This window comes from Takifugu flavidus, chromosome 12 (genome assembly GCF_003711565.1).
Source record: "Takifugu flavidus isolate HTHZ2018 chromosome 12, ASM371156v2, whole genome shotgun sequence".
Classification (NCBI taxonomy): Eukaryota; Metazoa; Chordata; class Actinopteri; order Tetraodontiformes; family Tetraodontidae; genus Takifugu; species Takifugu flavidus.
In genome coordinates, this window is record NC_079531.1 from 555,425 (window position 1) to 617,590 (window position 62,166).

A 62,166-nucleotide genomic window follows, 5' to 3' on the forward strand; every position below is an offset into this window, starting at 1 on the left:
GCACACACACACTCACCCACGCACTCACACACACACGCACTCACACACACACTCACACTCTTTGACCGATTAATCGCAGCTCACACATGAGCCAGAAACCTTATCAAAAAGGACAGATAGGTTTCTCCATTTTCTCTGTTCTCTATAGATTATTGCGCTGCTACGTGGTGTCTGGGAAGGTGATGGTTTGATCGACTTGTTCATGATTGCATTTGAATATGACTCCTAAAGCTGGGTTGTAGCAAACAAGTATCAGCGTCGGATCTTAGTGAGCAGAAAAAAAGCATCGTTAAATATAGAGCCTTCTCAGCTTCTCCTTTTATGGCATCAAAACCCCCAAACTCTACCTTTTTTCAGCACCCTCCTTTAAAAACACTTTTCTTTTCTCTCGTGATGTTGGGTTTTATGTCCTGATTTGTCCAGGTTTGGGCTGGAGAGCTGTCGAAAAGGCAAAAAGAATTGATCTGTCTACCCATAATTTACTAGGAAACTCATTGGTTTCATTTAAAACCTAGTGAACTATTGAGTGTGTGGCTGTGCACACAGACACACATACACATGCACACGCATGTGAGTGTGCTGGGTGATCTAATCCCAGCAGGTGACCGTTGAACTCTAAACCCAGTCTCCCTGCTGAGGGATAAGGCTGGAGGCTGAGGTCCAACTTTGCTGAGACACACAACACTCATACCCACCCACCCCCACCCCCCATCCAGACAGGATAAAAAGGGCCTGCGTTCCTGAAGTTGCTCAGTCTCATCCGGAACTCCACCAGGTAAGAAATGCTGAAGCTGTGGTCGTGAGGGACTTGACCTGTGGCGTGAATGCGGGGATGTATTTGGTCTGACAGTAAAGTTCCTGGGAGATGAAGTTTTGAACTTCCATTCTATTCTCTGAATTTTCCTAATATGTTTGTTTTCCTGTATTTGAGCATAGAGGAAATGGTTTTCTAAATTAAAACTCAAACGTACTGTAAAGCACTGCACAAGATAAACCAGCTAATCTTCTTTAGCTGTTTGTCCAATGTGCCGAAATTGCTCGAGTCCCACTCATTTGGTATTTTCTCGACCCACTGAGTCGTTTTAGGGAACACATTTTTCCCATTCTGCTTTAATATAGGTTTTTCCAACTTGTTTTCCTTTTTATTTAATTTAGTTTCATTAATGCATTCAAAGTTCGTCCACTTAGAGTCATTAATAACTGTTTTCTCCTAAATGTTGCAGACCGCCATTATGAAATTTGTGGTTCTTGCTCTCGCCCTTCTGCTGGCTGTCGGTGAGAAAATTCTCTCTGCATTTGCAACATCATTTTTGACATCATATTTTTTCCCTACTTATTTTCTTCCATATTCTATGAGAGTGTCACCTTTTTCTACCTTTTCCCACTTCTTAGGCTCTCAGGCCGCTTCCCTGATGGCTGATGCACCCACAGAGTTGGAACATTTCAGGTCTGCCCTCAACATGTACTTGGACCGTGTGAAGGAACGGGCCCATAGCGCCTTGGCTACTCTCGATGACCCCGAGTACAAAGAGCTGAAGTAAGACATTCCCACTGGTGCAACCCTTCCTGCTCTTTACCTGGTACCCGCCTCTCGCAGTATTTCCAGTATAACAATGTTTCTGCTCCCCAAACGTTATTTTTCCAGGGACAGGCTGGCGCAGCGCGTGGATGATATTCACAGTCAGATTAAGACACTCCAGGGTAACGTTTCTCCCATAACCGACTCTGTGGTTTCTACCATCTCTGATGCCACGAGTGAATTGCGTACCAACATCCAGAATGATTTCAAGACTCTGCAAGACGAGACTGCAGCGCAGCGTGAAAAGCTGAGGGCAGTTGTGGAACAACACCTTAATGAGTACCGCACAATGCTGCAGCCCATTGTCAGCGAATACCAAGCCAAGCACAAGGAAGAGATGGATGCCCTGAAGCTCAAGCTGGACCCAGTGATGGAGGAACTCCGAAAGAAGATCGCTGTCAATGTGGAGGAGACCAAGGGGGCCCTTATGCCCATCGTGGAGAAGGTGCACACCAAACTTGCTGAGTACGTTGAACAAATCAAAGCAGTGGTTACTCCCTACGTTAATGAGTATAAGGAGGAGCTCAGGGATACCTACAACCGGGCAATGAGCCTTAGCAGTGATGATCTCAATGCAATGAGGTCAAAGATTGACCCTATTGTGGATGAAATCAAGGAGAAGGTCGGGGAAATTGGCCAGATCGTCTCTTCCACTTTCGCGAAGAACTAACCGCCCTACCGTGATCTTGTGCTTAAGCTGTAATCAAAGCGTGTCTGTCTTGGAAGCGTTCCTCCGTTTTCCCATCTTTCTTTCCTCAAGTGCACAGACAAGATCAGAAACGAAGCCAACGTCTTACTGACACACTACTTTGCAGTGAAAGGACAGGACTCTCTCTTCCCCATAGCAACATCTCGCTTGAATGCTCGCGTACATGCAAGCCAAATCCTGCACAGACACGTGCGTTTCTGCGCAAATATGCTTTTCTTTTCATGTACCATCAAGTGGCATTTTATGTAGACGCGGTATGTGAATGTTCAGATGCCCTGTGTAGTGATGCTTGTCTGAAACTGCTGAGACAAAATGCAGCTTAATAAACATCTGACTGTTTATTCTTCGTTGCTCTCTGACTCTCAATTTAACAGACGCGCAATTTACCACAAGCACGACTGTCGAAAAATTTGGGATGACTGAAAAAAGAGTTTGCCATAAAACAGATTTAAAGATACATCTATCAATAATAGCTATTTTTTTTAACCAAAAATCATTTAAGGGTATTTACTTTTTTTAAATTAAAGCAACAAGGAGAAACATTATATTTAATTAGCTACATTCATGATCTTCTGTTTCGTTAGGCCTAATTGTCAACAAAGCAACATTAATATATGGAACCCATTTACTTTTAATCATACACAGATTCAGAAACCAACAGTGAGATCTTCATTCACATATTTGCTGACCTGTTGGTGACCTCAGCGAGCCTTTGAGGTCACGTTAAGAAGACAGTTCTTTCGCGACACATGATTGATTCCTGAAGTAGAAGAATAATGAACTCGTCCATTTTATTCTGGCTCGGGCGTCCAACAGCATATGGCCTGTGGTCATGAAAGGTGTGATTAATGAGCAGGTCGGGGCTGTGAACTGGCCTATTGACAAACTTTAAATCCTGTTGGGCTTTATGAGGTAAAACTCTCCTTATTAGCCGTCGTAGCCCCGAGGCTGGAACCCTTCAGCACTGTCCCATCATGGAGCCGTGGAAGGAGATATTACACTGGGTGACTGGGCCCAAGCTAATTCATAGACCAGGAATGATGTTCGCCATATGATTATAACTTTTACAATATTTTACAGCGCATTTGTTTGTTGTAAACATTAAAAAGTCAATTGTGACACGATGAATCATATTATACTGCTGTGACAGACCTTCACAATTATTCCATATAATACACCTTAAGAAATCTTATTGAATCATGGGTCAAGGGGGGAACAACACCTCTAACGGTATCGCGGTGGTCATGGTAAAATAAATGTGCAAATAAAGAAAGTATAGACACGAAGTCAGATGGGTTTAAAAAACCCAGAACAAGAGCAGCAGGGGGCTCGTCTCATCACACTCATCATCGCTGGGAATTATTTTCAATCATTTGTTGTGTTGAGCAGGATGGAATGATGGCACATTGGCCATTGATAAAAGTTGTGAACGTCTGTCAGCAGCATATTGGACGTCTGAGGCATAATAAAGGTTGACGTGAGGCTCACGCAGAAAGTTTCCAGCTTAGACATTCCTGGCTCATTAGTACGCCTGAGAAACAGTACTCCAAACCAAAGAGACAAGGAATAATTAGTAGTTGTCTTCATCTGTTCACACCATGTAACATCAGCCTGATTAGAACATTATTAGTCCTCCAAGCAAGACTTTAGGGCGTAAAAAAAGAAATGATAAAATAACCAAAACAATGAGAAAATCAAAGCAGAGGTTTTGTTTTGAACCAAAAATATTAAAGGGAATCTAAAGGATGCATTCACACATTTCTGGTTTAATTTTTGAGGGTGGTGGGTGTGCATGTGCGTGCAGCTGTGATTAGTGCATGTGAGTGACATTATGACTATTGTAATGGATGAGGCCAGCCACGAGTCCCCGGTGAGAGACTCCAGTATATAAAACCAGCTGGTTGCTGGACACAGTGGACACTCGCCCACCGCTGCAGGGGCTCAGACACCAAAGGGAGAAACAACAAGGACTTTTCCAACATTCCGATGATGGACGGTAGGTTTGTTTCATGGGTGAGTTTGTACCGGTGACCAGAGAAGAGTGTTTGATTTCTCCCTTCAGATCATCCACAGAACTGTGATCTATTTCTGCGCTACGCGAGTGCAGACGGGGGGGCGCTGCCTCCCGTGGGGGCGCTGCCTCCCGGGGGGGCGCTGCCTCCCACGAAGGCCCCCCAGGTGAGCGGGATCACGGTCCAGCTGGAGATGCCGGCGCTCTGGCAGCAGTTTGATCAGCTGGGAACAGAGATGATTGTTACTAAAGCTGGGAGGTCGGTTAACTACAAGAGTTCTACCCTTATTGCTCTCTTCCTGGTCTTCCATCGGATTTCTTAATTTGATCTGTCTGTTCAAACTGCAGGAGGATGTTTCCAACCTTCCAGGTGCAAATCACTGGGATGTACCCTGCTGCTGAATACGTCCTGCTCATGGACTTTGTCCCTGTTGATGACAAAAGATACAGGTCAGAGAGACCGGCGGTGACTGCGAGGGACTAGCTCCTCCACCCATTTTACACGTTTATGGTCCTTGAATAAGATTAGATTTGCACTTTTTGCAAGGCTGTTGTCTGCGTCAGGTATGCGTTCCACAGCTCCTCCTGGTTGGTGGCAGGACGGGCCGACGTGGTAGCGCCCAGCAGGATGCACTTTCACCCAGACTCACCTGCCTGTGGAGCCCAGTGGATGAAGCAGACGGTGTCTTTTGACAGCCTCAAACTCACCAACAACCTGCTGGATGACAACGGACATGTTAGTAGCTGTTAGTAGCAAAAACAGTCAGAAACGGAGCGCGTTTCAACCGCTCGTGTTCTGTCCTCCACTCTTTTCATAAGCAGATGATACTGAACTCGATGCATCGATACCAGCCACGCTTCCACGTGGTGTATGTGGAGCCGGCACCTGATAGTTACTTCAATGCGCACAGAAACTTCTGTTCTTTCTCCTTCCCTGAAACACGCTTCATGGCCGTCACTGCATATCAGAACCATAGGGTAAGACCACATTAAACAAATGGGCCGCTCGGCCCCATTGGCTTTCCTCAGAATCTCATCACAGCTCATTTCAACATGCTCCACTTTCTCTCTCTCTCAGATCACCCAGCTTAAAATTGCCAGCAACCCGTTTGCTAAAGGATTTCGGACTGCTGACGGCCAGGATCGGTTAGTGACGGTCTTAAAAGTTCTTTAGCTGTCCAGTGTGTAAGAACCAACGGGCGTGTGTGCATGTTTGCTTCATACACGCTAGCGGTCAGCTTTTTTCCTAGAAAAAGGTTAAATCAAGAAAAAAAGGCTTATCATTGTTATCAGTGGGGACGCAGTCCTATGGTTGTGTAAGCTAATCTTTGACCTTTGTATCGTCGGTATCTTTGTACGTAGAAAGTTCCAGCTGGATGCTTCTGGGCAAAACATTAGAGATGATCCGAGTCCTTGAGAAACGCCTTTTCTGATTTCCTTACAACGTGTCCATGTCACACATGCAGTGTTGCCATTTCTCTCCATAAACTTGAATACCAATGTCGTTTGTTCAACACTGACTCGCTCTCCCCTCCCAATCTGTCTGTACAGGCTGAGTAATTCTGCCCAGCTAGCAACACGGTGTCCAAAAGATGGCGGTGCAGAACACTTTATTCACAAATAGGTTCACATATCAGCTAGTAAGTATTCTTTGTAGCGGCCCCTGGCTTTGATCATAAAGGTCTCTCCGGAATCCAGAATATCACTGAAATTGAATCTGTTTTTTCTGAAACTTCCGTTAAAATCCTTATTTCACTAACAGACTGACTGGTGCTGCTGTCACAGAACCTGGAGTAATAACACATTAAATGCAAAAATGTATGTCTGTAGTTGGATAACACGGTGAACCACAAAGTCAAACAATATGTATAATTATTATAAGACGAATGCATTATTTTGTTGACTAATGCTGCAAATAAGAGCATTCTGAGTGGAAAGTCACATTTTTTTTGTATTTTCTTTCAATAAATTGTTCTTACTTTCCAGGAGAAGATGACAGCCTTGGTTAATGGATCCGTGTGGACTCTCTCACCATTGTAAAGCCCCTGTGGTCCCATAATAATAAAACTGGCTCCACATCATGGCACCTGCCACCTTTCCCACCATTCCACCATACTTGGAATATCCAGGATCATCTCATGAGGAAGCCTTCCTTTCAAAAAGAAAGACTAATTGATAGATTTTGTAATCCTATGTTGCTTTCTTGTTGCCTCCTTATTTTGAACGAGTTCTTTATAATAATGTAATAATACATGTATAGGGTGTATTGAGCTGTCCTTTAATCAAAGTGTTCCAGCAAAAGGTCAGTGTGACAATAAACACATAACTTCTGCTAATATTTGCCAAAGCCCAATTCATATTTTTATTACTACACCTATAACTATTGCTACTTTTAAAGGAAATAACATGGATTTTAATAAACAATAAATAAAAAATCTCTATTCTGCAGAGGAAAAGAAAAACAGTCCCGTATAAGAGCAGGAATCAATCTTTCAAATGAAAATAATCCCTTTAATCCCAGAGTTTATTGTTGGCAGAGGAAGTGGCCAGAGGACTTCCGTGACGGCGCTTTCAAATTAAAAGACCTTACGTCAATGGTTATAAAGCACTGTTGTTTAAAGACGCGTAGAACCTCTTTATGACCCGTTTAATAAGCAACTAAATAGTCTTCTTTGTGCTGAGCCGTCAGCACCTCTGAAGAACGGATAAAAGTAGATGGTTAAATTAGGCGAGTCTTATTTAGAAATGTTTGGCAGGAAAACAGGAAGTTTTATTTTGCGCGTTGACGACGGTGATGCTGGTGTTGAGCAACACAGAAGGATGCAGATGGGTGAATGGATGAGGAGAAAGAGGAGGTGAAAGAATGAAAGGCGACCCAAGGGAGTGGGTGAGGAGAGCCGAGGGATGCGGGTCCGCTGGAGCCCTCAGCCAGCCCCCCCACCGTCGATAGATCCGGATGTTTGAAATCAAGATATGCGGAGTAAACGCCAAAGGCCTGAATTTAGCTCAACCGTCCAGGTAATTTGTGTTCCGGCGTTGACATCGTCCTCAAATGTCACGTAGCGCCCGTTGAAGCCATCCTGGTCACAGTTACGGTCCGGTTGCCATGGTTTTATCCGACATTTTAGCATCGTCGCCACTGGAGCTCACGTGTCCCTGCGGACTGTGATTGAAGCGCGCGCTTGGGAGGTCCAGACCACCGCGGCTCCCGCGGCACTAACGTCCCGTCATGGAGGCGTCGCGGTCGCGGCCGTGGCTGTCGGGGCTCCTCGCGTGCACGGCGCTGTGTCTGCTGAGCGCCGCGCGAGCCGCCGCAGCTCCCGCGGGCCTGCCGCTCGCGGTCCGCGTGCCACTGCGGCAAGGCGCTCGCGCCGCTCCTGTTCCGCAGGTGCCACCTGCCGCGACGGAACGCGGCGCCGCGCGCAGGCGGAGGGGAGCGGCCGCGGGCGGCGTGAGCTTCGTGGACATGATCGATAACCTGCGAGGGAAGTCCGGCCAGGGCTACTACGTGGAGATGGCCGTGGGCTCCCCCCCGCAGAAGGTAACGGCTGCATCTATTTTTATTCCATTGGTCCTTATGATGCAAACCTGTTGCGTTTAAATGCCAATAGAAACAAATGTATTTCTGTACATAAATACTATAACCTGTAGTCTGAGTCCTAATGTTATAGATAATATAGGAACGGCGTGTGTGTTTGTGTAAAAAGTGAAAGGACCGGGTGAGCCAGCCAGATAATGGGACCATTAATTCTGCAGAGTAACTGGTGCCAGTTGGGTGCAGCTGTGGCGTGCAGGCTGGCACACCAGTGGCGTGCACGTGGTGCGGGTCGGAACACGGGCAGCCGGGTGTGGACAAGAACCGTGCCGAAACGTGCACCATGAAAGAGCTGTACAGTCACATTAAAGTGGATGTTGCCAAGCTTTTGCTCACACACAGGCACACACACACACCACACACACCACACACACACACACACACACATTAATCACGATAAGGCCCTTTGATAATAACATGTAACGTATATGCTGATGTAATGAACTGACATTGAGTCACTGATAATTTTCTGCTCTTGTTTCTTCTATTCTGATGATTTCTCCACCTCAGTGGGGGGGGGGGTGGGGGGGTACTGATGTACAGAATGCAACCTGTGGTCTGCATGAAGGACGCACACCTCTCCTGAGCTGTCAGCAACTCACCAGCCAATCAGAAAGAGCGTTGCTAACCGATGCATGTTTTCATGGCTTCTAGGCTCAGCCGAGCCCTTGGGACACGAGCACTTCTCTGGATATTTTAAGGGCCACTCTATTATTGACTAGCTTGCTGTGGTTGTGGGTTTTTTTTCTTTTTGGTGCCACACTGTCGGCTCGGTTCTGTGACTTGTGTGCTTTCCTGCCCTCATGTGGCAGTTTTGAGCCACCAGCTGCCTCTGGATTGATGCACAAAAGATGACACTCATGCAGAGTGCGATGCAGGAAAGGGGGGGGGGGGGACAGTGGGCAGCCTGAGATAAGTGGAAGGGTGCAGGGAACAGAGCAGGAGACAAGAGACGAGCAGATATGTGCTTAGTGACGCTCGGGTAAATAAGGATACGCGTGAAGGTTGAGCTCGGTCACGTTATTGACAGATTGATCCAGACGCAGCAGTGGCTCACAAACCTCTTGCTCTTCCTTCCATAGCTGAACATTCTGGTGGATACAGGAAGCAGCAACTTTGCTGTCGGGGCTGCAGCTCATCCCTACCTACGACGCTACTACCACCGCTCGCTGTGAGGAGCACAAATCACCAGCCACGCTGCTTAAAAAGTCACGTCATCTCTTGCATTGTTGTTTTTAAACCTGCCTTTTCTCTGCAACATCAACATCTGCTCCCAGCTCCAGCTCGTACCACGACCAGGGGAAGAGCGTGTACGTCCCTTACACCCAGGGCCGATGGGAGGGAGAGCTGGGCACCGACTTGGTGTCCGTGCCCCACGGTCCCAACGCCACGCTGCGTGCCAACATCGCCGCGATCATCCAGTCAGATCGCTTCTTCATCAATGGATCTAATTGGGAAGGAATCTTGGGACTGGCCTATGCTGACATAGCTCGGGTAAGTGCGTGTTAGCACCTCCAAACGCAGTAGAACCACGGCCTTCGACCGTTTGGGCTAAATTGTTTCATCTATCTGTTGAAAAGAACACGTGTGTTCTTGTCCTGGCCCAGTATGTAATATACTGCGTATGTTTGGGGGGGGGGTGTTTTCTGTATTCCTGGTCTCTCTCTCCAGCCTGATGAGACACTGGAACCTTTCTTTGACTCACTGGTCCGTCAGACCTCCGTCCCAAACATCTTCTCCCTCCAGCTTTGTGGCGCCGGCTTCACTCAGAACTATTCCTTGGGCAGCGCTACAGTGGGGGGCAGCATGGTGAGACACACGCAGCTACAGATCCTCTTGGACAGCACTGGAAGCTGATTATGAATGTGCTCTTAGATCATCGGCGGTGTGGATCCATCGCTCTACGTTGGAGAGATCTGGTACACTCCCATCCGTAGAGAATGGTACTATGAGGTGATAATTGTCCGGATTGAGGTCAACGGACAGGACCTCAACATGGACTGTAAGGAGGTCAGTTTGGCATCAGCAAAAACAAACGGGTAACGGTCAGTTGTTGAGAATGTAACACGTGCTTCCTGACGTCTACAGTACAACTACGATAAGAGCATCGTGGACAGTGGCACCACCAATCTCAGGCTGCCCAAAAAGGTGTTCCAGGCTGCCGTTAAGGCAATCGAAGCTGCCTCTTCGGTCAGTCCAGACACGCTTCACTCTCACGCCTTGGTTCCATTTGACTGAACTCTTGAAATAGTTGATGTCAGTATAAAGGAATATGGAATATCCACTCTTCTGTTTCATGACTATGTCACAATACCTTTCATAGAAGACATTTGTTTCTTTTGCACGCCTGGATGGACGGCGTTGGCACCTTCTCTGGGGGGTGGGGCTGTGCCAGGAAGCTTGGGCACAATTACGCTGCCTTGTTTGTGCTCATTGTGTGTAACCTGGGGCATTTAACGCTGGTGAAAAGTGGGAAAAGAAGCCTAAAAGGGCTCCTGAACCTGTTTTTGCAGACTGAACAGTTTCCCTCTGGGTTCTGGCTCGGGGAGCAACTGGTGTGTTGGCAGGCTGGCACCACACCCTGGCACATTTTCCCCGTCATCTCCCTCTACCTGATGAGTGAAAACCACAATCAGTCCTTTCGAATCTCTATCCTGCCACAGGTAACACACAGACTGTGTCTGGAAATGAGCGTGTCTGCAGACTTCTGCAGGCTAAAGCGAAACTAAAGCTAATAAGTGTTTGCTTTTGTGTACTTACGCAGCAATACCTGCGGCCAGTAGAGGACGTGGCGTCTGCCCAGGAGGACTGCTATAAGTTCGCTGTGTCGCAGTCCAGCACGGGTACAGTGATGGGAGCCGTCATCATGGAGGGCTTCTACGTGGTCTTCGACCGGGAAAACAAGCGCATTGGCTTTGCCGTTAGCATGTGCCACGGTGAGGATGAAAGCAACGAGCAACATACGCCAGTTGTTTGCAGGGTGATACAGAGGGAACTCTCCTTCTCTCTGCAGTGCACGATGAGTTCCGCACGGCCTCTGTGACAGGCCCGTTCCATGGCGTTGACCTGGAGGACTGTGGCTACAACATCCCGCAGACGGATGAATCTATGCTGATGACCATCGCCTATATCATGGCGGGCATTTGTGCTCTCTTTATGATGCCGCTGTGTCTCATGGTGTGTCAGTGGCGCTTCGCCCGCTGCCTCCACCCACACGGGGATTTGGCGGACGACATCTCGCTCCTGAAGTGAAGGCGAGAGAGCGGTGACACCTTCTCCAGAAACCACACAGATGGATGTTTCCCTAAATGTTGGAGGTTGCTGGTGCTGTTTGAGGAGTATTCAAGTATTTGAGTTTTCAGACCTGCAGTGATCTCTGCTGCCCTGAGGATATCTAGAGCCATTATTTTCCTGAAGAACAACCAAGAACATTGGTTACCTGGTTAAGTTACCTATGCAGATCAGTGCGGCGTGAGATGCAAGAAGTAAATATGTCTCATAAATGGGGTAGACATGGTGGGAAAATAAAGAATGTTTTCAACATATAAAATGGGAAACTATCATCCACTTAATTGGATTTAATTGGGATGGTTTAAAGATACTAGTGTATGGTTCCACGTGGTCCTTTATACCTGCGATGTTTGTGGTTTGTGAGTAAATGAACTCCGGATGATCTGTATGAGCATGCTTGTATGTGTCCACAGCTGTATTTGCATATGAACGTATGCGGAGAGATTTAATCAAAACTATTGAATTTACAATATAATAATCTTTACAAATTAACGAAGCATAAAATGGAGAATTGATGATATAGCAGATCGTTACAGCATTTACTACATGTACTCGGGTTTGCCTCTGTGTAAAACCGGGCCGTATATATCAGCTGTCATGTCTTTCTACTCATATTGTTCGCATACGTGTACACAATTTGCACATTCTTAATCACAAACACACATATAAACTTGCTTATTGTGGTGCTGCACCATATCATTTGTATATGTTAAATAATTAATTGGGCTCCTGCCAGATATACAGAAGCGGCCTAATAACTCACTCCATCTTTCAGTGACATGAAACTAGTCCAAATGATGTCACCCTCTAAAGAACGTGGTATATGTCAACAAGGAACACTTTATATTGTTTAGCAATCTGTAAATAAGCCTAAGAATGGGATATTTATGGCAGACACTGGCAGCACTGTTTGACCAATAAAGAACGTATTGTAGCTGTAATATCGCATGGTGGTTTCATTTTATACACAAAATACTTTTTCACACCATTCGAGTGATCAAAAAGCTCAATATCACCACACTTACTGTAAGTTATTTACATCCAGATTTGTATAAGATAGTAACTACTGTTTGGATGATAATAAACTAGTTGAAGTCCTTGTCTTTGCACCGTGAGGAGATTGTAAAGAAGGATTTAGAGCGAGTTTATAATATCTTTCATCCATTTTTATTGACGTGCCCAAACACGCCGGATGTTGCGCAACACTATGACGTAGTACTTCCGCGGTGAGAGCAGGAAGTGAGATGCGGGTCGACATTGCTCTGAACTTTCACTATTAATAGACGTGAACCGCAGTTTTATGAGAAAGGTAAGAGGAGGTTTTGAGAATGACATCACCCTACACGAGTATTTGTTATTCGAAGTATTATTTTCCAGACGGGAACTAAGATTTCCGTTGTTAAACGAGGGACACTAGACGGACCTGAGAACAACAGCGATGCTAAAAACAGTGAACTGGACCACAACTTTTCATGCTGTGGTTTTCTTTCCATTTTATTCATCTACCTGCTTGTTTGCATTGTTACGAGTTTAATAATCCCACTGCTTTCCGCTGAATAACTCGAGTTAGCTGCTTTAGCATACCACAGAATAATACCACCCAAACTACTTAGCGTTAGCTTGATCTTAAATAATAAAAGGCACAGCAGGTGGTTTAAAGTCTTTCACCAAGATTTCAGATTTCAGGTGTTCGAATGTCCCTAAGTGTAACTTTTTCATGCTGTTGACATAACCAAGCTATAAACTAAATGTCCTGCATCTGTTTCTGGGACAAAATGATCATTTTGTACATTTTATGAGTGATTCTGGGGGAAAAAATGAAGTGACCTCAATCTAGATTCACGAATTTGAATGTTGTTAGCGTTTAGTTTGCAACATCCATAATGTAATGTGAGATTTTCTCCCTCACATATTAACATTTTTGGTTTGTCTGGGTGTTTTTTTCTCATCCAGGTGGCTGATCAGATGAGGAGAGCTTGCCAGGTTGACCCCACCCGTCATCCTCTGTTGCAATGGCAATACCCTATTTTCCCACCTTCCTATTCCTCTTATTTCTGTCCTGTGCCACTCTCCTGCTCCTGGTCACTGTGACTCCATCTCCCCCACCACTGTCGCTGCCTTGGCAATCGCCATCCTGCAGCATTGGTCAGTCCTGGGCTATCCGTCTCCGTCCCGGCCCGTATTATGAGGAAGAAGGTGGTGAGAGAGTTGCTGTGCAGCTGGATGTGGTAGCTAACAGGGTACAGCATATTTGAACACTTTTGGTCTTGTGCTTCTGTCCTGCTTCATTGTACTTGTGTAGATGGACACAACAAGGTGGCAGTTGCTCAGCTGGCCTCCTTGCTGTGTCCTGTACTGTTGGCCTGGTCTGTGTTTCTGGTCCAATGGCCAAAAGAATCGTTCCAACTGGCTGGTGACCTTTAGCTAAAGAAATGAAGACAACAAGCAAACACTGTAGTAATGAGGAGACCGCTTTGCATATGCATAGTAATTACACTGGGGAACAATTTGAAAAAGAAATTCTCTTAAGTTAGATTTGTATGCTGATTAAAACCAAAATTGACATGCAGAAGGCAAAATTGCAGTCTTTTGCTCCTCAGCTTCCCCTCCAGATCAGCCAAATTCCCCTGATTAGTGACTACGACTGGACTCATCTCCAGTTGAGCCAGTAGTGAGAGGTGTGCAGCTCCCAGTAGGTCAGCGCTAGATCCTACAGAGGGGATACTCGATAAAATGATCGAGAAAAGCTGAGACCAGTTTTGGATTCTGCAGCCCAAAGTGAGTTAAAAGCAGCCGTCAGACCCAACTCAGCCAAAGTTCCCCGGTCTCATTCGTCCCTGATGAATATTATATAATAATTATATTCCGGACTTGGCAGTTTTTCTACACAGTTAATCTATACTTTATATGACCACACTTAAAAAGGGTTTTTTCCAGACTTTTCATTCTTTCCAACTCAGGTAGCCGAGCAGGCGGGTCTGCAGAGCCGAGGACAGATCGGCCAGCTCCAGGGACACTACCTGCTGTGCTCTAAAGGTGGCGCTGCTGCCTCAGTGTGGGGCAGCGGTCATGGAGAGGTCCTGGCAGCACACCCTGACGTCCTGTGGCACTCTCAGGAGAAGGTGCTGAGCCGCTCGAAGAGATCCTTGGCCTTTAATGACCCCAGCTACCCTAAACAGTGGCACCTGGTGCGTATCTACCCCCCCACCCCCACTCTCAGGCATTTAATCATTCTCAGGCCATTTAAAAACTCCTGGATCATTTGTAAATTGTATTTTGTTCATTTGTACTAGATTTTTACCTCATTTATACTTTTCTAAATGTTTAAAGAAGATCTCCAAATGCCTATAGCCCTGATAAAAGATGGTCAGTTTCCAGATGAAGGCCAAGTAATCAAATCTTATGCTAGTAGTGTTTTTTTGTGTTTTTGGATGGTGATAAATGGTTGCTCAGCTCAAATTCATTCCTTTACTAACAGCTGTTCCAAGCACACTGGAGCCTTGTAACAAAGGTTCCAAATAAAAGAGCCTTTGGGACACGAAAGGTGTGCTTTCATCCATCAGTTTTACTAGTATATTCTTTTTTATTAGTAGTCCAACAATGTCTTTAAGCACCTACACTTCTACTGTGCTTCTAAAGCTGTCCTCCCCGGAGTTTCTGGCTGTGTAAGATGCTCCTGACATGTGTAACTCACTTGTTTCCTCCACCAGCACAACGTCCATAATAAAGGCATGGACATAAACGTCACGGGGGTGTGGGAGCACAATGTGACCGGCCAGGGAGTCACGGTTGTTGTCGTCGACGACGGGGTAGAACACACGCACCAGGACATCCAGTCCAACTATGTGAGTTTGAAATAGAGAGAAGCTTCCTTCTCAAGCCGAGACCAGATGGGATTTCTTCTAACGCCGTCTCCGATGTTGCGTAACTCCTCTCACCAGAGCCCGGAGGGCAGCTACGACCTGAACTCCAATGACCCCGACCCAATGCCCCACCCGGACCCCCACAGTGACAACCACCATGGGACCAGGTGTGCTGGCGAGATTGCAGCGGTTCCCAACAACAGCTTCTGCGCTGTAGGGGTGGCGTATGGCAGCAAGGTGGCAGGTACTCCGCCTGGACGAGGAATGTTTGGATGGGAATGGATGTCACATGCATTTATTGTTGTGTTCTGTCCAGGTATCCGAGTGTTGGACGGACCTCTGACAGACAGCCTGGAGGCTGTGGCCTTCAACAAGCACTACCAAGTCAATGACATCTACAGCTGCAGGTTCCTAGCATGTCTCTCTCTGCATGTATTTGGTGACGTGCCATTTATGTTGATCAATAGTTGGTAGCAATGCTGCAGTACAACTCTCAGGGTTTTGCTCAAATTCTGATTTAGAATCTTGTTTTCTAGTTGGGGTCCAGAAGATGACGGAAGCACAGTGGATGGACCCCACCCCCTGGGCAAGGTGAGGAAGAGGTTGCCCTGTCGTGTTATGGCCACCAGGGGGCAGCACAACACCACACATTCATGCTTCGGCTGGGTTGATTTTGTTTTCTGGCCTCTGTGAGTGATTTCCTTGGCTCCAGGCAGCTCTGCAGCACGGAGTGATTGCAGGTCGACATGGCTTCGGCAGCATCTTTGTGGTGGCCAGTGGCAACGGTGGGCAGTACAATGACAACTGCAACTACGACGGCTACGCCAACTCTATCTACACCATCACGATCGGTACCAGGCTCAGTCCCTCGGCTCTGTGTCTCTTAAACGTGCGCGAGTCGTAGGTAACTCCAGTGCATCCGCGTTGCAGGCGCCGTGGACGAGAAAGGCAAGAAGCCCTTCTACGCCGAGGACTGCGCGTCTATGCTGGCCGTTACCTTCAGCAGCGGGGGGAACAAGCTCCGGAGCATCGTACGTTGGCCTAAAACCAAGAGTTTGGGTTTCAATATGGGTCCAAGTTCCAGGTCCATGTCGGTGGACGTGGTGATTTTCAAATGCCTTTAAGTTGCTTCTCCGCCGACATGGCGTGATCAGCGTTTGGAAAGTCCCAGATGTGAGGCGCAGAGGGCTGCTGGTCTGACCAGGATCCAGATGTTCACACCAGACAGCAGGATCACGCTGAGGCCGGTGACCACACGGCACTGCTGGATGGTTGAACCCCCTTCATAGATCTGAATTCAGCTCCATTCTGGTCTGTTTAACGTGGTCCTTTAGTGTCTGGAGCCCCCCCACCTCCTGTTTATCCAGGCTCACGTTGGCCTTCAGAGCCGAGGCTCTCGGGAGCTTACGGAGCGTTTTAGAGCACTGAGTGCTGGCGTCCTGCTGTCATTTCATGGTGATGTGTGAAGTTCCTCACTGCACACGGAGCTGATGTTGGGATCAGGGTGGGTCGTTCCTCCTGAAGGCTCCGTACGTCTGGCTCCTCTGGGATAGACTACGACCTTTGTGTTTGACCTCCCGGGCCTTTCTGACCTTTAGAGCCTAAAGTGTTTAATCCCCCCAACACAACTGTGCAGGTCACCTCGGACTGGTCCATGAAGAAGGGCACCGGGTGCACGGAGACCCACACGGGAACATCTGCCACGGCTCCTCTGGCAGCAGGGATGGTGGCCCTGATGCTGCAGGTGCGCCCCTGCCTCACCTGGAGGGACGTGCAGCACCTCATCGCCTTCACGGCCACCAAGGTAGCCGCGATTAGCGCGCCGTTTATCGCCGGACCCTTTGTGGCGAGACCCTTGGAGTTTCTGTCCGATGTGTTTGGGTTGAATCTCTCTGCCTTTGTTGACCAGGCCGATACCAGCGCGGACTGGAGGCTCAATGGAGCCGGGTTCCACCACAGCCACCAGCACGGCTTCGGCCTGCTCAACGCCTGGAGGCTCGTCAATGCTGCCAAGGTACGCACGTGCACGCTCACGCTCACGCTCACTGCTGCAGCTCACGTGCACGCTCACGCTCACAGCTGCAGCTCACGTGCACGCTCACGCTCACTGCTGCTTCTCTCCTGCTCAGGTGTGGGAGTCGGTGCCCTTCCTGGTGTCCTACCAGAGCCCAGTGATAACGGAGGAGGCCACCATCCCTCCTTATCCCCAGGAGCTGCTCCGCACTTGGAAAGGTAAATCTGTCTGTCTTCCCCCCTCCCCCCCGTCTCTCTCTCCCCCCCCCCTCCCCCCCGTCTCTCTCTCTCCCTCCCTCCCTGTCTCTCTCTCCCCCCTCCCTCCCTGTCTCTCTCTCCCCCCTCCCTCCCTCTCTCTCCCCCCTCCCCCCTGTCTCTCTCCTCCCTCCCTCCCTGTCTCTCTCTCCCTCCCTCCCTCCCTGTCTCTCTCTCCCCCCTCCCTCCCTGTCTCTCTCTCCCCCCTCCCTCCTCCCTGTCTCTCTCTCTCCCTCCCTCCCCGCCTGTCTCTCTCTCCCCCCTCCCTCCCTGTCTCTCCCTCCCTCCCTGTCCTCTCTCCCTCCCTCCCTGTTTCTCTCTCCCCCCTCCCTCCCTGTCTCTCTCCCCCCTCCCTCCCTGTCTCTCTCTCTCCTCCCCCCCTCCCTGTCTCTCTCTCCCCCCCTCCCTCCCTGTCTCTCTCTCCCTCTCTCTCCCCCCCCCCTCCCTCTCTCTCTCTCTCCTCCCTCCCTGTCTCCCTCCCTCCCTGTCCTCTCTCTCCCCCCTCCCCCCTGTCTCTCTCTCCCCCCTCCCTCCCTGTCTCCCTCCCTCCCTGTCTCTCTCTCCCCCCTCCCTCCCTGTCTCTCTCTCCCCCCTCCCTCCCTGTCTCTCTCTCCCCCCTCCCTCCCTGTCTCCCCCCCGCCTGTCTACCTTCCCATATTTGGTAATGTTCTCTCTGTAGTGAAATACTGCATCTGACTCTTCCAGTTGCCATTTTCATTTTCTTTCCTTAAGAGTCTTTAAACTGGGCACCTTTCTGAGTGTTCCTCCCAGCTCCTCCCCCTCCTCCCCCTTCTCCCCCTCCTCCTCCTGTCATCTGTGGTGACTTTGATACGTGGTGACCGTGGTGACCAGTGGGTCCTCCCCTTCACGGTCTTTTCCATCTTTTCTGGCCTCGGCTCTTCTCGCTCCATTATCGCTCCTCAATTCCCTGTTTTCCTTCATCTCAGCTCAACAGTGAAGGTGAAAGTGAGGCAGGGGGAGGACCCTGCTGGGTTAGGGTTAGGGGTTAGGGGTCCACCCCCCTTCCCATTGTTCCTTCCACGCTGCTCTTCTACTCTCTTGCCTTCCTTTTGAATGTGGCTGCGCTTTATAATCGACAGCTTTTTTCCTCTTGAGGATTTTTCGACAGCCAAATGTTTGGCAGCTGCTGGAGCATGAAGCTTCAGCAGCTGCTGTGATGTTAAACCTGCAGGAACCAGGACCAACGGAGAGGAACATTTCTCTCAGAGCCATTAGACAGTTAGCAGAACGACTAAAGTGGTGTCTACGGCAGCGCTTCAATTATTGAAGCATGTGGGTTTTATACAGACTTTCCACTTCTCCGGCTAACGTTCCCGTTTCCCTGGTGTCATTTTTCTCCAGCCCTCCTTCACTCCCTCCCTCCCACTCTCCCTCCTATCGATCCAGTCTTCATCCTTTCTTCTCCCTCTGGTGGCTCCCAAACAGACCCCCCATCCCTTTTCCCCCACTCTGCCCTGGACTCCGCGTCCTTGCTTCCTTCCTTACCTCTGTTTACAGTCCCACATCCTTCCGCGTCCCTCTTGTGCCGAGGACGTGTGTGTAGCCCTACATGGCCCGAGAGCAACGCGGCTCATTGGTCGTCGGAACACAGGAAATACCAGGACATTTCTGAGCACCTACGAGCGGAGGGAAGGAAAGGGGGGCTTTCCTTTACTATCTTTCCATTAGCTGTGTATATTTTTACCCCAGTTAGTTTTTTGCCCAGACTGTTTTGTTGAGCACCACACACACACACACACACACACACACACACACACACACACACACACACACACACACGCTCCCTAATCTGCACCCCTTTCCCGTCCCCCCAGTCTCGGCTTCTGATCTGACCCAGTCCGGGTTGAAGACGCTGGAACACGTGGCTGTTACCGTGACCATCACCCACCCCCGCCGTGGCGCCCTGGAGATTGTGCTGGTGTGTCCCAGCGGGATGACGTCGGTGATCGGTGCTCGCCGTGTCATTGACAGGTACCCGAGCACTCTCGTGCTCCCCCACTGGTGTGACCCTGGACCCTGGACCCTCTGCTGGGGGTGTTGCTGTAGGCTAATGGGGAGTAGTCAGTCGGTGTGTTTCTGTTGTGCCCAGAGACCCTTCAGGCTACCAGGACTGGACCTTCTCAACCGTGCGCTGCTGGGGGGAAAGGGCAGAAGGCCGCTACACCCTGAGGATATCGGACCACCGTAAGGCAGTGCTCGGGCTCCAGGGTAGTTGGGCTGTTTCCGTAGTCGCGGTCTAGTCTGAGTCCTCTCTGTTGCTGCAGAAGAGCCATCCTCTAAGAAGGTTGCATCTCTGGGAGAGCTGAAGCGGTGGACCCTGACCCTCTATGGCTCCTCCATGACCTATAGTGAAGTCAAGGCCAGGCAGCGGTGAGAGCAGCAGCAGGGTGATGTAAGGCAGCCATTTTGGTTTTGTGATGCTGATTGTGATGGTGGCAGGGTGGTGGAGGAGGCTATGAGCGGCAGGTATTTGGACAGCAGCTTCTCTCTGCCCTGCCCCCCAGGCTTGGAGGTACCACCAGAGGTCTTCAGCCCCTTCACCTCTAACAATCTGAAGGTCAGTGCACATCTCAGTCAGTCTCATTTTCATGCTGTCGGAGCAGTAAACAGCAGCTTTATTCACTTCACTTGGTTGTTATTGGAGCTCAGAGGTGACCTGATGTCCAGCTGATGTCCTAGCCTTAGATAACACGGGGTCTTGTGCCTTCTTCTCCAGTTCCTGCTGTTGCTGGGTTGCTTTGCTCTCTTCTGGTCTCTGTATTACACACTGGAGGTCACGCTGGGCCACGTGGACCTTAGGACCCTCTTCTGCCTGTGCCAAAGATGGGGCGGGCGCAGAGCCCCCAGAGGGCTCAGGATTCGAGAGGTGGAAGAGTCATTGCTTGAGGAGGTGTCCAGAGAAGAAGAGGAGCAAGACTCGGGGGTGGAGCTGCAGGCAGTGGTGGACTCTGAGGCCAAAGAGATTGTTTTAAACAGAGAGCGACAGGAGGGCTAGACTGGCATCATCACCCCCACCATGCTGGGGAGCCAGGACCAGGCCTCTGCAGCCCCTCACAGACCAGCCTTCCTGGGGTGAGAGGGACTCGCCTGCACCGAAGCCGTGGCCTTTTATTCTGATCCATGAAGGTGCGTCTGGTGAAGCTCTGCAGGAGTCCTCCACATCGACAGGGATGATGCTTCTGCAGTGGGACGCATTGTTTGGTCCTCGATCACCACCTGCAGCAACCCTGAGAACGGGGGGGCGTGCTTGGAGATGTGTTGTGGAGGGGTGCGTGTGCGTGCAATCTGTTGTTAGAATGTGGTGAATCTGGGTGTGATGCTAGTTACGCTTCGGTACAGGGTTCTGCACAGGTGACTCCCCAGAAAGGGAGTTATGAGTGTTCACTTTCTGCCTGCAGCCACAGGTGTGGCCAGGGGGGGTCGCAGCCCCCGCTAGCGCTAGAATGGAGCTTCTGGAGTCTCCTGCTCCGGATCACTTCAGCTTCCTGTTTAAATGTTGCAATGTTGCAAGACAAGCTGCTAAATCAAGGGCAGTGTGATCAGGTAAACATGCTAACTCACCCATAAACATGCTAACTCCCCCATAAACATGCTAACTCCCCCATAAACCTGCTAACTCCCCCATAAACATGCTAAAGGTTGAGCTTGACCTCACAGGGCCAGAACAGCTGGGGTGGGATAAATATGACCCATAAATCGTTTTTGTTATAGCTCCAATAAAACGGTTCCTTTTTTTTTGTTTCTTTACCACATTACTGGAGTAAAAGTTAAATATAATGAACTTTGGAGATATTAACTGGTTTATCAACCAACTACTGACAAAAACTTGAAGTGGGATTTTAGGTGTGGGGTTTGTATGTATATTTTTTTATGAATTGTAATATATATATACATATATATGCAGAATTTGTGCCTGTTGTACAGTTATATATCATAATTTATACAATGTGCTTTTCCAAATGTATTAAACAGTTTTTGAACATAAATCATTTGAAGTGCAGAAATGCTGATACAGGTAAAGATAAAGTGTTGATCTTTAGGTTAAGCTGCAAACTGACCTTTAGTGGAATTAGTTAATTTAATTAGTTATTTAAGAAGGAAGACAACAGGTAGGAAATAGGTAAAGAAAGTATTGCACATGTATTTGAAAGTCATTTATTAAGACAATGTACAAAAATAGTGGCACGACAGGAAGTGCGGGATGTCTTAGTTACTGTAACTATCCTAACTGGGAATGCTCATCTTTGAGTGAGTTACTGTAACTATCCTAACTGGGAATGCTCATCTTTGAGTGAGTTACTGTAACTATCCTAACTGGGAATGCTCATCTTTGAGTGAGTTACTGTAACTATCCTAACTGGGAACGCTCATCTTTGAGTGAGTTACTGTAACTATCCTAACTGGGATGCTCATCTTTGAGTGAGTTACTGTAACTATCCTAACTGGGAACGCTCATCTTTGAGTGAGTTACTGTAACTATCCTAACTGGGAACGCTCATCTTTGAGTGAGTTACTGTAACTATCCTAACTGGGAATGCTAATCTTTGAGTGAGTTACTGTAACTATCCTAACTGGGAATGCTCATCTTTGAGTGAGTTACTGTAACTATCCTAACTGGGAACGCTCATCTTTGAGTGAGTTACTGTAACTATCCTAACTGGAATGCTCATCTTTGAGTGAGTTACTGTAACTATCCTAACTGGGAACGCTCATCTTTGAGTGAGTTACTGTAACTATCCTAACTGGGAACGCTCATCTTGAGTGAGTTACTGTAACTATCCTAACTGGGAACGCTCATCTTTGAGTGAGCTACTGTAACTATCCTAACTGGGAACGCTCATCTTTGAGTGAGCTACTGTAACTATCCTAACTGGGAATGCTCATCTTTGAGTGAGTTACTGTAACTGCAGTGCTCGTGGCACCGAGGCCGATGTACGAATATAACGGTTGTACATTTAAACCAAACCAAAGGATCAAAGCGGGTTATTGCGTCAGTTAGCTGCTGGAAGCCTCTAGGAGGGGGCTAGGTGGGAGTTGGGTGCAGCCGTTCTACATGATCTGCCGGGGTCTTCCGTAGCTCATGCCCTCCTGGCTGGCTCCTTTGTTGGAGCCCATCTGCAGGCCGATCACGTTCTTGCCGGCCTTCAGCTGCTCGTCGCTGAACTCCCGCTTGTTCTCCTGGGCTTTTCTGCAAACGCAGCGGAGGAAACTCCAGTTGTGTCACTGCCGCCACTCCTGACGCAGGTCGCTGCTTCTACTCACTTGAAAAACCAGTTGGGGTCCCCTTGATACGTGCCTTCGTCCTTGGTGACAGCCAAGCTCCCCAGGGCCGACAGGGTCCTCTGCACCGCGGCCAGGTCCTTAGCTGCCCCAGACACAGACCACAGGTATCACTCATCCCATCCCACATCCCATAATGCTGTGGTGAGGCTGTTGCTGCTCATGGAACTGGAGGAAACCCGAACATGCTACCTAACGACCTACCTACCATACTACCTACATACCTACCCACCTACCTACCCACCTACCCACCTACCCACCTACCCACCTACCCACCTAACCTAAGTCCTGATGTGCAGCTGAGGGGCAGCAAAAGCTGATCTCGGTGTTTTACGGGATCCCTCCCTGTGGATCAGTCAGTAGCCTCCTAAAATCCAGGCCGTGTTTCGTCCTAAAAAAGCCCGAAGCCCCTCTGACCTTCCCAAAGATCCACGGTCTGGAACATGTCGGTCTTGTTGACTCCGTATGCTTCAGCTCCCTTCAGAAACTGGGAGATCTGCTCCATTTGTTTGAAGGCCATGGTTGAGTTTTGGATCTTCTTCACGGGCTTGTCCCCAACAAACAGGCTGTTCACCAGCTGGCACAGAATCTGGGAGAATGAAGCAGATGTGAGAGGAGACGACGGCTGACGTGCACGTGGAGGAGCGCGGCCACAGTTTAGCAGGATGCACATGCAGGTTTACACTCACGCATCCATCCTTCAGCCAGGCCTGGAACCCTAATTTACCAGGTTCTGGCCGTCCCACATCGGAGCCACACTGACGGCTGATCCACTCCACCAGAATCTGCTCCAGTTCTGGGTCGTACTTGCTGTCGATCTTATCCTGAACCTGCCGGCTCAGGCCGTAGGACGGACCTTTGTTTGCCATGCCGACTCCCTGACGACATGGGATGGAGAGAAAGGAAAGCAAAATGAGAGATCTGTCAAACATCTGGATCAGCGGCTGAGGGATCTGGCGGCGTCGCCATGGGAACCTCCTCTGGCTCTTGTCTCCGTGTCCCTTTAATGATGCTCAGCATGCAGGTGAGTGAATCACAGGAACAGACACGGACATTAGGACGGTGCCAACGTCGGGGTCATGCAGGTCAAAGCGTGAATCAAAGCGTTCATTCGCAGCCTCTGATTGGACCCTCTTTACCAGGGAGCAGCATTAAGAGTGACCCGTCTCCTATCGTTGGGCCCCGCCGGGGCCCGTGACCAGGCGGTGGTGCACATTCACAGCTGCAGACGCCAGCAAGCGGACAGGCCGGAGTTTCCTCACGCTCGCTCTGTCAGCACATTCTGGATTCTCTTTTGCTTTTGGGCCAACAGCCAAGTGCAAAACCCATGTCAAGGTGCTGTCTGCACCATCCAACCTTTGCTGCCATCTTGAAGTTAGGTCACCTCAACTTCCTGTTCCTGAGGAGGGTTCAGATGGTTAACGGTCACAGGATGTGATTCCTCTGGTTGGCCCTATGAATGCTAACTTGTCCTGCTGCTCAGACTGTGGACTGAGAGTTAAAGACACTTATTTTATACTTTCTTAAATAGAACTAAAAATGGGCGCTATGCCGTAACAGAGCTAAGAAAAAGACAATAAACTCCAGAAGGTTCCAGCTCTGGCCCCGCCACGAGGAAAAACTACAGACCGCAAATATTTTACGAGCACTTTCCTTCTGCAGTTCTTTGCTCCATTTGATGCTGAGACTCGACGGCAGAGCTGTAAACTGTGTTTGGCTCATGGCACAAAGACGCATGTGCACATCTCTGGTCTGGAGGAGCATGAATGGAGTCGTGCCCAGGCGCTCCACCAAAAGTATTTAATAATTCTCTGGCTCAAGTGCAGCCAGACCGCAGGAGACCAAGCGCACATGCTCGGCAGCGGAACCACAGATGTCTTATCTCTGTCGGACCGGCGCAGGAACCCGTCCCCTCTTACTGTAACTGATCTGCACGCTTACGTAACCGTTATTACACAGTCATACAGGGCTGGCAGCTCGCAGCCTCTTTTCTCTCTGCATTGCTCTTAATAAACCCTCACTGACCACAACTGGAAGTCAGATGCTCGTTAGAGCCTCTGCACTCAATGCCCTCAGCTTCTGCCCTCAGCTTCTGCCCTCAGCTTCTGCCCTCAGCTTCTGCCCTCATGTTCTGCCCTCAGCTTCTGCCCTCAGCTTCTGCCCTCATGTTCTGCCCTCATGTTCTGCCCTCAGCTTCTGCCCTCATGTTCTGCCCTCAGCTTCTGCCCTCAGCTTCTGCCCTCATGTTCTGCCCTCAGGTTCTGCCCTCAGCTTCTGCCCTCAGGTTCTGCCCTCAGCTTCTGCCCTCAGCTTCTGCCCTCAGCTTCTGGCCTCAGCTTCTGCCCTCAGCTTCTGCCCTCAGCTTCTGGCCTCAGCTTCTGCCCTCAGCTTCTGCCCTCAGCTTCTGCCCTCAGGTTCTGCCCTCAGGTTCTGCCCTCAGGTTCTGCCCTTAGCTTCTGCCCTCAGCTTCTGCCCTCAGGTTCTGCCCTCAGGTTCTGCCCTCAGGCTCTGCCCTCAGCTTCTGCCCTCAGGTTCTGCCCTCAGCTTCTGCCCTCAGCTTCTGCCCTCAGGTTCTGCCCTCAGGTTCTGCCCTCAGGTTCTGCCCTCAGCTTCTGCCCCCAGGTTCTGCCCTCTACTTTTGTGCACTGCCATCCAAGACTCACATACCTTGAAAAGGCTCCGTCAGGGTCTGGAGCTGCGTTCATGTGTTTTAGTGTAACTGGAGACCCGTGGTTATTGTTGGACCCTTGCCCAGTCAGGAGGACCCGATAAGACGCGTCGGGACACGTCTGACTGATGTGAGGCTGATATCTAGTGTGAGGACGCCATCCCTGCTTTGAACGACTGCTAACCACTGACGTTCATGTGTAATTCAGCCCTGAAATAATAAAAACTACAGAAAATGGAAAAAGATGGAGATTAAATGTGGAAATAAAACCTAAACCGTGACAGAAACCGAGACTTTCCTGCAGAAACAATCCTAAAATAACCGTCCCAAGGCCACAAACATGTTTTCTTGACAAGAGGAAGTTGTGTTTTCGGTGCATTGTTGCTGTATCGCCATGGTAACCGCCGTGCAATGTGTTGGTAGAGAATCCTGACGGTTGCAGTTACTCTAAGTGTTTTAACCTCGAGAATGTTCGGGCTGTCTTCTCCCTGTTGCAAAGTCCATCCGTGCGTCCGTGTCTGGCTCAGAACCCTGAAATGATCTTTACTGCGCAGCAGACTTTGACCGTCCAAGGTAATTTCCTTATCTTACAGCAGATACCAGCCGCCCCTCCACCCGGGTGTAGCAGTTTCCTGGATTTGACAAACGTGGCGTCTGGACTCGCTGAGGAAGTGTGGCTTTAGCCTGCACATCCCATAATACACAGCTTTCTCCCGAGCCATGAGGTACGACAGAGGATGGGCTCCCGACCCAGACACACGACCCCAACCCGAAACCCTCAGAGAGGCGTCATTAGCACGTTCATTAGCAACGAAAACCCCGATTTCATAAAGCTCAGTGTCTGCTGATCATTCTGCTTATTTAAAGCTCAACTCCTCTAAAGTCAGTTGAGTTCCATCACTTAACTTTGAGGCTCAGATTCAAACCAAAGACCAGAGAAGCAGCTCTGCTTCCTCATTGAAAGCAAGCGTAGGGAGGAAATGAGAGAATACTCACTGCGTGAGTCAGTGTCCTGCTGTCGGAGCCCTGCTGCCTTCTAATGCAGATGTGCAAATGCTTCACAGAGGGTATATAATTCCCGGGGCCCTCCCTCTCCCAAACACTGGCTTAAAAGGAGGAGATGGAACAAGATGACCTCACAACGTCTGGTTGATAGGCAGAAAGAGGGAGGAGGAAGGAGAGTGATGAAGGAGAGAGAGCAAGAGAAAAAAGAGGAACCTTCCTCCTTAAAAGGGCATTGGCCTTTAAGCAGCTTTCCTCCTCAGCTCGGCCCCTCTCATGGCGTTTGGAAGCCCAGCCTTATTTGGGTAGAGCTGCGTGCAGCCGAGCCACGGCGGCCGGCCCGAGTTGGGCTGGTCAGCAGGAATTTTTCAAATACCAGCGTCACATCCCTCCCTATTCAGCAGAATGGTGAGGGAGCACCACAATACCGCCTTGTTCCTCGGCTACACGGGCGCCCCCACCGACGGGGACGGAGCTGCTCAAGGGCACTTCAGCTCCCGGGAATGTGTGTGTCACCGCACGGAACTCTAAGGGCTCAGACTTTACCTTAGTCATGACAGCATGAGCACGGAGAAAAGAAGAGGTAGTTGAAAGATGGATAAGGGAGGGAGGGAGGGAGGGAGGGAGGGAAGGGGGGAAGGGAGGGAGGGAGGGAGGGAGGGGGGAGGGAGGGAAGTGAGGGAGGGAGGGGGGAGGGGGGAGGGAAGGGAGGGGGGGGAAAGGAAGGAGGGAGGAAGGGAGGGAGGAAGGGAGGGAAGGGAAGGGAAGGGAAGGGAAGGGAAGGGAAGGGAAGGGAGGGAGGGAGGGGAAGGGAAGGGAAGGGAAAGGAAAGGAAGGAGGGAAGGAGGGAGGGAAGGAAGGAAGGAAGGAAAGATTAAATAATTTACATGCAGGCAGAGATCTTCTACTGGTCACAAGTCATCTCTCTCCTTTATTCTCTCTTTCTCTGTTTCTCTGTGTGTGTGTGTGTGTGTGTATTAACAGCGAGTGTGTATTAACAGTGTGTGTGGTGAGTGTGTGTTACTGTGTGTTTGCCCCCCCCCCCCCCGTTTCCCCCAGGTCCACATATCAAGCACGTGTCTACGGTTCTGTGTCCAACAGCCTTTATTACAGGTTAATAACACCAACAGCCTTTATTACAGGTCAATAACGTTCAGGCTACGTCCAGTGTGTCCACGCCCCCAGCGAGGCCCCCCAGCCTCGGGGTCAGTCGGTGTCGGGGTAGACGATGTGACCGGTGAAGATGTTGTTGTGCAGGCCGTTGCAGAGCTTCCTCCCAGACATCAGCTCCACGTACACCTGATCTCCTCTCTGCATCTGCAGCAGGACCACCTGAAACGCAGATGATTCCTCACATCTGCCCCCAGCTGCTGCCCCCCTCCCCCCGCGGCGAACACCCATTATCTGACCTGGGTGGCGCTGTCTTCACCATCCTCACGGTTGTTCTCCCATATGCTGACCGTCACGTTCCCGTTCTTCATCAGCTGACACTGCAGACACCAGGATGCACCGAGAGGAATGACAACCAGCCACCAGGGGGCAGTCCTGAGGCTCCTTACAGGCTCTCCGACTCACTTACTTTATGATAAATGCGTGTGTCCTTTTCCACCAACGAGTAGACGGTGTAGGAAAAGAGATAAACGCCGGCGATGGGAGCAGTGAAGACACCTGACGAAGGAGGAGACGTGTTAGCTGAAGCTCAGCACAGGTGTTCTTACCTGCACCCTGTGTCTCTGTTACCTAGCGAAGGGTTATATCCTTGGCCGTGGTTCAGCGTGACGGAGGCATACGGGAGGGGCACGTTGGTGTTGAAGGGCCCAAAGCACCTCTCATTAGTTCCAGGAATCAAGACGGCAACGTTGGGGTTCATGGTGGCTTTGAAGGCAACCTTGATACTCTCTGAGGTACAGAAGGATTTATTTATCCAGGGCTACCGACGCTCACGCATGTGAAACACCTGTTGTGTGCACGTTTCATCCCTCACCTGAGTGCTGGAGAACTCTGCTGCCGAGCTGGCTGACGTCATTCCACAGAGTTTTCAACCTCGTGAAGGTCTCCTCCTCCAGCTGGTACATGTCGTTGGCTGCACAGCAGCACCCCCGCTGGCGGGTGAAGGTACAGTTGCAGTCCCACTTGTCACAGGTCAGCGGCTCGGTCCATTTAACTGGGAACAGATGGAGGTACGGTGGGAAACAGCAGCAGCATCAGGGGAGAAGCACGTGCACCAAGACCTGGCTGTTCCTGCCACTTACGCGCAGCATCCTGCAGAATTTGGATGCTGTTGGACTGGGCTCCCACGTGACCACAGAGAAATAGCGCCTCCAACAGGAACAAGAGTGGAAATACAAATATCTATCAAATAAAGGAGGCTACGATTAAAACACGATTAAGAACATGAACTCAGCAACATGGAGGGTTAGAGTTAGAGGGTTAGGGTTAGGGTTAGGGTTAGGGTTAGGGTTAGGGTTAGGGTAGGGGTAGAGTTAGGGTTAGAGGGTTAGGGTTAGAGTTAGAGGGTTAGGGTTAGGGTTAGAGTTAGGGTGAGGGTAGGGTTAGGGTTAGGGTAGGGTAGGGTTAGGGTTAGGGTGAGGGTGAGGGTTAGGGTTAGGGTAGGGTTAGAGTTAGAGGGTTAGGGTAGGGGTAGAGTTAGGGTTAGGGTAGGGTAGGGTTAGGGTTAGGGTTAGGGTTAGGGTAGAGGGTTAGGGTTAGGGTAGAGTTAGGGTGAGGGTTAGGGTAGAGTGAGAGTGAGGGTTAGGGTAGGGTTAGAGTTAGAGGGTTAGGGTGAGGGTGAGAGTTAGGGTTAGGGTTAGGGTTAGAGGGTTAGGTTTCCCCCCAACACATCAGGCTGAACATACAAATGCACAAATGAAGGACAGGATCAAAACTAACAACCTACCATTTCGCTGGTCTCTCCCACAAAACGAAGCTGCTGTGAGTTTGTGGAGGCAGATTTAAACCCAGACTGGTTTGGGTGGCACAAAACCAGGGTCCAGCTCCGCCTCCTCGACACCGACACCCTCTCTGGGACCACCTGCGTGGCTGCTGTCACCCTCTACGGTCTTTGTTCTGTCCATAAAGACTCTTACGAGGACAACGGTGTCCAGTTCCGTCTGACACCCTCTACTCACAAACACTGTTGTTTTATGTTTCCCTGCTGCCCTAAATTGCTCGACAGTGAACAGAACAAACACCAGTCCGGATTCTCACGAGAGAAAAGGGATCCGACGTGTGATGTGAAAGTTCTGCAGGACAATCAGAAGAATCCCAGCAGGTTGTACACTCATAAAGAAATCCTCCAAATGTAGGAGGCAGATAACAACGTGTCAGTGGAGGAGTGACGGGCGTGGACAAGTGGACCTGTCAGTCCCTCGTGGATGCTCATGAGAGCCAGGAGACCAGGGATGATGATGAAGATGAAGATGAGGATGATGACGATGACCTCTGAGAACCATCCATTCACACCCTCTCCACCTCCTCCCGTTGCACTGAGGAGGAAACTTGTGGAGTGAGAACATGCAGGAGAGAAGCTGCTTCCACAAAAGTTTTCCTTTGCATCTTCTCTCGTCCCCTTAGGTAACAGGGTGTTTCCTGGGTCGAAGGCCAGGAATCCCCCAGTCAGCTGACCCAGTTCAGTCTTACCTGCCACATTCAAGCCAGCGTGTCTCAGGTGTTTTACCACCACAGAACGTTCCAAAGCCATTATACTCCGACCTCTGGTGTGTTTTACAGGACGACCCTGAAGACTGGGGACCATGAGGGGGTCTCTTACATCTGGGGATCACAGCTCATGTCTCTGTGATTAATGAAAGTATTGGAGTGTTTTATTAATAGAATGTTATTTTGGTTGTGCTAAATTCAAATGTATAGATCATAAAATGAATGAGGTTGCCTGTAGTTCCACAGCCTGCCTCAGGAGGCGCCCTGAGGGTGATTGTGTCGTAAACATGTCTATAGTAGAACAGCTTGCTTATAACAGTATAATTAACTACAAGGATGTGAATCCTGAGGCTGGAGGCCCAAACCATGGAAAGACTAGAGTCCTGCTGAGCTGTGGCTGCTTCAGGAGTTAATGTAATCATAGAAATTCACTAAAAAACTGTTTCTGATGCGTGCATCACAGGTTGACTCCAGCTCCAGTGGAGCTCACATGAGGTGAGGGGGTTGGAAATCTCCTCCCACAGCCCACAACCAACAACAAAAGGGTCACATTTCAACCTTGGTTCATGCTAATCTCATCTGTGTGAATGTCATTTCTGCTGACTGCAACATTCCTGATTACTGTGGAATAACGAAGGAGATAATATTTCAGTAATGTTTAATGTGTTTCTCTTGGAATCATCAAATACATCATGCTGGTCTTTGCCTTGAAAGAGAGAAAATGATCTACAGTTGCAACGATCAGTAACACACAGGCTTCATCTCCAGGCCTTTATTAGCGGCTGGAGCAGCACAGTAACACACGGGCTTCATCTCCAGGCCTTTATTAGCGGCTGGAGCAGCACAGTAACACACGGGCTTCATCTCCAGGCCTTTATCAGCGGCTGGAGCAGCACAGTAACACACGGGCTTCATCTCCAGGCCTTTATTAGCGGCTGGAGCAGCACAGTAACACACGGGCTTCATCTCCAGGCCTTTATTAGCGGCTGGAGCAGCACAGTAACACACAGGCTTCATCTCCAGGCCTTTATTAGCGGCTGGAGAGCAGCCAGTACACACAGGCTTCATCTCCAGGCCTTTATTAGCGGCTGGAGCAGCACAGTAACACACAACTCAGTCAGCGTAGAGCAGGAAGGCACTGAAAGTGTTGTAGTGGTTGTGGTCATCACAGAGGAAGCAGCCTTGGTCCAGGTGAATGGATGGTTCTGACTGACACCTGGTCCCCGGCCTGCAGGTGAAGGGCCACCACAGTGGTGGTGCTGTCCTCCTGGTCCTGCTTGTTCTTCTCGCTCAGCCCAGTGACCTTCAGGCCGTTAACCTGCAGACCAGCACAGGCCGCCAGTGTGGTACTGGAGGCACCGGCATCGCTGTAGACGGTGAGCGCCAGACTGTAGACCCCCGAGCGAGGGACGGTGAAGACCCCGGTGCTCCCGTTGTAGCCATCACCCTGATTGATGAAGACGTGTTTGTAGGTCACGACCTTGTGGGCGCCGAAGGGGCCGAAGCATTCCAAGCCCTCCTCAGAGTAAAGGGCGACAGACATGGCGACGTAGTTGGCTGGAGACGGAGGTGAAGAGTGCGAGGGTCACTACGTCCACAGAGACCACGTGACTGAGGTCAGAGGTCGCGCCCCTTACCTTTCACGAGGCTCAGACTCTGCTCCGTCTGCAGGTACGTCTCCTCCAGCTCGTTCAGGCTCCTGTTGAAATGTGTCCTCAGCCTGTTCACGTCCTGCAGCATCAGGCAGCAGTGGCAGGAACGCCGCTCCGCCACGCACGCTGCACGGGAGAACACACAAACGCACGTTGCCTTTCTGCAGCGAGGCGGCGCGGCGGGACGCAGGGCGCCGGCGCCCACTTACCGTGGCCCGGTTTGGGCTCTGGGGTAGTTTGTCCAGGCTGGTTCCAGGAATACTTGGCAACAGCTGGACACAGCAAACAGAGCAGCACAAACCCTGGACGGGGAAAATAGAGAATAAAGAGCCGGAAACATCTCGCACGCCGGATCAGGCGCCGCGGCGCCGTACATCCGAGCTGGTTCTGTCAATATCTCACCTCTCATGGCGCCACTCCTGAAATGTGAGGGACTGATCCGGAGCATCGGGGTGGTTCTGCACACACGTCCTCCCTCCTGTATTCCTCCTGCCTTTCTTTGCTCCACCTTGTTCTCTTTTCCCTTTGTTGTTTTGCCTCTTTTACCCTGATCTGCCCCAGCGACACCCTCCTGCCCCAGAGGGGTTTTATCTACCACATCAACGGAACCCTTGGTTGGACCGCTGACCCGGCCTGAGCTGACAGGTGTTCTACGTTAGTACTTAAACTGAGGCTTTTTTCTTTTTGGTGGAATTTAGTTTACTCATTTTTAAATCTGCTTTATTTATTCTGCATCATTAAAATGAGGCATTTTTGCTGTAGAAACGTTGTTGTTGGATGGAACCTTCAAACGGACCCGTTTGGGCATCACTCTTAAACACCAGGAGTGAGAGAGTGAGAGAGCTCTCGTGATGTGACGACAGCTTTAATCCAAAGAATTGATGTTTCATCAAATGATGCTTCTGCATTTAATTCAAATCATCTTGAAAGATGAACCTTTAGTGTTTGTTAATTATGTGGAGGTTTTCTTTTTTTCTTTTAAACTTTTCAACATTCTTAATTTATCAGGCAGTTTCAAGACCGAGTTATCCAACAACAGTCTTGGTAAAGAGTTTGAGCTCAAGCACAATTTTAATGGTGATTAGACAAAGGACGAGTTCCTGAACGTGACCGAAGGGATTCAACCTTTGGGCAGACTGATGGTGACTGGACCAGAGGCACCTTCTCCAGGGTCACAGAGAAGCCAGGATGGTGGGCTGGACAGAGGAAATGGACCAATCGGACATTTGGTGGGTCTGTTTGGGTCGTCTACCTCCGTCAGGACGTACAGACACGGCGTGCACGAACAGCCTCATTAGAGCGACCTCGTTAAAGGGCAGAAACCTCTGCTTTGTTATTGATGAGATAATCATTTATACTTTATTCATAATCCTCCTTTATTTAGGGCATTAACAGGATGACGCAATATTGGCGTGACAGTAAATGTACAGCTGCTACAGACACGCAGCGCGGCAGCTTATTCAGCTGTATTTCTGGCATCTTGAAAACAAGTGAACCTTGACAACTAATATGGAAACAAAAGTGTTGCTAAGATGGAAACAGCTTAAAACGGTCTGAAGGCTGCACCCTTTATTTGGCTTAATTAGTAGCATAGAGAAGGAACCCACTGAAAGTGTTATAGTGGTTCTTGTTATCGCAGAGGAAGCATCCGATGGGCAGGTTGGCGGACACCTGGTCCCCAGCATTCAGGTGCACGGCCACGACCACGGTGGCGCTGTCCTCCTGATCCTGCATGTTCTTCTCGCGCAGATCTGCGACACTCTTGCCGTTAACGTGCAGAGCGGCGCAGGCGGCCAGCGTGTTCCCGGGGGAGCCGGCGTCGCTGTAGGCGGTGAGGGCCAGGCTGTAGGTGCCAGCACGGGGGGCGGTGAAGATGCCCGTCTGCTGGTTGTAGCCATTCCCCAGGTTCATGAAGATGTGGCTGTAGGTGACGACCTTGTCGTCACGGAAAGGGCCGAAGCACTTCAGATTGTCGTCATTGTTCAGAGCGACGGAGAAGGCGCTGCGGCTGGCTGGGGGGGAGCAAAGAAGGGTCAGAAAAGGGCTCCGTGTGGAGGGATGCTGGGGAACCTGCCTCACCTCTGACGTTGTTGAGGATGTTCCTTGTTTGGGTCAGTTGCAGCTCCAGCTCGGCGAGGCTGGTGTTGAAAAAGGTCCTGATCCGGTGGATTTGCTGCTGCATCAGGCAGCAGCCGCACGACGACTGGTCCGCCAGACACACTGCACACACACACGGAGCGTCGTGAACACACACAGAGCGTCGTGAACACACACGGGAGCGTCGTGAACACACACGTGAGGGTCGTGAACACACACGTGAGGGTCGTGAACACACACGGAGCGTCGTGAACACACACGGAGCGTCGTGAACACACACGGAGCGTCGTGAACACACACGGAGCGTCGTGAACACACACGGAGCGTCGTGAACACACACGTGAGGGTCGTGAACACACACGTGAGGGTCGTGAACACACACGGAGCGTCGTGAACACACACGGAGCGTCGTGAACACACACGTGAGGGTCGTGAACACACACGTGAGGGTCGTGAACACATACGTGAGGGTCGTGAACACACACGGAGCGTCGTGAACACACACGGGAGGGTCGTGAACACACACGGAGTGTCGTGAACACACACGTGAGGGTTGTGAACACACACGTGAGGGTCGTGAACACACACGGAGCGTCGTGAACACCACGGAGCGTCGTGAACACACACGGAGCGTCGTGAACACACACGTGAGGGTCGTGAACACGCACGGGAGGGTCGTGAACACACACACGTGAGGGTCGTGAACACACACGGAGCATCCTGAACAGCACTCAGCCCCGACTCCAGGGTGGGCTAACCCTAACCCTAACCCTAACCCTAACCCTAACCCTAACCCTGACCCTAACCTAACCCTAACCCTAACCCTAACCCTAACCCTGACCCTAACCTAACCCTAACCCTAACCCTAACCCTAACCCTATTTGAGACTCCTCACCGTTGGCTGTGTTGGGGTCCGTGTCGGTGCTGCCTCCAGGTCCTCCCCAGGTGTAGCTCTCATCAGCCTGGACAAAGACGCCTTTCAGCAGACACAGCAGGACAATAGCTGGGAGGAAACGGAGCAGACACAGGTGAATACGATGCACCGTGCTCTACTGTCTTAATGCCACATTTATCTCACCTCTCATGGTGAAGCTGCACATGGACGACCGTCTCAACGTGGACTGACACTGGCCGAGTCCACATCTTTATATATTTGTACTATGGCTTCTCCTCCTTAGGTGCCCCAGTAGCCCCTCCTTGTTTTCCATATTGCTGCCCCCCCTTTTTAGGCCGATATACTAGCTGCAGCGCCTGAAAGCTCCTCACCTTTATGAGGGCGTCTGAAAGGTCTGTCTCTTGATGAGGGATGGACCTTTCAGACGCGCTGGTTTTGTGTTTTACATGTGGGTCAGGTGTCGCCCGAGGGAAGAGTTCCCATCAGCCAGCAGACGCCAGCGATCCCTCCTAATATTAAACTAAATGGATTTTCTTCATCACAATCACACGTTTTCAGCCCACCTGTGACCAGCGGATGTGTTGGTTTACAGGAGGAAGTGCAACCGTCTCCATCGGGACCTTCACGTCCCGTTAAAATGGCCGCCACATCATGTTCTGGAATTGAGCGCTCGAAGCTCAGATGTTCAGGATGACCCGCTAAACTCGCTGAACACGGTCGATCAGATCAACCCACTCCAGAGACCACGAGGTCGACATTGTTCCTCTGCATCTTGTGTTGCTTCCATGAAGTGGGGCAGCCTTTTGAGGAACGGACACGACAAAACAAAGGTCAAATTACACCAGGTCATGTGGGAACCCGAGTGATTCCACAGCCGAGCCGAGAAGGGATGAAAGCTTGGAGAGATCCAGGACGGGTCAGCAGGGACCAACGATACCATCAGCAGGGTTTCAGCGTTCCTCACGTTACACCGTACAAAACGGACCCTGAAGGGCTTTTCATTCTAAATATGCCCCCAAAAAGACAGAATACATGATTTAATCGTCTTTATTCTTTCACAACACGTTTCTTTTTACTTGATCCTGTGATTTCCTGTCTCAGAAGCTCAGTCTAACTGGCAAATAGTCGCCGCTCCCCCTGCTGCCGACCCGAAACGGAAGCCTGGGTACAGCGGGCCGGAGAACTGGCTCTGGTGGCGGTGGATGAGATGAGCCTGGTTGTTGGCGATTCGGTGAAAGGACAGAACCCCCGCGTGTTGGTCCAGGTAGACTCCGATCCGCCGGGCCTTCGGCGAGCCCAGGAGCTTTTCCTGACCATCGTGCCAGAAGGAAAAACCAGTGCCGGACCAGTACAAGCTCCAGGAGAGAGCATTGTGACCCAGACGGCTGCTGTCATCGGAGCCTTTACGCGTCATCTCCCTGTAAGCCACCGCAACGGTGATCTGAGGAGGAGGGAAAAGGAAAGGGAAGCAGGAGGTCAGGGAGCAGCTGGTGTTCATTATGTGGTCACCTGACACAGGAAAGCGGACCCGATTAATCCTGATTTCTGTACCTTGGGGCCCGTCCACTCCACCTCCCAGTAGTAGGGGCTCCCACCCAAAGGCTCTCTGCAGAGAACCTGCCTCCAGAAGTGGAAACGTTCCGGATGGTCCGGTGGGTTCAGGTTCTCGGCCTTCAGGGTAGCTCTCCGGCCTCCGTCTGACAGCTGCAGGTGGCGATAGGCCGTGTTGGGATCCATGGTGGGTTCGAACCGGACTGAAAGGACATTTGATTGGAGACCTGCAGGCTTGTGTCACATGGTACCGCTGGTGAAGTGGCGAGGGGGTAAACCTACACTTCAGCAACTCCTCTCTTGTCTTTGGTTCTGGATTTGCAGATGCTGTCGTGGGCTGGGCTGAAGAGCCAAAAACGGGCCGTCCTTCTTTAGAACCTCCGAGTGGGTTTTTCTGTGTGTTGTAATACTTACGCTGGGGCTTCAGGACGGGCAGAGGGGGGGCTGAGGCTGCAAAAGATGTGGAAGCTTAAACAATCAGCTAAATCCGACCCAAGAAGCTTCTCTAGTGGGACGGCTTTTTGTACCCTGAACCGGTGCACGAGGTGGCGGTCCGGAGGCTCCAGACTTTTCTAACGTACTGATGGGCGGCGCTGGTGGCGAGGGCGGCGTGGGTGGCGCTGGTGGCGAGGGTGGCGTGGGCGGCGTCCTCTCAGACACTGAGTTAAATAAGAAAACTATGAAGTTCATCAGGCAGGTTCCTCAGTGGATATCAAGCTTCTCTGTAACCTGTGCTCTGGCTCTGGGCCGGTCCAGCTGCATCAGCGCCGCCTGCTGCTGCTCCTGTGAGCGGTTCCTGGTTCACTAAGAAGAGAAGATTATAATAAATAAACATTCCTCCTCCTCCCGACGTGACGGACACGGATGAATAATCAGGTTAGAGCAGTGGTGCTGAAAGAATAGACGGACGGAGGGCGGTGATCTTCTCCAGGCTGCGCCCGCACAGGTCCTTCACCGACTCCTGCAGCTCTTTAGTGGTGGAGCGGATGGCAGCGACCACGACCTCTGGCGGCGCCGACTCGCCCGTTCCCTCTCTTTGACCCAGCGGTTCCATCGTGAGGAAGTTCTGAGGAGCAGAGGACGCCGTTGCTACGACCGTCTTGTGACTTCCACCCCCCCGATGTTCGCTACCTTCAGGAAGCAGACAGGATCCTTCATGTCGGCCAAGCGGATCAGCTCAGCGCTCCTCCGGTGCAACTGGGCCACTTCCTGTTCCAGCCCGTTGACCCGGCCCTCCGCCTGGCTGCCCAGGGAGGCCTCGTGGCTGCTCAGGAGCTCGGCGACGCGCGTGCCGGCGAGATTCACACTCGCGACCAGCTCTGCGAATGAGTCAGCGTTTTCCTGCTGCAGAGCCTGAACCAGAGCCTGAGGACCCACAGAGCAGGAGGATCCAGTGTGATCCAGTGTGATCTGTTCTCCGTCAGATCCCAGTTTGATGAAAAGTTACCTTGTGCTGACGAGCAAAATGTGGGATCTCGTTCAGCGTCCTTTCAGCCTCCTGGATTCTCCTCTGAACGAGTGCTTGCTGCTGCAGAAGGTCCTCCTGCCACACACACACACACACACACACACAATATAAATAATAAATATAACAATCCGCTACACGTGGGGCGGGTTAATGCCCACCTGTCTCTCCGCCCTCTCGGCCTGGGGTCTCACCACACAGTGTCCCTCGTGTCCATGTCGGCAGCACTCGGAGCAAACGCACTCTTTATCGTCTCGGCAGAACAGGTCCAGGGGCCGGCGGTGCTGAGGGCAGGGTCTGGCCTGTTGTGGCCCGGCGTCCGGCAGAACCTCCACGTAGACGGGCATCGATGCCGCCGCCGAGGGGTTGTGCTTCAGGCTGTTGGCTCTTAGCTTCTCCATAGCTTCCACGAGCAGAGTGCTCTTGGCCAGAGAGGGTCGAGGACGGAAGAGCTGCCTGCACTGGGGACAGCTGTACTCACCATTAGTGGCCTTTTTGTCCCAGTGGCGCTGGATACAGGCCAAGCAGTAGGAGTGTCCACATGGCAGCGTGGCGGGCTCCTTCAGGGTGTCCAGGCACACGGAGCAGGCAAAGGCCTCCTCTTCCAGCCAGGCAGAGGCCATGGAACACGATGACAAGAAACTAGTCCTCAAAAGCAAATCCTGGACGTTAAAGCGTGGCGTCTGAGATCTTGGTAGCTTCAGGCACGCAAAAGAATGAAAGGCGGGTTCAGCTGAAGGCGACGCACCCGAGAGCAACAGCAACTGGGAAATGTCGGAAATCACAGGCTCTTTAAATTTGACTGGGTGGAACTGGTAGAACTGGAAAGTGGAGGAATTTCACCACCACAACCAGTTCCACACAACCACACATTAGTTTCATTGTGAACACTTTGCCACGACCATCCAGAGAACCGGAATAATAACTCTGAAGTTAAAAAGCTTCTGTTAGAGGGAAACTTCTGAACGTGACGGAACCCTTGAGGAACCGGCTCGGTTCTGGTGATGTCATCAGGAAATATTGGGACTATTTGTTCTCACCTGCGCCCAGAAAGCTCTGATTTAAAGACGCTGCTCACCTGCTGCCTCGGCCGGCGCGGGCCTGACGTCACCACGGCGCGGTGACGTCAGGCCCGACGTAAAGCGACGCCGCTCCGCCATATTGGCTGTTGGAGGTCGGCGCTAGCATCTGCTAGCTTAGCAACTGTTAAGGTGGGCGCCTCTGAAACACATCCCAGACCTTTAAGTTTGGAAAGTAGCCGCTTTAGGGTCTTTGTCTACACTCACGTCGGTAAAGTCGAACGTTTCCCGCTGACAGTCGGTAGTTTAGCCGGCAAATGTTAATGTTCCACTAGCTTGCTAATGTTGCTACGCTGTGCAGATGATAACCTAACTAAAAATGCAGGTGCTTATTGATGTATCAAGATGCATCATTGGCCCGAATGTGTGCTTATTTTAGTTAATTTGTCGTAACTTTACAAGCAGTTGTGGGTGGCAAAAAAGTTTCTCGGTGGTGGAACTGGAGACGCGACCGACGTCTTCTTGTATTGGCTCGTAAAGTTAAACTTTAAAATGTTGTTGATTAAAACAAGTCTCATTAGAGGTGTTAATTGACGCTTTACTCACCTCGACTTTATTGTCAAGAGGTTAATTAACACAGATTCGGTGAATTAATTGGGACCAGGCTTGATGGAACCAGCTTGATTGAAAGGCTTCTTGTGCGTTTCTTTTGCTAGGATGCTGAGGGCCCCCCAGATCCGGACCTGTTCTGGGTCCCTGAGACCACTGGTGCTCAGAGAATCCCCCGCTGGGGCCTGTTCCCAGCCCAAATGTGCAACCTGGCCTGATGGAAGGGCAGTGACAGGCTGGAAACATGGACTTAAGGAGGGGACGCCATTGTTCATGGATACTTTAACATTTCCTACATGTAAGCCTTTACTGAACTCAGAGTCTTTGAGTCAACGCCTTAAAGCTGTCAGAAATCTGGACTATTTTACAAATGGAACTTGTTTTCCATCCAGGAGAAGGCTTTGGGACACTCGCCCAACCTCGCTCAGTTTAACCCCAAAGACTGGATGTTACTTTCAAAGACTCGGCTTTGTCAGAGCCTTTAGCTTGTTGGCGCCGCATCACGTTCACAGTAAATCCCTCTGGCTCGCTCTTCCTCCAACCAGAGCTGCTAGTCAGGCTGAATCTCATGTGACAGGCGCTTGGAGAGACTGTCTGTCTGCCCAGAATGAAAGCAGGTGTCGGCAGAGCCTGGTGTCCAATCTCAGGTTCTACGAGGGAAACGGAGACGGGCGCTGGATGAGTAGCAGGAGGAACCAGGCAAGGTGGGCGTCGGTGTTGGTGGCGCTCTGCTCGGTGGAGGGAGAGCCGGCATTTCTCTTCACGCTGCGCTCCAGCAAGCTGAAGGGGCGGCACAAGGGGGACGTCAGGTCAGCGGCCGTGGGAAGCGGGCGGCAGCGTCCTCGCCGTGTTCAATTCTGACATTCGCACTCTTGCAGCTTTGCGGGAGGAAAGAACGATCTGTCGGACAGGGATGTGGTGGCCACGGCTCTGAGGGAGACCAGGGAGGAGCTGGGAATCACCGTGAGGCCCGAGAGCGTCTGGGGCACCCTGCAGCCTCTGAGGGACGCGGTGAGTCTTATGGGGGTTCTCTACGTGGTGTCCTCCTCGGAGACGAGGAGAAATGTCACTTTCTTTTCTCTCTCCAGTCTGCGATGATGATTGCTCCTGTGTTGGCGAATCTTGGCCCTTTAGAAGCTTTGTCCTTCCAACCTAATCCTGAAGAGGTACTGCAGGGGAGTTGCTCTCCAAAGGGTTTAGGGATGCGACCAGCTTGGTATCATGTATCTGCTGCTGGACGCGTGCAGTGTGAAGCCAGTGTTTGTTTTAAATGGAAGCAGATGGAAGCAGGATTTGAACCCAACGTCTTCTGTCTACTTGTGTTGCAGGTGGAGGAGATATTCACCCTGTCTTTGTCCCACTTGTGTAATCCCCAGAACCGCGGATACACACACTTCCGCACGGGGGAGCGTTACGGATACACCCTTCCAGTGTTCCGCAACGGGAAGCATCGTGTCTGGGGCCTGACGGCAACGGCTCTGGACCACACCCTGAAACTCATCCTCCCTCGCCCCCCCCCCCAGTAACGCATGAAGAGCAGAGATTTCAGCCACTTTGAACATTTTATTGATTACGGACATTTTTGGTTACTTTCTCAGGGTGTGTTTTTTTCTCTTGTGTGTTTAAGGATCTATGTTTCAAAATGTTAATTTGGCCTTTAATCCTCTAAGGTCAAAGGTCAAACCAGAGATTCAAAGTTAAGCTCTGAGGTGTCCTGAAGAATCAAGTCAATAAAGGTTGTTTTAAAGAAGCCACGTCATTTTTATCTTGAAACGGTCACCGAGCCAAACGCCCTCAGTTCTCCACCCGTCACGCCCTGATGACGGAGTGTTTCGGGGAGTGTCGCCAGCACGCACGCGAGGGACGCCGGGCGCTCCAAACCCCAACACTTCCTGCTTTACACGCAGAAACGTCTCCCTTCAGGGCCGCGAGCACTCGGTGGGGTCCTGTGAGTCGGGCAGGAGGTGGCAGTTGAAGGGCCAGCTGAAGGAGAAGAGGTCCAGGCCCGGGCTGCACTGCTGCTCAGCAGAGGAGCAGACGGAGCGGCAGGGCTGCAGCACCCCCCCCTGAGGGGAGCACTGGGGGAGGAACATGCCGCACACCAGCCTCCGCAAGGGCTCGAAGCAGGCCAGGTCCATCAGAACCTGGACACCGTGGCAAAGAGGGAGGGTTCAGCTCCAGAGGGTTGACATTTGTTCACAGTGATGATGCAGGAAAGGAGGCGTTTTACTCGGTACTGGCGCAGAAGAGCGGCTGCTTCTCTCTGGTCGGAGATGGACAGCCAGATGTTTGGGAAGGAGGTGAGGTTGTAGCTGAGGCCGCGGCACATTTCCACCTCGATGGCCTCGCAGGAGGACGCTGGGCCGACGGGAGCAAAAGGAACCTGGTGTGTTCACACGTCCTGAGACGCCGGCGCGATTCTGAGCAGGAGACTCACCGAATGGAGGAAAGGTGGAGTTGTCGCAGCCCCGTTCGTCCGCCCCGTCGGGGCAGTCGTTCCAGCCGTCACACAGCCACCGTGGCTGCAGGCACTCGCCGGTGCTGCAGGCGAACTGGCTGGGAGCACAGGTCCCTTTGGGGGGGGAGAACAGGACACGGGGGGGTGAGACGTGAAAGCTTCCACATGATCAGAACTAGTTCTAGTTCTAGTTTTAGAGCAGCGGCAGCTCACTGTCCAGGACCGACACCGCCTGGTAGGTGGCATTAAACCCACTGTCTGCTACTCCCTCATCAGCCACAAACACCACGGTCATGTGGGGGCCGGAGGACACCAGGTCTGGAGGGGAGGTGGTGCCGCAGAACCTGGAACAGACAGAATCCAGGCTGCATCACTAACACGTGCGTCCAACATCTGTGCGGCACAGCGCAGGAGCTTCACACGGGGGCCGGGGGCTCACCTGCCCAACACTCGACCCGCTCCGGTGCTCAGGCTGTCGTGCACCTCCACGTAATCAAACTCACAAACATCCTGAGTCTCCAGGCTGAAGTTCCTGAAGCTCAGCGTGATGACGTGACCTTCCTCCACAGATAGTTGCCATATGCACAGCTGGGGGGGGAGAGGAAGCGGGTGAGTTGAGCGAGCAGCAGCTTTCCAGCAGATGATGCGAGCGCCCACCTGCTGGTGGGGGTAGTTCCTGGGGTGGTTCGGACTGGACAGGGAGCCGGAAGGCCCCGATTGTTGCCCCCCACAATCTGTAAGAGAAGCTGGTGTCAGAGGTGTTGGGGACGTGAGTGGAGCTCCGTGCGCTGGGGCGCGGCACCTTTGTGTTTGTGGCTGCAGTTGGTCTCGTCGGTCCGGTCCTGGCAGTGGGGGTGTCCGTCACACAGGGCCCCCGGCAGCAGGCAGCGGCTGCTGTCGCACAGGAACTCGTCTCTGGAGCAGCTCCCTGAGACAGCACACGTCTGTGAGTGGAACGTCCTGGCTCCATCAAACGCCGGCTCCCATTTAGATGGACGTCCTCTGAGACTTGAAACTAAACCGTCCAGCATTTTAAATAAACACGGGGCCCCGCCGGTCTGGTTTTATGGCTCCTTTAAGAGTTTAAAAGACTCAGAGAGCAGCAGCTCCTCTGGGACCCTTCAAGGCTCTTTCATACCAGTTTTATTTATCATTCCTGTTTTGGTGGGAAATGAACCAACGTCAAATATGCCCAGAGAATGAAATGAGTAAAAAAGCTTTGGGGGCTCAAGGGCCCCCCAGCTGATTTATAGGTGAAGCTGTGGGCCCCTCACGTGTGACCAGAGTTCTCAGACATTATTGGCTGTAATCTGAAAGCAAACTGGGCCACAGGTGGAGACCTTCTCCTAAAAGCTTGTTATCACGTGCACGTCCATCACTGTGGGGGGGCTGACCGTGTCCAGGCAGCAGGGCCCGGTACTGAGCAGCGAAGCCGCCTCCAGCGATGGTGGCGTCAGAGCGGAAGGTGACCCACGCGGTGCTGCTGTTGGTGTTCACCGTGGGCGGAGCCACGTTACCACAGAACCTACGAGGATGGCGGAGGGTTAGCGCCACCTACTGGCAGGTTCGTCGCTGCCCAAATCACAGTTTTATCATTTAAACACAACAAAGTCTGTTTTCTCCACCTGAAAATGGCACAAATAACTTTAACTTTCATTTTAGTGGCCATGAATAGAGAAAGAACATAATGTTAAAGGGACTAAACAAACATAAACAGTATTTGAACCAATCATTGAAAATAACCGCTGGAAGCGTCTCGACGGACCTGGTGACCACCGAGCGGAGCTCCAGCTGCTCCTGCACCTCCAGCCAGTCAAACAGGCATGGGGACGGTCCCTCCACCGCCAGGCTCAGCACGTGGATCTGGACAGTAAAGGGGGGTGGCACTTGGATCACCCACATGCACAGTAAGTTGGGGGGGTAAGAGCCGGGGTGGTTAGGAGAAGTGAAACTGCCCTCTAAGTCAGTCAAAACTGCCCCACATCCTGACAGACAGAGAAGGTTGTCAAGGACAGACCAGACAGCCACCACACAGGAAGCACACGTGAGGATGCCGTCGGGTCTTACGCGTTGGCGGGATCGTGGCGGGCTGCGGCGAGGACGTGCTCGACCTTTGACCTCTGTTTGCAGAGATCGTGGGGGCATTTGGGGTCGCCCCACCGGGTGAACTCAGGTGGTCGGGAGGCGTGGAGAATAAGGGAGCCTCCATTTCTCGGCCCTTCTTCTCTACATCAGAGGGAGCGAAGCAAATGAAGCGTTTGAATGATCAGAACATGATGAGAACCCGCCGGCCCTCCTGCGCTGCAGCAGCCACTCACGCTGGAGGATGAGGCTCAGCGCCACTCCCAGAGCCACCAGCACAAGCACGGCGGCGGCCGAAACCACCACCGTCGCCCTGCCACAGCCTGGCGCCCCCAGCCGGGCGGCACACGCCCGGAGCAGGCCCCAGCTCGCATCTGGAGGATTATCACAGGTGTCAGAGGACACGACAGGTTAACCAGCCTCCCCACATAAAGCTGAGTAAAATGAAGAATACAGAGTATATATACAGTGTTCGGTCTTCTCTGGGAACTGTTTTACACCTTTTTTTTCTGAAGAACAGCAAATTAATATGAGATACATCTAATAAGGGAAAGTTTGAATTTACTTAAATTTTAATCCTGCTCCTCTTATGGGATGTAAATGAACATTTCCATCACGTCTGTTGTTTTCACCTGCGTGATTAACGATTATAAAGAACTAAGATTTCCACCAGCCCGAGTGCGCCCCCTGCCGGGGCGGTGGTGAAACACATCTGGTAGGATAACGAGAAGCAAAGCCTTTAGACCAGCGAATTAAGCATTTTCATATCAATCAAACGCTTATTTTCAATGTTTGCATTTTATAAACGTAGTTTAAACATTGTTGCAAAAAGCCAGATCGCCATTCTTCTTTCTACATGCAGTTTCCTGACCTCGCAAATATCCTCGTAAAAATGATTTATACAGTAAGATGAGCTCTTGATGTCATGATTTCCACGGCTGTAATAATAATAAATGTCGCCTAACTTCTGGGGATTTATTAAGAGACGTACAGGTCGACAGAATTGGTTGTCCCTGTTGGACCACTGGACTCACGGGATCCTGCAGGTTTGGTCGGTTCTGGGGTGGACGCTGCGGTCCTGAATCCCTCCACTCGCTCCTCTCGCTCCCCCTCAAGCTCAAAGGCAGGGTTGCAGAACACGTTCTTCAAACAATCATTTTTACAGTCATTCTTTCCCCACATTACGTCAGAATCCGCAGAAGAACCCGGTCGGTCTCCAATCATCATACTCACCTTATAAATGTCTGAGGATTCGGAGTAAACTGCCACTTGGCTGAGATCAGACATCTTCAGTGTGTTGAGGAACCTGATCTTTGCCAGCTCTTTCCTGGCATCGTTCACTTCTCTTCAGCACCCATCAGAACCAAATCCTGAGCTTTGTTTGGACATTGTTGGACATCCACAGACTGAACCTAAACATCCACGTTGGGCTGCGGCAGCATCATTTCTCCTGGTTTATTGATGATGTGCTGCGAGTGGTGAACAAAGCCGAGTCAGCTGAGAGGACTGAGCCGCTGGTAAGAGGAGGGCTGCCGGGGGGGGCGGTGGAGGGGGCCGGGGTCCTCGTTAAACCTAATAATCCCCACAGCGATCTTGTAAGCCCATGAAACATTCTGCTGGCCTGCATGCCTGCGTTCCCGCTGGCTCATAACATCAGAGCAGCAGGAGGTTCTGGGAGGGTGGCGCTGCAGCTCGGTGGGATCAGGGATCGCAGACGTCCTGCGGGGCTGGAAGCGGAACGATGAGCTCCCATCTGTGTTGCGCAACCTCTCTCTCCCTCTTGGCGATCCTGCGTTAATGGGTAATCGGTCAACAAATAGAGCAGCTGTCTGCGTGTCAGCTCAGACACGGTCGCTGTGCTTCCTGGTGCTGAGACACCTCCGCTCCAGTCCACTCATGCACGCCAAATCAATACTCTGGATCGTTCTCTGCGTCTCAGCAGGGGGGGGTGAGAGGTCACCGTCGAATCTCAACATCTTCAGCACGTTTGCCTGTTTACTCCACCTGCTCCGATCTTCCTGTTGCTGTTTCAGGGTCCCAGCTAGACTACGGCTATGATGGTGAAGAGTACGAGGACTGGACACAGGGACCCGTGAACTGCTCCACCACGGAGGCCGTTAAAGGCGGACATGTCACCTACTCACAGGTAAAAGATGGAAATGTGTCCTTAATACGCAGCATTAACGCAAACATTTCACCATCCTGCTCTCATCAACGTGTCCTTTGAAGCCAGAACAATGCACACTATTTTAAAGAATCAATTCAACATCAAAAGTTATATTTTAGACCAAACATTTAGGCTTTAAGTGCAGAATCTATTGGTGAGAGGATAAATGAACTCCAACAACCTTAAGAACGTTAGTAACTACAAGGTTCTAAATGTCCCAGACCGTAACGACAGATGTTATCGAGAGGGCGACGCTCATGGACGTGGAGGATTGGGAAAGCTAATCAAATAAACTATTCCTTTACTGGAAATCTTTGAATTGCTCAATTGAGCCTCAAAAGTCAACATGTTTTGCGTGCAGGGGGGGCTGGAGGGCAGTGTGCTGTCCTACCACTGCAGCCCGGGCCAGTACCCTCACCCGGTCAGCTACCGGCTCTGTGGTCCCGATGGCGACTGGTCGCCGATGAGGTCCGCCAGCGGCCGATTGGTGTCACACGCCACGTGCAGAGGTGACGTCCCGCCATGTGTCACGCGTGCACAAACATGATCTTCCCCTTAGAATCTCGTCTCCACCCATGCCTTCCAGACATTCTGTGTCCAGCTCAACTCCAGTTGGATCACGGCGATATTTGGCCCAGGAATCAGTGGTTTCGGGTCGGTGCCACGCAGAGCTTCTCCTGCCAGGAAGGGTTCACTCTGTATGGGTCAGCCCAGAGGAACTGCACCCTCACTGGGGGCTGGACGGGACTCACCCCCGTCTGTGACAACCATGGTGAGCGTGCGCAGGCTTAAACAGGCCGATGGGTCCCATTTCTGGACCAAAGTGTTAAAATAATTGAACGTGACAGCTTGAGAAGCAATCAATCAATCCGCCGTCCATGCTGAGGTGTCCAGGCTGAGCCAGCACAACCAGGTCCTAAAGCTTCCGGTTCTTCACACAGCTGAAGACTGCAGCGATCCAGGGATTCCACCTGGAGCCCAGAGGTCTGCAGGCCCCTTTCAGGTCGGGCAGAAGTTTAGCTACTCCTGTCAGACGGGTCTGGACCTGCTGGGTTCGGCTGAAAGGGTTTGCCTGGAGAACAGGGAGTGGAGCGGGTCGATGCCACGATGCCTGGGCAGAAATACCTACGACTCCCCCAGCGATGTGGCCAAAGCCATGACGGGATCGCTCGCAGGACTGATGGACGTCCTCTCACCAGAGGAAAAAAAGACAAGTGCGTAAATAATACAATGCAAAGCTCAAAAAACTAAAATAAATGGCATGTGTCCGCAGAACAGAAACACTTTAAAACTATAAAGATAAAAGATGCATCAAGTTTTCCCAAGTGGCCGATCTCGAGTGCCCTCTAGTGGCCGAGCTTTATAAGTGCTCGACTTTCAGCAGCATAAAGGAATCTTATTAATTAACATGGACGTGTTTGTCACTGCATGGATTTAGCTGAATCTGTGTGTGTGTGTGTGTGTGTGTGTGTGTGTGTGTGTGTGTGTGTGTATGTATATTTTGTGTTCTTGTAAAAGTTGCAGAAAAATCTTTTGCTCGAACCTTCAATGTGGCCAAAGGCAGCCGTTTGAATGTTTACATTTTGCTGGACACATCAGGAAGCATCCAAAGGAATGACTTTGAAAAATCCCGGAATGCCACCATCGCTCTCATTGAAAAGGTCTGGAAAATGGAAGGTTTAGGATCCACTTGTTTCTCTTTTCTTTCTGTGAGTGAGCTCTTTATGTTCCCTTCTAGCTGGACAGCTATGAAGTGAAGCTGAAATTCCATGTGCTGTCGTTCGCTAGCGAAGCTAAGGACATAGTGGACATCACAGAATCGGAAATAAGTGGAAGCACAGACGACGTCATCTGGAACCTGAGGAATTTCAACTACCACAGTAGGAGCCTGGCTCCCCCTCCTGCGTTCACCTTCAGGAGACTCTTGAACAGTTTGACCCTAACGACAGCCATGCTGCTGCGTCTGCTCGTGTTTAGGCCACGGGGAGAAAACAGGGACCAACCTCTATGCTGCCCTGCAGAGAGTCAACGAGGTGATGAGCTACTTTAAGGAGAACAGTGCCCAGTATCACTTTAACGAGACTCAGAACGTCATCGTCATAGCAACTGATGGTAAATATACCGTCGTTTCCACCAGGATCACAACGACAGACGTGTCCTCAGCCTGTTTTCCTTCTGCTGCCTGCAGGTTTCTCCAACACTGGAAAGGACCCGCAGATTGCTCTCTTAAAGATCCGAAATTTGCTGGGTTACCACAGCATGTCCTCGGAACAAAAGGACGAGACGCTACTGGGTAACATCTCAAACGTGACCTCAGCAGGATCTAACAGATCCAAACGTCTGTCAGACCAGTTTCTGAGATGAGACGGCAGAACGTATGAATCTATAAAGAGGGGCGGTTCTGTGAGGAGGCGGAAGTGCAGGAAGGTTTAAGCCCAGATCACGTCAGTGATGTTTCGTGTGCATGTTTTCAGACGTGTACGCGTTTGGCATCGGGGATCAGGTGAAAAAAGAGCAGCTGAATGCTTTAGCGTCACAGAAGAGCGGCGAGACGCACGTTTTCTTTCTGAAAGACTACGAAACTCTGGGCGAGGTCTTCAACAGCATCATCAGTAAGGAAGCGTTCTGCACGGCTTCTCCTGTGTTTGTCAGAATGAGCCTGAGCTTTTGGTGGTTTACTCTCACACGCCGCTTGTTAAGGCGACAAGAGTGTGACAATGTGCGGCGTAGCTCAGGAAGTGACTCCCGAAGATGGCGTGAAGGCCTACACCAATCCCTGGCATGTTACCGTGGTTACGGGAACAGTAAGAGCTTTGCACACTTTGCTCAGTCTGGTCAGGTTTTTGGAATTCCAGAGGGCTTCTTTAACACAAACACACTTCCTGTCCTGCAGTCTTTGTCCTGCTTCGGATCCATCTTGAGCCAGAACTGGGTGCTGACCGCTGCCCACTGTTTTGCACGAGCCAGTACAGACAGAGTTTCCCAGCAGGTGCAAATAGAACACGGTGAGTGAAGGCACCAGGGGAAAACCACAAGTCCACACACTCCTGTAACCTCCGGGTCTCTGGGTTTGTAGGTGACGGCACGGCCGTTTCCAAGGCGGTGGTTCTGCACCCCCAGTTTAACATCCGAGCACTCAAACACAGAAACGTGTCCGAGTTCTACGACTATGATGTGGCGCTGATACAGGTGAACGAGAGCATCCCGCTCTCCTGGAAAGCCAGGTAAGAGAGCGCAATGTTCCGACGACTTTACAGCCCAGGCTCGTCTCGTCAGCTTCTGCTTTGTCCGGAACCGGGTCGCGGGGGCAGCAGCCTCAGCAGAAAGGCCCAGACTTCCCTCTCGCCAGACAGAGTCCGGCACGTCCTGGGGCTGCTCACATCACATTGTTCCTCCTGAGTCCGGGGTTTAACCATCGGCCAAATTCTCCTATAGCCAGAGGTTTAACCTGAGGAGGGGGTCGTCGGGGCCCAAACCACTTTGCAGTTGTGTAGCCTTCATGATGGGTTGGTGACCCACCCTTAGTCTGGGCCGTCACCCAGGACCTGTATGCCATGGGAGGCCCTACCAGGGGCCTAGCAGACCTGGACAACCAGGCTCCCAGGGTGGTGGGTCCAGGAAGGGCGGTTACAGCTGTTTGTCAGGGCAGATATTACCTAATGTGGACAGTTTTAGCGCTGCTGACTGACTGTGTATGTCGTGCAGGCCCATATGTTTGCCGTGCACCGTTCCTGCCAGCCGAGCCATGAAGAGCGTCAACACCAACTGTCAGCAACACAGTATGGCCCCTCTGGATCATCACTGACATGAGTAGAAAGGTCCAGCATGTGGAGCCATTAGCACCCATGGCTAAGTGAATATTAGCCAAGACAAACTAGGCACCCTTGAATTAAGCCCCCTAAATCCCACAAAGTGGACAGACGCACACAAACACCATTTCCATATGAAGAAAGGGTTGAAAACACAATGTGTGTTGTGTGTTTTGTGTGGTATCTGTGTGAACAGGGAAGGCGTTGCTGCCACACCAACAGACCGAGGCCTCCTTCATCAATAGCCACCGGAACCCCAAACGGAGAGTAACGCACATTCAAACACAGGCTCAAGTGGGTCACATTCCGTTCGATTTGATAGAAAGCTTGGAAGGAAGACAACTGGAGCGCGTCTAATCTTTCTCCAGCGGCAAAGCTGCGTTGAAAAGGCCCGACAGGTGATCCACGAGCCCACTGACGTCCGACTGGATGAGTATGTAACCGACAGGTTCCTCTGCTCTGGCGGATCCTCTGGATATAAAGATGCCGTCTCCTGTAAAGGTTTGGAGCTCCGCACACACTGAAGCACAGTCCAGAGCGCGCCAGCGTGCTCTGATTGTCTGGATCTGTGTGTGCACAGGTGACTCAGGGGGATCCCTGTTTCTGCAGCAGAAGAACCGCTACTTCCAGGTCAGTACTTTCCTCCTAAAAATCAAAGGGTCAGAAGGGACGAGCCGCATTGAACAGTTGCTGCCGTTGTCCCGAGGTGGGCGTGTTGAGCTGGGGCATCACCAACGTGTGCGATCCAGCCAACCGTGGAAAATACAGCAGTGGAGATCCTCCCCCCAACGCTCGAGACTTCCACATCGACCTGTTCCAGATCATGCCATGGCTGAAACAGCACCTGGGAGAGGAGATCCAGTTCCTACCGGACGTGGACTGATCGCCAGGAGACAGAAACACACCCTGCTGCTGTCATTTCAAACCCTTTTATTTGTGATTACTTACGCATGCATTAAGGATCAAACTGCAGACCCATGACATCATTAAAGAAACATTAAAGAAACGGCAACAACTCATTGTCTTATAAAAGTGTGTTACAGAGGACACGCTGCAGGAGGAAGACTGGACTTCATCCCCAGTGATGAAGATTAAGGATGTTGTGCATGTTGTGCACGAGCAGGCTTTTAAGTTAAGAACCAAGAATCAGACCAGGACCTCCTGTAAGCCAGAGAAATTCTAGAAGAAACTCCAAATGCAGCGTTTACCACATTTTACCATCATCAAATATCGTCTTACTAACTTCATTCTAATGGTATCCAGTAGAACCCAGTCTGGACTTCAGCCATACTGAACCATGGGGTGGTCGGTCCAGGGAGGCAGGTTCTTTACCTTCTCCTCTGTGCTTGCTTCAATGGGCCAACCCCAGGTCCTAAAAAACCCTGTCAAATTCCTCCCCACGGCCCGGGAGACCGTCTCAGCATACAGGTTCATCTTCCCCTTGTTGTCGTCGGGATAGCTGCTCATCCCGTGGTACGCACCGAAGGCCTTCTTCAGGGCGTCCCAGCCAAACCGCTCTTGCACCTCCACGGGCAGAGAAGTGCCGGGTTAAACCAGCTCTATCCAGTCTAACCCTCGTTTCACGTGTTCATAGTCACCTGCAAATATGTCTCCAGGGCCGTCCACATGTACCACTCGCTCAGGTTCTTCCCACCTTTAACATAATCTTCAATCCTCTGCTTTCGGTTTTCCACAGAAACATTTGGATGGGCCTGTTTGACACAGAGGAGTGGTGCCATCATGAAACAGGGCTGATGTAGGAGCCTGATGCTTGTTTAGGAGAGGGAGGGTCACCTGGGCCCTGTTGATCCCCAGCACTTGCTCGTGCACGTACACGGACCACAGGTTGCAGGTGCCCTCTGTGGTGTGTGGTGGGAGTTCCCAGCAGCGCCTCTGCTGGTTGTGGCCCAGTTCATGGATGGGCCCCCACATGCCGCGCCTCATGCTGTCAACACTGACCAGCTCGTGCGCTGCAGCCGTGAACGCCATGATGGGATAACCTGCATGCATCCAGCCTGTGTGGCCAACCAGATGTGTGAGAGCTGTGCTCGAAACGTGCACATCAACCACCCAGTACACCCACCGTGGGAAATCTGCACATCGGTGACGATGCGTTCTTTGCGTCCTAATTTGGGCGGTAGAGCAGCCAGGTCAGCGATGGCTGCCATGATGGCGTTCCAGAGTGCTGCCAGCTCATCTGGACGCTCCAGGTCACGGACGGTTTCTGAAGGCACCGTGATGACGATGTTGTCGAACTCCATCTCTGCCCAGGGGGAGGGGGCCGTACGAAGCCGTGACCAATCGCCAGCCGTGGTCACGCCTGAGGAACAAATGCAGACATACGCACATTTTCCACCTCCTCGACCCAACCTGAGCAGCACCGACACACAGGCCGCACACACTCACCAGATTTATAATATGGAGCAGGTACGGCGACCTGCACTGTGACCTCTGCCCCGTCCACCTGTGCATTCCTTGGTGCAATCAGGTAGATGAGGCCACCCCACAGGTTCCAAATCTGCATCATCTCGGAGGTGACAGGAAACTGCTCATGAACGCACGCCGCTCTCTTCAACTCGGAGTGGTTGAGGTAGTCTGTGTGACACCCAATCTGGATCTGCAGGAGAGGAACATGTGGCTTTGGTCACCAGCTGCTGGCTGATTACTGCAGCACGGCTCCCGGATGGAGGGTAAAGCTTTAAAAAGAAAGAGTAGAGACCTTCCAGCCCTTGTTGACGAGCTCGGCTGGAAAGGCCACGTAGGTCTTCATACCCGGAGACAGATAGAGACCTGTGCTGATCCAGTCCTCCCATCCTGACACCCACCCAAACACACACGGGTGAGCTTAAAGATCACTGTTGTTCATTGAGGCGTCACCTCACTAATGTCAACATAGCAAATACAACATGTGTTTGTTCTGAACATGGAGGTCTGACCTTCTGTGGCCGCACTAATCCTCATTTTATGGTTGTGAACAACTGGCAGCAGGGGGTTGTTCTGGATGAGGAAGGGCAGCAGAGCATCCTGGTCCTGGCACACCTTGTACACCTCTGACCCCACACTGAGGAGAAGATGATCTCTGGGGCTATTCACAGGGCAACTTTCACACACCTTAAACACACCATGATGAACATGAGGAAAACCAAAGCCACAGAACGGAGGCCGACCTTAATAGTTCTGTACCTGTGGAATACCAAACTTCTTCACGATGTCAGTGAGTGTGGACACCACCTGTGCATAAGAGGAGCTGTCATACGCCTTCCTGTTCAAGTAGGCAGCGCAGTCGGCTCCCAGCTTCCTCAAACATTCCTCCTCCTTCTTCTCAAGTTCTTCCCCCTTACTCATATGACAAACCACACGGTGGAGAAGATCTCGGAAGTTGTAGGTGTCTTTCATGGCCTGCTTGGGTACAGGGGGCTTGTAGCAACCATTTCCAACTATGTTGCCCAGCAGACTCAAACCCATTTTGTTGAGCAACTTGTTCCCTTGAAGGTGACAAAACCGTTAATCCTTGATGGATCCATTAACGACTGACTTTACTCCTGCTGGCCATCCACTCGGCCCTCTCATTGAAAGATCTCATTGTGAGGTTACTTACCAACAAAGTCTGTCATTGTGTTTTGCCCAGGGTGTGTCTGTGCCCAGTACCAGGCGTGACCCCCCACCAGCAGGCCTCCACCCTCAGCCACAAAGTTCTGGATTTCCTCCAGGTGGTCCCCATTGTAGGCCGTGCAGACAAACACGCTCAGGTCTTCCCTGAAGTCTGTCTTCACGCAGTTGCACCAGTTGCTGATGAGGTTGAAGCAGGATGAGTCCGGACACGCCCCCACCCCAATCACGCCATTGCGGCCTTCATCCAACCAGTGAATAGCATTTTTCCAAAACTGAAACAGCGTCTAAGAGAGACAAACGTGGTTAGTTTAAGACCCACTCGCCCTCATTTGCATTTACTACATCATGCAGTATGATAGACGGCTCGTGTGTGAAACTAAAAGCACGCCAGGAAGTCAGGCCAGACCAGCGATCAGAGTAAATCGGACTCTTGCTCCGCTCTCATTGCATCAGTAAAACCACACCTCTCGTCCCATGAGCCCCTCATGTGTGATCACGATCACTCTTCCTTGGCCATAGTACGCTCCTGCCAGGAACGCCTGTCCGTCACTGGTTGTACCAATTGGGAACGCCAGGGGGCCATGGACCATGACCTCAGAGGCCAGCAGTCCACCTGGGATCTCAAATTCCGAGACCCCTTGCAGTAAGAAATCCAAGTCATCCTCAAAGTCTTTTCCGATTCTGAATAAAGATAAGATGGATAAAATGGCAGCAGACTCCAAAAGACAATATGTTCTTGGTTAAGTTCTGACTCATGATGAACGCTAACCTGCCCGAGTGCAACTTTAAATGAGACCCGTTCACACTTACACGACAGTCATCCAGGACGAGGGGATCTGCGGGGGCACAGGCAGGCGCTCTACCTCTGCAGCACGCTCGCTGAAATAGATCCCTGCTACGCCTGAGACCTTGTTTCCTTCAAACAGAAGCAGCACATTATCCTTGGGACGTGTTTGAGCCCAGTTCCAGGCTTGTCCCCCGATGAGGACGCCTCCTCCGGCCTTCATGAATGCCACCAGGCCTTTTGCGTCTGCTGCTACGCTGTAGGCGTCGGTGACGTACACAGCAGCGCCCAGATTGAGACCGAAGCCCCCGACCACTTCGACCTTGAGTTTAGATTTGCTGAGGTTGTCAGCGACTGCCTTCACTTGTTGATGGACGGCCACAGACCCGTCAGACCCGTCTCCTCCCAACCAGGTCACGGCATTTTCCACCAGGTCAGGAAAGGCAGTGAGGTAGCCCTCATGACCAAGGACCACGATCCTTCCACGGCCGTACAGAGAAGCAGCCATAATAACCTGGCCTTGGCTGTTCATCGCCAGAGGAAAGGCGTGGTCTCCGATGAGGACCAGGTCACTGGGAGCACTGGGACCACAGAGGTCCAGTTCTTTCACGCCTCTCATGAGACGTGCGTAAGACTCTTCATGGAGGTTCTGTGTTGGCTGGGTGGTCATGATGAAATGGATGGAGGGTCTGAAAAGGTGGATGACAAAACAACCTATGATGATACTAAGAAGGATATATAACTGCAGACATTAGCGGAATTTAAAGGCAGACAAATAAAAACCTCCAGTAAAATCTGGCAAATTGTGCAATAAACCAATAAAAACTATTTTACATAAAATCAGGGCTACATTTTTAGGCCACACAACAGGTCTTATTAGATCTCATATCTGAATTTATGAGACATTTTTCTCTGCACATCCACGTTATAAAACAAGAATTTATCAGATTACAAAGCACTGAAGTCTACGTACCCAAGAGGTGCTGACGTCTAGCAAATTAATAAAATTCCACCCGTTTATTTAAATACCTTGACTTCCTGCTGTGATATTTACGTCGCACGGAGGTCCAAGAATGTGAGCATGAGGCAGGAGGGAAGAGACAAAATGGGAACTAAAGGAGGAGGAACTCTGCTCTTTACAAACCCAATGACAGGAGATCACGTGTCTCTATACCTGTTGGTCCACACCTGACAGATCACGGGTCACACCCAGAATCCTGTTGATCCAGCAAAGGAACACTGCTGGATTTAATTAAATGTTAAGCTGACATGAGCTCGTCTATTCTTTTATTCACGGAGGTATTTTGAAGGTTGTCTCGACAAACCGGTTTCTCCGGATTCTGTGTCGGAGTTGATCCTGATCCAAACCCACTGATATTCCCACCCTGATAAGGAGTCTAATGTGTCTCAGGAACACAAAGGACCGTCTAACCTGACCTAAAGACTTTAACGACGTTCTTCAGCCTCAGTTTCACTTTCGTTCCGATGTTTTTTCGGACCAGTTTGGTACATTTCTCTGACACCAGAGGGCGCTGTGGTTCTACTGGGCGAGTACCAGTGATGACCACCAGGTTAACCCCTTAACAACAACAACAACAGCAGCAACAACAGCAACAACAACACACCTGAAATGAAGCAGAATTACATCGCTGGTTCTAATAAAATCATTCTAATAAGGGAGCAACAGACTCCACGCAGGCTCAGATTACTCCCCTCAATCAAGCACAAATGACTCAAAAAGTGATAAGGAGTTAATTAATTCTTTATTAGCCTTGTCTTGATTAACAGAAAAGACAAATAGGATTGTAATGATATCAGGTAAGGCAGCAGACTACATGGGGATTAAGACATTTAAGACATCCACCAAAGATTATATTTCACCCTGAAGCCGCACAAGTGTTGTCTAATATAATTATCACCCTAATAAGCACCTATTATTGCATTATTTCTAGGTCCTCACCACCAGGGAAAGCAAAACCCAACTTTATGATAGAATTTTTATGAGGTTAGACCAGGGGTGGGCAAACATTTTGATTCATGGGCCACAATGGGTTCTAACATTTGACAAAGGGGCCGGACCAGGAGCAGATGGATGGATGGAGTGCTTTGGTAACCTCACCTCATTGGAGAAAAAATACACATCTTGGGATATGGAGAAAACATGTGCTTTAATTTCAAATGAAAATGAAGAGACAAAATATCTGACTTTGGAATGAGTCTTAAAACACTTAAAATCAAATGAATAAAATGTGCCTTTTAAAAAAAATATTAATAACCATTTCTATTTTAAAGCACTGAAAGTTCTGTTATCCTTCAGGATATCACCATCACTCTCCTCCTGACTGTCTTTTTTCTAGTGGGAAAACACCAGAATTGCAGTGAAAATTTAACATTAACAAGGTTTATTCATTTAATTTTTCAATTTTGGCGGGCCGGATTAAAACGTTTAACGGGCCGCGTGTGGCCCCCGGGCCGTAGTTTGCCCATGCCTGGGTTAGACGATGAGCTGACAAATCTCAATTAGATTATATGTCAATTAAATCATCAAAACTTTTGCACTTTTGAAACCCCCCCTCTCGTCCTCATAATTGAGGGTGAAAAGTTGAAGAACCTCGGGCTTTTTTTGGGGGTTTCGTACTTGGCTCTGATCCAACCGACTTCATCTGTCATAACCAGGGAATAAAACCAACAAAATGAGTTCATAAAACTGGATTAGATTAAAAGTCTCCCGTGACTAAGTTAAGGCAACAGAGACCTTTTACACCCGCTGCTCAACTGGGGGAGGAAGCAAACAAAGAGGCGGAATATCAGAAAAACCCAAGGATCAACCCCAAACCCATAAAAGCTAAATGGTTAAAAGAAGTTACAAGATCAAAGCTCTGCACTGTTGATCATCAGGAGGCTGATTGATCATCAGGAGGCTGATTGATCATCAGGAGGCTGATTGATCACCAGGAGGCTGATTGATCACCAGGAGGCTGATCCTCAGTTGTACTGGGCCATGGGGTGGTCGGTCCAGGGGGGCAAATGAGAGAGATCCTCCTCAGTGATCTCCTCGATGGGCCAAGCCCAGGACTTGAAGAATCCAGACAGATTCATTCCCACAACACGGGAGAAGGTTTCAGCATACAGGTTCATCTTTCCCTTGTTGTCGTGAGGAAAGTTGCTCATCTCATAGTAGCCAGCAAAAACCTTCTTGAAGGCTTCCCAGCCAAACTTTTCCTGCAGCTACAAGAGAGAAGGAGAAGAAAAGCCACATTGTTCACCTTCATGCTTTATGATCAGGGGGAGGGAGATCAGGCAGGTGTCTCACCTGCAGGTAAGTCTCCAGAGCTGTCCAGACACTCCAGTCGCTCAGCTTCCTGCCGTCTGCAACGTATTTCTTCATCCGAGCTTTTCTCCTCTCTGAAGTCAGGTTTGAATGAGCCTGCACCACACAGCATGAGACAGCAACACTCGGAACAACAGAAAATTCCAGTAGACCTCAAGAACAGCCTGATACCTCTGTTCTCTTAATTCCCAGCAGTTCCTCGTGCACGTACACTGACCACAGGTTGCAAGTACACTCAGTGGTGTGTGGTGGGAATTCCCAGCAGCTCCTCTGTTGGTTGTGTCCCAGTTCATGAATGGGATCCCACATCCCCCTAGCAATCTTCGTGGTGTTGGTGATGAGGTAGGCGGTGGAAGTCTGTCCCATGATGGGATAGCCGGCATGCATCCACCCTGTTTGTCCAACAGACCTTGGATGAAGAACTTTGTGCTTCCGTGTGGGTGGTGGGAAATGATCTACGTTAACTGGCTCCTGTTCGATCGAACCCTGACACGCTTACCATGAGAAATCTGCACATCAATCACGATGCGTTCCTTGCGAGGAAATTTGAGCGGTGTTGCGGCGAGCTCAGCGACGGTCTTCATTATGTTATTCCAGACTTGTGCCAGCTCATCAACCTGCTCGAGGTCACGGACAGCTTTTGATGGCACGGTCAGGATGATGTTGTCAAACTCCAACTCTGCCCAGGGGGATGGAGCCGCACGCCGCTGCGACCAGTCGTCAGCTGTGGTCACACCTAAAAAGGGAATTATAACCATAAAAACGGGGGTTCGTCCTGTGTAGAACCTCAGAAATATCTCACAGCTTCAGTGCAATCCCAGACTCACCAGATTTATAATATGGTGCGAGCACAGCCTCCTGGACAACCATCTCGACCCCTGTCACTCTGGTTTGGGATGGGGCCAACAGGTAGATGAGACCGCCCCACAGGTTCTGCACCTGCATCTTTTCTGAAGTGATGGGAACTCTTAAATGGACAGACTGGGCTCTAATCAGCTGCTGGTGACTGAGATAGTCTGTTTGACAGCCGATCTGGATCTAAGGAGACATGAAGGTTAGTGGTCTTCTCGCAGCCACAGCTGGACTAGTTTAACAGTCTGGTACCTTCCATCCCTTGTTGACAATTGCTGCTGGTAGGGTCAGATTTGTCTTCATACCAGGTGAGAGGTAGAGACCGGTGCTGATCCACTCAAAGCCTCCTAAGACAAATAACAACAGCACCACAGGTTCCAATTTACAATGGAAAAGCAAATGTACTGGGCAGCGGTTGTGCTGGAACGCCATCGTCTCACCTGCTGTGTCCACATTAATCTTGATTCTCTGGCTGTTGACCACTGGTAAGGTTGGGATGTCCTTGATGAGGTGGGGCAGGAGAACATCAGGATCAGGGAAGGCCTTGTACATTTCTGAGCCCATGAACAGAAGGAGGCGGTCTTTGGGACTCTTCACCGGGTTGCTTTCAGACACCTACAACCACAATGACTACAGTCACCGTTCTGAACGGCAGCCTGTCGTTGGGCTGCTTTAGCTCGGCGACCTACCTGCGGCACGCCTGCCTTCACAATGATGTCATAGAGTGCGAGCAAAACCTGCATATAGGACGAGCAGCCATAAGCTCTCATTTGCAAGAAGTTGGCGCAGTGGCTGCTCAGCTTTTGAAAAGACTCTGTCTGGTGCTGGCTGAGTGCCTTTTCCTCCAAGACGTGACCAGCAAACTGGGATAACATGTGGCGGAAATGGTAGTTGTCCACAATGGCTTGGCTGGATTCAGGGACCTTGTAAATGCCCCCATCAATTGTATCGCCAAGCAGACTCAGGCCCATTTTGTTCAGGATCTTGTTTCCTGGAAAGACGTTTCCCCAAAAGAAGTTTGAGCCTATGGATTGTGGTGAATTTGATTCCCAAAATGAACTTGCATTGTCATACCTGGAAATTCTGTCATTACATTTCCTCTGCCGTGCGACCAGTACCAGGCATGTCCACCAATCACTAGGCCTCCTCCCTCAGCAACAAAGTCTTGGATCTCCTTTGCATGAGCATCACTGTATGCCATTCCCATATAAACACTCAGGTCTTTTCGGAAGTCTGTGTACTCGCACGTAAACCCTGACTTGCTGAGAACCGGGACTGCGCGTTTTTCCACAACGCCTACGACTCCATTCCGGCCTTGATCCAGCCAGCGGATGGCGTTGCTCCAGAAAGTGGACAGGTTCTTTGATTAAAAGCAGGAAGGCAGCAGTTTGTAAATCACATTAATAGAATCACATCAAATATATAAAAGACTACTGATGTTTACGGTATTTCCCAATAAAATATGATTGTGTTGAAGTGAATATCTAGAACTTAATAACTATTTCATGTAATTTTGAATATTAACTGTACCTGATTGCTAAGACATCCTTCGTGAGAAATAACGAGGACTCTTCCCAGGCCATAGTAGGCTCCTGCCAGAAATGGCCGTCCGTCCTCGGTGGTTCCAATGGGAAAGGCCAGTGAGCCGTGAGGAAGAATCTCAGAAAATGTTGATGGTGAACCAACATCAAGCTCTTTAACCCCTTTGAGCAAGAAATTCAGGTCATCGTTGAAGTCCCTGGCCGGTCTGTACGAGATCAAATTCAACAGACGTTGAGAGCATATCCACCAGTTTAGATCAACAGAAATCTTAAAAAAGAATTGACACTGATAAAAGGAAAACTGCAGGCGATACTTTTCAGCAAAATGAGAGATTTTCTGATTAAAGGCTTCAGATGTGTGATACACTCACTTCAGAGACATCCAGGAGTATGGGACCTCTGGGGAGATGGACAGAGTTTCCATTTCACTGAATTTCTCAGTAAAGTAGATCCCTGCTACTCCAGACACCTTGTTCCCATCAAAATTAAGCAACGGCTCCACCCCAGGGTTTTTAGAAGACCAATGCCAGGCCTGCCCCCCAATCAAGATTCCTCCTCCGGACTTCATGAATGTCACCAGGGATTTCTGATCTGCTGCTACGCTGTAGGCATCTGTCACATAAACACCAACCCCCAGATCACTCCTAAACCCCCCGACAACTTTCACAGTAAACTTGTATTGGCAGAGCTCGTCAGCAGCCGCTTTAATATTTTGGTGGACTGCAACAGACAGGTTGGCAGATCCATCTCCTCTAAGCCAATTCACCGCATTCTCTACCAGACTGGGAAATTCGGACAAGCAGGCCTCATGACCCAGGACCACTATCCTTCCAAGGCCATAGGTGGAGGCAGCCATTAGGACTTGGCCTTGGCTGTTGATTGCCAAAGGGAAGGCATCACCAACCAGAGCCAGCTCACTAGGAACATAGTAATCTTTGAAGTCCAGCTGAGTCAAGCCTTTGACCAAACGCTTGTAAGCCTCTTCGAAATCTTGGGTAGGTTTGGTGGACATGGTGAAAGTTGATAAATCTGAAAGGGGTAATTACAAAACATTAAATACACTCTAAAAATTGTGACCAATGATTACTTAAAAAAGTTATGGCAACAAAGTGACACATAATATAATTGAGTAGATTTTAATAACTGCAACTTTTAGTAAAAAGTATTGAGTAAATTATCTACATTTAAACTAAAACAAGTGCAGGTTAATGAATGCAATAGTTAAAATGTGTTGGATTTATTAATAGTAGCCAAAATGATGAGTTATATACCCAGGAAATATTAAGCAAACACAAATCACTTTCACAAGGAAAATTGATTTATGTTTACTAGTTATCTGAATAAAAGTAATTAAGATTTACTAAATATCTGGGGAAAGATGATTAACTGATTATTTAGCTGAAACTGATTTATATTCATCAGTTATCTCAGCAAAATTGAAAGAAAAGTATTAAATATCTGGACAGAAATAATTGAGATCCACACAATAAAATAAATTATATCTACTTATATTTCAGCCAATTGTTCCTAAACTCAACACATTCACACCGTTATTGTTATACATCTATAACTAAATAAATTGTTTAAATTCAACTTAGAGTTGCAATCACAGGACTTCAAATCCATTCAATAATACCGAATGTCACTTTGTTGCCATATTTTCTTTACGTATTATCCACTCAATATCGTGCAGTCTTGCTACTACAGAGTAACCCAGTTGGTTAGCAGATCACCAAGCAGAAAAGAACAGCAGGTAAACATTTATTTCAAAACTGTCTATAATCATTTTTTACATCTTCACTGCTTGCTAAAATTAAAGTCACATGAGCAATCACATTATTCATTTATTCATATAAATTCCTCAGGGAAAAACCTGGAACATTGGACAGTGTAATCACACTCATTTGTCTATGAAATTGTTATAAGTACACCTCTGCATAACATTGTATCCTTATTAATATTAAAGAAAACAAAAAAAGAAAGAAATATAGACCAAAGCGGGATGATTGTTGCCAATATTCGGCACGTTTTTGCCATAAAAACTCAAGCGGCTTATCAGCGTGACTGGGGTGTAATGTCTTTAAGTTAGGGTTAGGGTTAACCAGGGTTAGGGTTAACCAGGGTTAGTGTTATCAGCGTGACTGGGGTGTAATGTCTTTAAGTGAGGGTTAGGGTTAACCAGGGTTAGGGTTAGTGTTAGGGTCAACCAGGGTTAGGGTTATCAGCGTGCCTGGGGTGTAATGTCTTTAAGTGAGGGTTAGGGTTAACCAGTTTAGGGTAGTTTTATTATTAGTGTAG

The 62,166-nt window shown here is 50.3% G+C and overlaps 13 protein-coding genes across 28 annotated transcripts; 6 read left to right on the forward strand and 7 right to left on the reverse strand.

Moving 5' to 3' along the window:
- The first annotated feature begins 752 nt into the window (after window positions 1-752).
- apoa1b (apolipoprotein A-Ib) lies at window positions 753-2,627 on the forward strand. Its single transcript, XM_057048656.1, has 4 exons — window positions 753-775; window positions 1,224-1,275; window positions 1,393-1,537; window positions 1,646-2,627. Exons 2-4 carry the CDS (start codon window positions 1,233-1,235, stop codon window positions 2,247-2,249), a joined length of 792 nt encoding a protein of 263 aa, XP_056904636.1. The 5' UTR covers window positions 753-775; window positions 1,224-1,232; the 3' UTR covers window positions 2,250-2,627.
- A 1,650-nt stretch (window positions 2,628-4,277) lies between these two features.
- On the forward strand, window positions 4,278-6,646 carry LOC130535312 (T-box transcription factor TBX1-B-like). Its single transcript, XM_057050304.1, has 8 exons — window positions 4,278-4,284; window positions 4,351-4,558; window positions 4,648-4,749; window positions 4,864-5,035; window positions 5,122-5,277; window positions 5,378-5,445; window positions 5,851-5,939; window positions 6,286-6,646. Exons 1-7 carry the CDS (start codon window positions 4,278-4,280, stop codon window positions 5,921-5,923), a joined length of 786 nt encoding a protein of 261 aa, XP_056906284.1. The 3' UTR covers window positions 5,924-5,939; window positions 6,286-6,646.
- Window positions 6,647-7,067: 421 nt separating this feature from the next.
- On the forward strand, window positions 7,068-12,126 carry bace1 (beta-secretase 1). 2 transcript variants are annotated; one of them, XM_057048654.1, is made up of 9 exons: window positions 7,068-7,840; window positions 8,977-9,065; window positions 9,172-9,388; window positions 9,566-9,703; window positions 9,770-9,904; window positions 9,983-10,084; window positions 10,408-10,557; window positions 10,659-10,830; window positions 10,908-12,126. In XM_057048654.1, the coding sequence occupies exons 1-9, from the start codon at window positions 7,529-7,531 to the stop codon at window positions 11,144-11,146; spliced, it is 1,554 nt and encodes a 517-aa protein (XP_056904634.1). In that variant the 5' UTR covers window positions 7,068-7,528; the 3' UTR covers window positions 11,147-12,126. The 2 variants fall into 2 exon arrangements, with proteins under 2 accessions (XP_056904634.1, XP_056904635.1); XM_057048655.1 differs by having other exon boundaries at window positions 7,068-7,317.
- Window positions 12,127-12,374: 248 nt separating this feature from the next.
- Window positions 12,375-21,323, forward strand: pcsk7 (proprotein convertase subtilisin/kexin type 7). Its single transcript, XM_057048653.1, has 17 exons — window positions 12,375-12,494; window positions 13,139-13,425; window positions 14,146-14,373; window positions 14,896-15,030; window positions 15,127-15,292; window positions 15,365-15,455; window positions 15,585-15,639; window positions 15,761-15,899; window positions 15,979-16,079; window positions 16,685-16,852; window positions 16,958-17,062; window positions 17,178-17,280; window positions 19,152-19,308; window positions 19,427-19,521; window positions 19,602-19,707; window positions 19,777-19,894; window positions 20,054-21,323. The coding sequence occupies exons 2-17, from the start codon at window positions 13,198-13,200 to the stop codon at window positions 20,330-20,332; spliced, it is 2,274 nt and encodes a 757-aa protein (XP_056904633.1). The 5' UTR covers window positions 12,375-12,494; window positions 13,139-13,197; the 3' UTR covers window positions 20,333-21,323.
- Window positions 21,324-21,478: 155 nt separating this feature from the next.
- tagln (transgelin) lies at window positions 21,479-26,499 on the reverse strand. Of its 4 annotated transcripts, XR_008952918.1 has the most exons (7): window positions 26,282-26,446; window positions 23,974-24,016; window positions 23,307-23,495; window positions 23,035-23,206; window positions 22,600-22,702; window positions 22,130-22,525; window positions 21,479-22,002 (listed from the first exon to the last, which is right to left on the reverse strand). XR_008952918.1 is itself a non-coding variant. In XM_057048657.1 (6 exons), the coding sequence occupies exons 2-6, from the start codon at window positions 23,983-23,985 to the stop codon at window positions 22,387-22,389; spliced, it is 615 nt and encodes a 204-aa protein (XP_056904637.1). In that variant the 5' UTR covers window positions 23,986-24,016; window positions 26,282-26,446; the 3' UTR covers window positions 21,479-22,386. The 4 variants fall into 4 exon arrangements, 3 of the variants coding, with proteins under 3 accessions (XP_056904637.1, XP_056904639.1, XP_056904638.1); XM_057048657.1 differs by having other exon boundaries at window positions 21,479-22,525; XM_057048659.1 differs by lacking the exon at window positions 23,974-24,016 and having other exon boundaries at window positions 21,479-22,525; window positions 26,282-26,499.
- Window positions 26,500-27,390: 891 nt separating this feature from the next.
- cbln18 (cerebellin 18) lies at window positions 27,391-29,314 on the reverse strand. The gene is made up of 7 exons (XM_057049305.1): window positions 29,184-29,314; window positions 28,540-28,639; window positions 28,272-28,451; window positions 28,028-28,186; window positions 27,867-27,955; window positions 27,697-27,777; window positions 27,391-27,619 (listed from the first exon to the last, which is right to left on the reverse strand). Exons 1-7 carry the CDS (start codon window positions 29,184-29,186, stop codon window positions 27,494-27,496), a joined length of 738 nt encoding a protein of 245 aa, XP_056905285.1. The 5' UTR covers window positions 29,187-29,314; the 3' UTR covers window positions 27,391-27,493.
- Window positions 29,315-30,585: 1,271 nt separating this feature from the next.
- Window positions 30,586-32,088, reverse strand: LOC130534770 (uncharacterized). 2 transcript variants are annotated; one of them, XR_008952966.1, is made up of 5 exons: window positions 31,999-32,088; window positions 31,806-31,898; window positions 31,582-31,722; window positions 31,058-31,501; window positions 30,586-30,751 (listed from the first exon to the last, which is right to left on the reverse strand). XR_008952966.1 is itself a non-coding variant. In XM_057049308.1 (4 exons), the coding sequence occupies exons 1-4, from the start codon at window positions 32,042-32,044 to the stop codon at window positions 31,110-31,112; spliced, it is 672 nt and encodes a 223-aa protein (XP_056905288.1). In that variant the 5' UTR covers window positions 32,045-32,088; the 3' UTR covers window positions 30,586-31,109. The 2 variants fall into 2 exon arrangements, 1 of the variants encoding a protein (XP_056905288.1); XM_057049308.1 differs by having other exon boundaries at window positions 30,586-31,501.
- Window positions 32,089-32,947: 859 nt separating this feature from the next.
- On the reverse strand, window positions 32,948-35,503 carry LOC130534769 (complement C1q-like protein 4). Its single transcript, XM_057049307.1, has 4 exons — window positions 34,772-35,503; window positions 34,589-34,696; window positions 33,676-33,816; window positions 32,948-33,608 (listed from the first exon to the last, which is right to left on the reverse strand). The coding sequence occupies exons 1-4, from the start codon at window positions 34,791-34,793 to the stop codon at window positions 33,175-33,177; spliced, it is 705 nt and encodes a 234-aa protein (XP_056905287.1). The 5' UTR covers window positions 34,794-35,503; the 3' UTR covers window positions 32,948-33,174.
- A 116-nt stretch (window positions 35,504-35,619) lies between these two features.
- ftr86 (finTRIM family, member 86) lies at window positions 35,620-39,363 on the reverse strand. 3 transcript variants are annotated; one of them, XM_057049297.1, is made up of 10 exons: window positions 39,230-39,363; window positions 37,766-38,368; window positions 37,587-37,682; window positions 37,271-37,504; window positions 37,049-37,205; window positions 36,869-36,943; window positions 36,667-36,798; window positions 36,422-36,589; window positions 36,140-36,342; window positions 35,620-36,029 (listed from the first exon to the last, which is right to left on the reverse strand). In XM_057049297.1, the coding sequence occupies exons 2-10, from the start codon at window positions 38,225-38,227 to the stop codon at window positions 35,694-35,696; spliced, it is 1,863 nt and encodes a 620-aa protein (XP_056905277.1). In that variant the 5' UTR covers window positions 38,228-38,368; window positions 39,230-39,363; the 3' UTR covers window positions 35,620-35,693. The 3 variants fall into 3 exon arrangements, with proteins under 3 accessions (XP_056905277.1, XP_056905278.1, XP_056905275.1); XM_057049298.1 differs by lacking the exon at window positions 39,230-39,363 and having other exon boundaries at window positions 36,422-36,481; window positions 36,554-36,589; window positions 37,766-38,552; XM_057049295.1 differs by lacking the exon at window positions 39,230-39,363 and having other exon boundaries at window positions 37,766-38,552.
- nudt8 (nudix (nucleoside diphosphate linked moiety X)-type motif 8) lies at window positions 38,665-40,982 on the forward strand. Of its 4 annotated transcripts, none has more exons than XM_057049301.1 (5): window positions 38,669-38,815; window positions 39,340-40,041; window positions 40,111-40,243; window positions 40,321-40,398; window positions 40,561-40,982. In XM_057049301.1, exons 2-5 carry the CDS (start codon window positions 39,341-39,343, stop codon window positions 40,756-40,758), a joined length of 1,110 nt encoding a protein of 369 aa, XP_056905281.1. In that variant the 5' UTR covers window positions 38,669-38,815; window position 39,340; the 3' UTR covers window positions 40,759-40,982. The 4 variants fall into 4 exon arrangements, with proteins under 4 accessions (XP_056905284.1, XP_056905281.1, XP_056905283.1 ...); XM_057049303.1 differs by having other exon boundaries at window positions 40,609-40,982; XM_057049302.1 differs by having other exon boundaries at window positions 38,762-38,894.
- On the reverse strand, window positions 40,776-45,333 carry mfrp (membrane frizzled-related protein). 2 transcript variants are annotated; one of them, XM_057049299.1, is made up of 13 exons: window positions 45,006-45,333; window positions 44,807-44,915; window positions 44,009-44,146; window positions 43,758-43,916; window positions 43,456-43,675; window positions 43,085-43,215; window positions 42,493-42,618; window positions 42,348-42,424; window positions 42,130-42,278; window positions 41,904-42,034; window positions 41,670-41,804; window positions 41,463-41,590; window positions 40,776-41,376 (listed from the first exon to the last, which is right to left on the reverse strand). In XM_057049299.1, exons 1-13 carry the CDS (start codon window positions 45,057-45,059, stop codon window positions 41,152-41,154), a joined length of 1,782 nt encoding a protein of 593 aa, XP_056905279.1. In that variant the 5' UTR covers window positions 45,060-45,333; the 3' UTR covers window positions 40,776-41,151. The 2 variants fall into 2 exon arrangements, with proteins under 2 accessions (XP_056905279.1, XP_056905280.1); XM_057049300.1 differs by lacking the exon at window positions 45,006-45,333 and having other exon boundaries at window positions 43,456-43,916; window positions 44,009-44,206.
- A 100-nt stretch (window positions 45,334-45,433) lies between these two features.
- si:ch1073-280e3.1 (complement factor B) lies at window positions 45,434-50,763 on the forward strand. 2 transcript variants are annotated; one of them, XM_057049293.1, is made up of 18 exons: window positions 45,434-45,720; window positions 45,806-45,918; window positions 46,301-46,448; window positions 46,526-46,711; window positions 46,881-47,153; window positions 47,458-47,600; window positions 47,678-47,819; window positions 47,917-48,051; window positions 48,128-48,232; window positions 48,414-48,551; window positions 48,640-48,743; window positions 48,833-48,944; window positions 49,016-49,163; window positions 49,645-49,718; window positions 49,945-50,042; window positions 50,117-50,249; window positions 50,329-50,378; window positions 50,455-50,763. In XM_057049293.1, exons 1-18 carry the CDS (start codon window positions 45,570-45,572, stop codon window positions 50,629-50,631), a joined length of 2,430 nt encoding a protein of 809 aa, XP_056905273.1. In that variant the 5' UTR covers window positions 45,434-45,569; the 3' UTR covers window positions 50,632-50,763. The 2 variants fall into 2 exon arrangements, with proteins under 2 accessions (XP_056905273.1, XP_056905274.1); XM_057049294.1 differs by having other exon boundaries at window positions 45,598-45,727; window positions 45,814-45,918.
- Window positions 50,664-55,614, reverse strand: LOC130534762 (TRPM8 channel-associated factor homolog). Of its 4 annotated transcripts, XM_057049292.1 has the most exons (13): window positions 55,118-55,274; window positions 54,171-54,833; window positions 53,825-54,041; window positions 53,347-53,644; window positions 52,932-53,233; window positions 52,685-52,859; window positions 52,468-52,562; window positions 52,155-52,365; window positions 51,832-52,068; window positions 51,543-51,763; window positions 51,347-51,460; window positions 50,992-51,272; window positions 50,664-50,909 (listed from the first exon to the last, which is right to left on the reverse strand). In XM_057049292.1, the coding sequence occupies exons 2-12, from the start codon at window positions 54,812-54,814 to the stop codon at window positions 51,030-51,032; spliced, it is 2,757 nt and encodes a 918-aa protein (XP_056905272.1). In that variant the 5' UTR covers window positions 54,815-54,833; window positions 55,118-55,274; the 3' UTR covers window positions 50,664-50,909; window positions 50,992-51,029. The 4 variants fall into 4 exon arrangements, with proteins under 4 accessions (XP_056905272.1, XP_056905271.1, XP_056905270.1 ...); XM_057049291.1 differs by lacking the exon at window positions 55,118-55,274 and adding an exon at window positions 55,319-55,614 and having other exon boundaries at window positions 50,664-51,272; XM_057049290.1 differs by having other exon boundaries at window positions 50,664-51,272; window positions 55,174-55,311.
- Window positions 55,615-62,166: the final 6,552 nt, after the last annotated feature.

Bases quoted from the DNA above. Each gene is read 5' to 3' on its own strand.
- apoa1b (XM_057048656.1), top strand. From the start codon at position 1,233: ATGAAATTTGTGGTTCTTGCTCTCGCCCTTCTGCTGGCTGTCG. The intron at 1,276-1,392 runs GTGAGAAAATTC...CCCACTTCTTAG, and splicing joins CGCCCTTCTGCTGGCTGTCG to GCTCTCAGGCCGCTTCCCTG. The intron at 1,538-1,645 runs GTAAGACATTCC...TTATTTTTCCAG, and splicing joins CCCGAGTACAAAGAGCTGAA to GGACAGGCTGGCGCAGCGCG.
- cbln18 (XM_057049305.1), bottom strand. The intron at 28,187-28,271 runs GTGAGGGATGAA...TCTGTACCTCAG, and splicing joins CAGAGTTCTCCAGCACTCAG to AGAGTATCAAGGTTGCCTTC. The intron at 27,956-28,027 runs GTAACAGAGACA...CTCCTTCGTCAG, and splicing joins AGGATATAACCCTTCGCTAG to GTGTCTTCACTGCTCCCATC.
- LOC130534769 (XM_057049307.1), bottom strand. From the start codon at position 34,793: ATGTGCAGCTTCACCATGAGAG. The intron at 34,697-34,771 runs GTGAGATAAATG...GTTTCCTCCCAG, and splicing joins GTGCAGCTTCACCATGAGAG to CTATTGTCCTGCTGTGTCTG. The intron at 33,609-33,675 runs GTGAGGCAGGTT...GCTCCCCCCCAG, and splicing joins CATCCTCAACAACGTCAGAG to CCAGCCGCAGCGCCTTCTCC.
- si:ch1073-280e3.1 (XM_057049293.1), top strand. From the start codon at position 45,570: ATGGGTAATCGGTCAACAAATAGAGCAGCTGTCTGCGTGTCAGCTCAG. The intron at 48,233-48,413 runs GTAACATCTCAA...GCATGTTTTCAG, and splicing joins AAAGGACGAGACGCTACTGG to ACGTGTACGCGTTTGGCATC. The intron at 50,250-50,328 runs GTTTGGAGCTCC...GTGTGTGCACAG, and splicing joins AGATGCCGTCTCCTGTAAAG to GTGACTCAGGGGGATCCCTG.
- bace1 (XM_057048654.1), top strand. From the start codon at position 7,529: ATGGAGGCGTCGCGGTCGCGGCCGTGGCTGTCGGGGCTCCTCGCGTGC. The intron at 9,905-9,982 runs GTCAGTTTGGCA...TGACGTCTACAG, and splicing joins TCAACATGGACTGTAAGGAG to TACAACTACGATAAGAGCAT. The intron at 10,831-10,907 runs GTGAGGATGAAA...TTCTCTCTGCAG, and splicing joins TGCCGTTAGCATGTGCCACG to TGCACGATGAGTTCCGCACG.
- ftr86 (XM_057049297.1), bottom strand. From the start codon at position 38,227: ATGGCCTCTGCCTGGCTGGAAGAGGAGGCCTTTGCCTGCTCCGTGTGC. The intron at 36,944-37,048 runs GTCCGTCTATTC...TTCTCTTCTTAG, and splicing joins GGAGAAGATCACCGCCCTCC to TGAACCAGGAACCGCTCACA. The intron at 36,343-36,421 runs GTAGGTTTACCC...ATGTCCTTTCAG, and splicing joins AAGAGAGGAGTTGCTGAAGT to TCCGGTTCGAACCCACCATG.
- LOC130535312 (XM_057050304.1), top strand. The intron at 4,559-4,647 runs GTCGGTTAACTA...TTCAAACTGCAG, and splicing joins ATTGTTACTAAAGCTGGGAG to GAGGATGTTTCCAACCTTCC. The intron at 5,446-5,850 runs GTTAGTGACGGT...CTGTCTGTACAG, and splicing joins ACTGCTGACGGCCAGGATCG to GCTGAGTAATTCTGCCCAGC.
- tagln (XM_057048657.1), bottom strand. The intron at 23,207-23,306 runs GTGAGTGTAAAC...TCATTCTCCCAG, and splicing joins CCTGGCTGAAGGATGGATGC to ATTCTGTGCCAGCTGGTGAA. The intron at 22,703-23,034 runs GTCAGAGGGGCT...TGTCTGGGGCAG, and splicing joins GACCGTGGATCTTTGGGAAG to CTAAGGACCTGGCCGCGGTG.
- nudt8 (XM_057049301.1), top strand. From the start codon at position 39,341: ATGCTGAGGGCCCCCCAGATCCGGACCTGTTCTGGGTCCCTGAGACCA. The intron at 40,042-40,110 runs GTCAGCGGCCGT...GCACTCTTGCAG, and splicing joins CGGCACAAGGGGGACGTCAG to CTTTGCGGGAGGAAAGAACG. The intron at 40,399-40,560 runs GTACTGCAGGGG...CTTGTGTTGCAG, and splicing joins TCCAACCTAATCCTGAAGAG to GTGGAGGAGATATTCACCCT.
- pcsk7 (XM_057048653.1), top strand. From the start codon at position 13,198: ATGGCAATACCCTATTTTCCCACCTTCCTATTCCTCTTATTTCTGTCC. The intron at 16,080-16,684 runs GTACGTTGGCCT...ACAACTGTGCAG, and splicing joins GGAACAAGCTCCGGAGCATC to GTCACCTCGGACTGGTCCAT. The intron at 19,309-19,426 runs GTACCCGAGCAC...TGTTGTGCCCAG, and splicing joins GCTCGCCGTGTCATTGACAG to AGACCCTTCAGGCTACCAGG.
- LOC130534762 (XM_057049291.1), bottom strand. From the start codon at position 54,814: ATGACCACCCAGCCAACACAGAACCTCCATGAAGAGTCTTACGCACGT. The intron at 54,042-54,170 runs GTAAGTGTGAAC...ATCTTTATTCAG, and splicing joins TCGTCCTGGATGACTGTCGT to AATCGGAAAAGACTTTGAGG. The intron at 52,563-52,684 runs GTCAGACCTCCA...GGTGGGTGTCAG, and splicing joins GATTAGTGCGGCCACAGAAG to GATGGGAGGACTGGATCAGC.
- LOC130534770 (XM_057049308.1), bottom strand. From the start codon at position 32,044: ATGCTCCGGATCAGTCCCTCACATTTCAGGAGTGGCGCCATGAGAG. The intron at 31,723-31,805 runs GTAAGTGGGCGC...TCTCCCGTGCAG, and splicing joins AGAGCCCAAACCGGGCCACG to CGTGCGTGGCGGAGCGGCGT. The intron at 31,502-31,581 runs GTAAGGGGCGCG...CTCCGTCTCCAG, and splicing joins GAGTCTGAGCCTCGTGAAAG to CCAACTACGTCGCCATGTCT.
- mfrp (XM_057049299.1), bottom strand. From the start codon at position 45,059: ATGTCTGATCTCAGCCAAGTGGCAGTTTACTCCGAATCCTCAGACATT. The intron at 42,279-42,347 runs GTGGGCGCTCGC...CTCCCCCCCCAG, and splicing joins GGAACTACCCCCACCAGCAG to CTGTGCATATGGCAACTATC. The intron at 42,035-42,129 runs GTGAGCCCCCGG...TGTCTGTTCCAG, and splicing joins GCGGGTCGAGTGTTGGGCAG to GTTCTGCGGCACCACCTCCC.